At 42.4% G+C, this 72,089-nt stretch overlaps 1 protein-coding gene across 1 annotated transcript; it reads left to right on the top strand.

Moving 5' to 3' along the window:
* Positions 1–25,270: 25,270 nt before the first annotated feature.
* LOC115482526 (cathepsin L1-like) lies at positions 25,271–66,395 on the top strand. Its single transcript, XM_030222387.1, has 8 exons — positions 25,271–25,342; positions 27,326–27,432; positions 35,492–35,634; positions 37,334–37,519; positions 45,336–45,524; positions 47,702–47,864; positions 56,879–56,978; positions 65,005–66,395. Exons 2-8 carry the CDS (start codon positions 27,327–27,329, stop codon positions 65,126–65,128), a joined length of 1,011 nt encoding a protein of 336 aa, XP_030078247.1. The 5' UTR covers positions 25,271–25,342; position 27,326; the 3' UTR covers positions 65,129–66,395.
* The last annotated feature ends 5,694 nt before the right edge of the window (positions 66,396–72,089 follow it).

The following is a 72,089-nucleotide window of genomic DNA, read 5'->3' as shown; positions in this document are numbered from 1 at the left end:
AAGTAAACCTGGCGAAAAACTGCTTAACGCCGTATTTATTTTCCGTTATCGGCGAAAGCCGGCTATCTGGTAGCCATGTCCATACCCGCCCATGTCCCGCCTTCGCTTCGCCGATGACACGCCCCTTTGAACTTTCGCCGGCGAGGCGACGGTAAAGCGGCGATGCGGTCAAAAAAAGCAGCTTTCGATTATACCAATTTCGCCGCTTTTCCCAGATCACAGGCCATCTCCCGATTTGTGTCGGGAAATGGCCGGCGATCACTTTCGATTATGAGCTGGATAGTAAATTTAAAACAAATCGAAGAAAATATTTCTTCACTCAATGTGTAATTAAACTCTGGAATTTGTTACATAAGAACATAAGAGTAGCCATACAGGGTCAGACCAGTGGTCCATCTAGCTCAGTATCCTGTTTTCCAAAAAGTGGCCAAGCCAGATCACAAGTACCTGGCAGAAACCCAAATTATGGCAACACTCCATACTACAAATCCCAGGGCAAGCAGTTGCTTCCCATGTCTGCCTCAATAGCAGACTATGGACTTTTCCTCCAGGAGTTTGTCCAAAACTTTTTTAAACCCAGACATGCTAACCACTTACCATATCCTCTGGCAAAGAGTTCCAGAGCTTAACTATTCATTGAGTGAAAAAATATTTCCTCCTATTTGTTTTTAAAAGTATTTCCACTTAACTTCCTCGAGTGTCCCCTAGTCTTTGTACTTTTGGAATGAGTATAAAAATTTTACTTATTTATTTATTTATTTATTGCACTTGTATCCCACATTTTCCCACCTATTTGCAGGCTCAATGTGGCTTACAAAGACCTGTTATGGCATCTCCATATCCAGGTTAGAGAAAACAATTTGTGTTACAAAGAAGTCAGGAAAAACAAGTGGTTTGGTCAAGCAGTAAAAGATACATTCTGAGTAGAATCGGGTAGGTGATGTGTTATAGTTAGTTAAGGGATCTCGTGGTAGGCTTTGTTAAAGAGGTAGGTCTTTAGGGATTTGCGGAAGTTAGTTAGATCGTTGATCGTTCTCAGGTGAATTGGAAGTGAGTTCCAGAATTGTGTGCTCAAGAAGGAAAAGCTGGTCACATGTGTTGCTTTATATTTTAGACCTTTACAACTGGGGTAGTGTAGGTTAAGAAAGGTGTGGGAAGATCTCTTAGCATTTCTTGGTGGCAGGTCAACGAGGTCCATCATGTAGGTCGGGGCCTCACCGTGAATGAACTTATGAACAGTCGTGCAGATTTTAAATGTGATACGTTCTTTGATTGGGAGCCAGTGAAGTTTCTTTCTTAGTGGCTTTGCACTTTCATATTTTGTTTTCCCAAATATGAGTCTGGCTGCGGTATTTTGGGCTGTTTGAAGTTTTTTGATGGTCTGTTCTTTACAGCCAGCATAAAGTGCATTGCAATAGTCCAGGTGGCTTAGTACCATTGATTGTACCAAGTTCCGAAATATGGTCCTTGGGAAGAACGGTTTTACTCTTTTGAGTTTCCACATGGCATGGAACATTTTCTTAATTGTGTTCTTCACGTGATTATCGAGTGTGAGATTTCGATCAATGGTAACTCCCAGAATTTTCAAGTTGTTTGAGACTGGAAGGGAGAAGTTAGGGGTTGTTATGGTGGTAAATTTATTTGTATTGTATTGTGAGGTGATTATAAGGCATTGTGTTTTTTCTGCGTTGAGTTTTAGTTGAAATGCGTTCGCCCAAGAGTGCATGATTTGGAAGCTTTGGTTAATTTTATTGGTGATTTCCTTTAGGTCATGTTTGAATGGGATGTAGATCGTTACATCGTCTGCATATATGTATGGGTTGAGATTTTGTTTGTCTAGTAACTTAGCTAGGGGTGTCATCATTAGGTTAAAGAGGGTAGGTGAGAGGGGGGATCCTTGGGGAACACCGCATTCAGATGTCCATTGGACTGATGTTTCTGTTTTGGTTGTTACTTGATATGTTCTCGTTGTGAGGAATCCTCTAAACCAGTTAAGAATGTTGCCTCCAACTCCGAAGTATTCCAGGATGTGTAATAATATTCCATGGTTGACCATGTCGAAGGCACTGGACATATCAAATTGAAGAAGAAGTATGTTGTTGCCAGTTGCGATTGTTTGTTTGAATCAATTTACTTCTACTTGTTCTACACCACTCAGGATTTTGTAGACCTCAATCATATCTCCCCTCATCCGTCTCTTTTCCAAGCTGAAGAGCCCTAACCTCTTTAGCCTTTCCTCGTACAAACGGAGTTCCATTCCCTTTATCATTTTGGTTGCTCTTTTTTTAACCTTTTCTAATTCCGCTATATCTTTTTTGAGATACGGCAACCAGAACTGAATGCAATACTCAAGGTGCAGATGCACCATGGAGCGATACAAAGGCATTATTGTATTTTTGGTCTTATTTACCAACCCTTTCCTAATAATTCCTAGCATCCTATTTCTTTTTCTGGCTGCCACCACACACTGAGCAGAAGATTTCAGCATATTATTTACAATGACACCCAGATCTTTTTCTTGAGCGCTAACCTCCAAGGTGGACCCTAGCATCAGGTAACTATGATTTGGATTATTCTTTCCAATGTGTGTCACCTTGCATTTGTCCACATTAAATTTTATCTGCCATTTGGATGCCCAGTCTTCCAATTTCCTAAGGTTTTTCTGCAATATTTCACAGTCCACATGTGTTTTAACAACCTTAAATAGTTTTGTATCATCTGCAAATTTGATCACCTCACTCATCGTTCTGATTTCCATATCATTTATAAATATATTAAATAGTACCAGTCCCAGTACAGATCCCTGTGGCACTCCACTGTTCACCCTCCTACATTGAAAGAAATGACCATTTAACCCTACCCTCTGTTTTCTGTCCAATAACCAATTCTTAATCCACACCAAAACCTTGCCTCCTATCCCATGACTCTAATTTTCTCAAGAGTCTGTCATGAGGAACTTTATCAAAAGCTATCTGAAAATCTAAATACACTACATCAACTGGCTCACCTTTATCCATCATTGCCAGAGAAAGTTGTAAAAGCAGTTAACTTAGCAGGGTTTTAAAAAGGTTTGGTTAGCTTCCTAAAAGAAAAGTCCATAAGCCATTTTTACGATGGACTTGGAGAAAATCCACTGCTTATTTCTAGAATAAGCAGCATAAAATGTATTGCACTATTTTGGGAACTTGCCAGGTACTTGTAACCTGGATTGGACACTGTTGGAACATGATGCTGGGCTTGATGGACCTTCAGTCTGTCTCAGTATGGCAATACTTATCTTCTCATGTTCTTATGACTTCTCGCACATGCTCTGAGTATGTTTGAGAAGTTCTGGCACCTCTGAGGTTTGCAGGAAGGAAGCAGCCGAAAAGGAGGGAAGCAGGGGCACTATATTTATTTGGTTGGCAGCAAAGGTATGATTAGAGCATGTGGGGGGGGGGGGGGGAGGGGAGAGAGGAATGTGTTTCCCCCAGTCCATCCCTTAACACCCTGCAAATTGGAGAGCTGGCCATGCCCGTGCAGTATGCAGCATTGCCTTAAGATATAATGCTGGAAAATTCACTCAGAAAATTGTGAAGCATCTCGTCCAAGCATCCTAATCCTCATCAGAAGCAGGCATAGCAATGTTCATTTTTCAGTTGTATAAGTACTCTTTCTGAATACATCATCAACCTTAGAGCTCACATGTATCCCAGCTCCCTTTTGCCTCTCTCATCACCCCCGCCCCTGCTTTTGGGAAGGCATGTGATGCTTGTAACTTTCACTAAGCCAGTGGAAAGAACTAGAATAACTGAACAAAAGAAAGATCTGAAGAAGTGATAATCTGACCTGGGGGAAAGAGATCCTCCTGCAAACATGAACTATCAGAGGAAAACATATAGTAACGACATGCTCTTATCTAAAGGCAGAGATGAAACAGCAAATAGTGATGGATCTTTTACATGAGATGAAGAACAGCAGAAGAGAAGATAAATAAATGTGAGAAACATTACTGTACTCTGAGACCTATGTACCAAGATGTGTTAATAATAAATTTGGTGTGTGTGAATTCAATACTCAAAACACCAAATTTAGCATTAACATGTACATAAGTATTGCCATACTGGGAAAGACCAAAGGTCAATCAAGCCCAGCATCCTGTTTCCAACAGTGGCCAATCCAGGTCACAAATACCTGGCAAGATCCCAAAAAAGTACAAAACATTTTATACTGCTTATCCCAGAAATAGTGGATTTTCCCCAAGTCCATTTAAGAATGGTCTATGGACTTTTCCTTTAGGAAGCCGGCCAAACCTTTTTTAAACTCCGCTAAGCTAACCGCCTTTACCACATTCTCTGGCAACGTCTTTGTAATGTATGTTATTGCTTAAGGGCATAACTTTCAATTAAAAGCAGATGTACAAAGCTTGCAGGTACTTTTTATTCACAGACTTTACAGAAATTTTCAAAGGGAATTTCCCTTTGATAACCCATGGAAAGTATGTACACAGGTATGTTCCTGCTATTCGTGCAGGTTTTTGGTTTATGAAAACTTTTTCAATATCTCCCTAGGTTTTATAAAGTTCTGCGCTCAAATTCCTGACTAGTGTGTAAAAGTTGGGCACATAAGTTATTGAATAGATCCAGTTCAACACCTAACTTAATTGTTAAATTAGGCACCAATTAGCATTACACAAATCTTATATTCCACAAAATACCATCGTAGTTCAATGGGGATAAAAAATATAAGAAAACTGAGCCATAATGTTCAGGATTTACAATACAAAATAAAAAAAGAATTAGGACATAAAATCAAATACAAACGCTTACTTCAATACTAAAATTTCTGAAATAGGAAACTCTTTAGTGTTTTTCTAAAGTATAGGTAACCTCTAATAGATCTAATAGATATTGGCAATGAATTCCACAGATGTGTAGCTTGATATGGCAATGAAGATTGTGATATTTTAACCAGATGTAATCCCTTTAATTGTTGGCTAATACTGTAATAAAGGATCAGGTAAATTATAGGGATTTTAGTTAGAAAAAGAATGTAAGAATGCACTCATATATAGAAACATAGTAGATGAAGGCAGAGAAAGACCTGTACGGTCCATCCAGTCTGCCCAACAAGATACACTCATATGTGCTACTTTTTGTGTATACCTTACCTTGATTTGTATCTGCCATTTTCAAGGCACAGACTGTAGAAGTCTTGCCCAGCACTAGCCTCGCCTCCCAACCACTAGCCCTGCCTCCCCCACCGGCTCTGCCACCCAATCTCCGCTAAGCTTCTGACGATCCATTCCTTCTGAACAGGATTCCTTTATGTTTATCCTACGCATGTTTGAATTCCGTTACCGTTTTCATCTCCACCACCTCCTGCGGGAGGGCATCAAATACAAACGCTATATGACAGAGCCTCTTCATGGAGGATTTTAAAGATTAATGTACTCTACTTAGGGGCCCTTTCACTAAGCTGCATAGGCGTCTACTCATGCCCAATGCATGTCAATTTGGAGTTACCACCCGGCTACTACGTGGCCCATACGGTAATTTCATTTTTTACGCACGTCCGCTACGTGTGCCAAAAAATATATTTTATTTTCTGGTGCACAGCGAAATTCAGGCGCTAACTCTAACTTGACGCTCGTAGGTGATTACTGCATGGTTAATGTGAGAGACCTTACCACTAAGTCAATGGCTGGCAGTAAGGTCTCAGACCCAAAATAGATGTGCGCCAATTTTTATTTTGCCGCACGTCCATTTTTGGCAAAAATGAAACAAGGCCTTTTTTGCAGGCGCACTGAAAAATGGATCTGTGGACGCCCAAAACGTACACCTACACTAGCGCAGCCCATTTTGCAGCACACCTTACTAAAAGGAACCCTCAAAATGCAATCTAGATTGAATAGGTAACCAATGTAGCTTAAATAAAAAAAGGAGTTACAGAATCAGATTTATGAAGCGAATATATCAGTTGAATTGTGTTTTTAACTATCTGAAGCTGTCTAATAAATGTTTTAGTTCACCTATAATAGCGAGATTATAATAGTCATTTCTCGAGAGAAGCACTAAAAGCTTGACAGCAGTTGTATTAAAAAATGTCTTGATTAATCTAAGCTTTTTTAATAGATAAAAAGATTTTTTAATGGTCAAATTGATTTGTGTTATCATGGAAATAGAACTCCCAAAATTTTAGATGAGTTGTCAAATAAACACCCATTGCGCTAAATACTAGACCATTTGATAAGAAAATATGAACATTAGCGTTGCCATACTGGAACAGACCGAAGATCAATCAAGCCCAGTATCCTGTTTCTAACAGTGGCTAATCCAGGTCACAATTACCTGGCAAAATTCTAAAACAGTATAATACATTTTATGCTGCATATCCTTGAAATAAGCAGTAGATTTTCCCAAGTCCATTTTAATAATGGTCTATGGATTTTTTTTTTCTTAGGAGGATATCCAAACCTTTTTTAAATCCTGCTAAGCTAACTGATTTTACCACATTCTCTGGCAATGAATTCCAGTGTTTAATTACACGTTGAGTGAAGAAATATTTTCTCTGGTTTGTTTTAAATGTACTACTTTGTAGCTTCATTCTGTGCCCCCTAGTTCTAATATATTTGGAAAGAGTAAACAAGTGATTCACGTCTACCCATTCCACTCCACTCATTTTTATATACTACTACTACTACTACTACTACTACTACTATTTAGCATTTCTATACCTCTATCATATCTCCCCTCAGCCATCTTTTCTCCAAGCTGAAGAGCCCTAGCCACTTCAGCCTTTCCTAATAGTGAAGTCGTCCCATCCCCTTTATCATTTTTATCATCCTTCTCTCTACCTTTTCTAATTCCACTATATCTTTTTTGAGATGTGGTGACCAGGACTGCACACAGTATTCAAGGTACAGTTGCACGATGGAGTGATGCAAAGGCATTATAACATCCTCATTTTTGTTTTCCATTCCTTTCCTAATAATGCCTAACATTCTATTTCCTTTCTTTGCCGCTGCTGCACACAGAGCAGAAGGTTTCAATGTATTGTCAACGATGACGCCTAGATTCATTTCCTAGCCAGTGACTCCTACTGTGGAACCTTGCATCAGGTAGCTATAATTCAGGTTCCTTTTTCCCACAAGCATCACTTAGCACTTGTTCACATTAAACTTCATCTGTCATTTGGATGCCCAGTTTCCCAGTCTCGTATGGTCCTCTTGTTATTTTTCACAATCCTCTTGTGATTTAACAACTTTGAATAACTTTGTGTAGTTTAGCAAATTTAATTACCTCACTAGTTTTTCCCCATATCTAGATCATTTATAAATATGTTAAAAAGTAGTGATCCCAGTACAGACCCCTGCGGAACCCCACTATCTACCCTTCTCCATTGAGAATACTGACCATTTAACTCTACTCTCTGTTTTCTATCTTTCAACCAGTTTTTAATCCACAATAGAACACTACCTCCAGTCCTATCCCACAACTTTCCAATTTCCTCTGAAGTCTTTCATGAGGTACTTTGTCAACTGCCTTTTGAAAATCCAGATATACAATATCAACTGGCTCACTTTTATTCACATGTTTGTTCACCCCCTTCAAAGAAATGTAGTAGATTGGTGAGGAAAGATTTCTCTTGACTAAATCTATGTTGGCTTTGTCTCATTAATCCATGCCTATGTATATGCTCTAATTTTGTTCTTTATAATAGTCTCTATTATTTTGCCCACCACCGACATTAGGCTCATCAGTCTGTAATTTCCTGGATCACCTCTGGAACCCTTTTTAAAAATCGGCATTACATTGGCCACCCTCCAATACTTGATTTTAAAGTTAAATTACATATTATTAACAATAGTTCTGCATTTTTTTAATTCTATCAATACTCTGGGATGTATACCATCCAGTCCTGGTGATTTGCTATTCTTCAATTTGTCAAATTGCCCCATTATATCTTTCAGGTTTACAGAGATTTGGTTTAGTTTCTCTGACTCGTCAGCATTGAATACCATTTCTGGCACCAGGATCTCTCTCACATCTTCCTCGGTAAAGATCGAAGCAAAGAATTCATTTAATCTCTCCTCTATGGCCTTGTCTTCCCTGAATGCCCTTTTTACCCCTTGGTCATCTAGCAGTTCAACTGATTCTGTTGCCGGCTTCTTGCTTTTAATATACATTAAAATGTTTTTACTATATATTTTTACCTCCAACGCAATCTTTTTTTCAAAGTCCCTCTTTGCCTTCCTTATCAGCACTTTGCATTTGACTTGACATTCCTTATGTTGTTTCTTATTATTTTCAGTTGGATCCTTCTTCCATTTTCTGAAGGATTTTCTTTTAGCTCTAATAGCTTCCTTCACCTCACTTTTTAACCATGCCAGCTGTAGTTTGGTCTTCTGTCCTCCTCTTTTAATACATGGAATATATTTGGCTTGGACTTCCAGAATGGTATTTTTGAACAGTATCCACGCGTGATGTAAACTTTTCACCTTTGCAGCTGCTCCTCTATGTTTTTTTTCCATTATTCTCATTTTATCATAGTCTCCTTTTTGAAAGTTAAATGCTAACGCATTGGATTTCCTGTATGTACTTACTCCAAAGCTGATATCAAATCTGATCATATTATGATCACTCTTATCAAGAGGCCCCAGCACCATTACCTGCTGCACCACATCTTGCGTCCAGTGTTGTTCAAAGCACTAGGTCAAAGTACTTAAGTAAAAATAAATGTATATTTTAATACTTAAGTAAAAGTACAATGAAGAACACATTAACCCCTCTGTTTATTAAGCTGCACTAGTGGCTGCTGTGCACTAATGCAGACACAGCCCATTCACTTTAAATAAGCTGTGTCTTAGTTTCTATCCTTTTCCTAATACAGTAAAACCTTGGTTTTAGTCGGTAATCCATCCAAAAACAATCGGCGGAATCCAAAACCAACGAAAACCAAGGCAATAAGAAAGTGCAGTACAGTACAACTGTATCTGTATAAACTCGGGACACCTTACAATTTAAATAAAACCCCATAATCATTCAAAAGGGTGGGCATAACACAATAATCAACAGACTTTCCCAGGATGTGCTGCACAATACAAAAATCACCGTCAGTGAGCACCCAGCTCTGGGCCCTGGCCGCCTCTGTCTACCTGTAGTTTCCACTGACATAGGCCCGGGAGCTGACTGGGGCGAGCGTCCACACCCTGACCCTCCCCGACACTCCCTTTCAGTCCCTCACGATTACCGAGCGGAGGCGATCTTCCCCTGCTCACCTTGCCGAGCTTGATGGGTGTGCAGCGGCGCTAAAGCAGCTAGTGTTGCTGGCTTCTCTGTCCTGCGGCACACGCGTGTCATCAGGACCGGCAACGTGCTGGCGATTTTGAAGTTGCAGCGGCAGCAGTTATGTCACTTGTGCTACTGGTGCTGCAAGTACTGTACCACCTAAAAGTATAGGAGTGCTGGGGAATGAGCTGATAAAGCTTTTCAGTTCCAGGAAAGAGATTTTATGCCATTCCTGGGTTTTTGGCAAGCCTGTCTTGATGGATCTGCAGCACTAGTGTCAGTAGATAGAATAGAGGCAGTAGTGTAGCCTGATGGCAGACGTTGGGTGGGCCTACAGAAAACGTGGGTGGGCATGAAATGTCCTCTCCATCTTCTAGACCCTGCCAGCTGAAGACGAAATCTGAGGCGACAGACGAAAGCCAAGACAAATTTTTTGATGAAAAAAACAACGAAAACCGAAAACCACGATAACCGAAGTCAACAAAAACCGAGGTTTTACTGTAATTCCTAACAGTCTGTATTTTTTCTTTTTTGGCCACTGCCACACACCAGGCAAAAGATTTCAGTATATTGTCCACGATGATACCTAAATCTTTTTCTTGAATGCTGACTCCTAGGGTGGAACTTAGCATCAAATAAATATGATTCAGATTATTCTTCCCATTGTGTATCACTTGTCACTTGTTTACATTAAATCTCATCTGCCATTTGGATGCCCAGTCTTCCAACTTCCTAAGTTCTTCCTGCAATTTTTCACACTTTGAATAGTTTTATGTCGTCTGCAAATGTAATCACCTCACTCATTGTTCCCATTTCCAGATCATTAATACATGTGTTAAATAACACTGGTCCCAGTGCACTCTACTATTCATCCTCCTTCCAACAGAAACTCCAGTGACGCCCTCTCCATCCCATCCTAAACTGGAATGCCATATGCAGGACCTAGACTGTACAAGCCTGCCCAGCACTGATCTGAAAGAAGAAAACAAGAAGCAACATAAGCACTGGCAAGTTAGATGCAAAGCACTGATAAAGAAGACCAAAAGAAAATATGAAGAGAAACCTGCTTTGGAGGCAAATACTCATAGTAATAACTTTTTCAGGTGTATCAGAAGCAGAAACCTGTGAGGGAATCCATGGGACTGTTAGATCATCAAGGAGTGAAAGGGGCACTCAGGGAGGACAGGGCCATAGCAGAGATGCTGAATGAATTCTATGCCTCGGCCTTTACTGAAGAACATGTAAGGGATCTACCTGTACCAGAGATGGCTTTCAAGGGTGACAATGCAGAGGAACTAAAAGAAATCTTGGTGAAACTGGAAGACTACTGAGCCAAATCAACAAATTAAAGAATAGTAAATCACCTAGACTGGATGGTATATACCCCAGGGTACTGAAAGAACTCAAACATGAAATTGCAGAATTTGGAATGTGAGAACAATGCCGGGCAGACTTTTATGGTCTGTGTCCTGCAAATGACAAGATGGATTCAGATAGGCTGGAGTAAGTTTTGACACCAAATCCAGTAGTTGAACATAAGGACAGAGCCGGGCAGACTTCTACAGTATATGTCCCAGAAACACCAAAGAAAGACCACGATCAAGTATATAGTATTGCGTTCATTGTTGATTTAATCATGAATTGGTCATGAATGTGACTGTTGGGCAGACTGGATAGGCTGTTCGGGTCTTTATCTGCTGTCACTTACTATGTTACTATGTTTTTCCATATTCTGAAAGATGTTCTTTTGGCTTTAATAGCCTCTTTCACTTCTTCCTATAACCATGCTGGTTGTTGTTTGCTCTTTTTTACACCTTTTATTAACACATGGAATACATCTGTTATAGAACTGTCCTCTGTATTTCATTGGTCCTGTAATTTGTATTTGAAGACTGGGCAGATACGAAATACCTTAAATTATTTCAATGAGGACTTAAAATGCACATTACCCATAGGCACACATTTTTTGAAAATGAAGCATAAATATGGGAAGAGAACATAAGAATATAAGCGTTGCCATAATGGGACAGACCAAAGGTCCATCAAGCCCTGTATCATATTTCCAACAGTTGCCAATCCAGGCCACAAGTACCTGGCAAGATCCCAAAAGAGCAAAAGGTGAATAGAGGAGGTAAAATATTCTTAAATACCTTCATGGTATAAATGCACAGCTGACTGGCTCTAGTAGCAGAATTCACAAGATGAAGGTGCAGTGGGGTAGACTCAGGCGTAATCTAAGAAAATGTTTCTTTACAGAAAGGGTAATGGATGTGTAGAACAGCCTCCCAGTGGAAGTGGAAGAAAGGAAGATGGTATCTGAATTCCAGAATGGTATGATTCTAGGCATTTAAACTAGAGGATGGGGGTGACAAAAGGAAACAAGGGAATTCAGAAAGTCACCCTCAGAAAAATAAAACCATGATTGTAGAGGGAACGGTAATGTAAATACAGAAAATCTTCCAAACTCAGCACATTGAAAGCAATGCTCATAGTCTAAGTAAGTTCAAGATTTGCAAGCCCTGATGTTTGAGGAAAACCTAGACATTGTTACTGTTGCAGAGACATGGTTCAATGATTCGCATGAATGGGACGTGACCATATAGGCTATAATTTTTTAGGAAGGATAGAGAGGACCCAAGAGGTAAAGGTGTGGCGCTGTATGTGAAAAACAATATCAGAGCGGTTGAAATGTGGAGAACCTGGGGAACGGAAGAAGCTATATGGATCATCCTGGAAAGAGAAGAGGGAACCTGTATCCACATGGGTGTTGTCTACAGACCTCTGGCACAAGTGGAGAAGCTGGACAAGGATCTGATAGAAGGTATTCATAAGCTTGGTTTGAAAGGGGAGGTACTAATGTTAGGAGATTTCAACTTATCTGACTTGGATCGGAACGTCCTATCATCAGAATTGGAAAGAAGAAGGGAGATTGTATATGCCTGTCAAAACACCTTGCTCAGATAAATGTTGACTGAAGCCATGAGGGAAGGGTTGACACTGGATCTAGTGCTCACGAAGTGTTTCCAATGTCCATGTGGGTGCCCACCTGTGTAATAGTGAATATCACATGATATGGTTTGATATAAAAGCAAAAGCGGAATGCGGACGTACTAAACTCAAAGTACTGGATTTCAGATGTACTGATTTTGGTAAAATGGGGGAATACCTGAAGATGGAACTTATGGCATAGGGAGTCCTAGGTGAAGTGGAAGCCCAGTGGTCCAAGCTGAAAGCTACTACACATATGGCAACTGATCTTTACACAAGGAAAGGAAACAAAAACAAGAGAAACAGGAAGCCTATATGGTTCTCCAAACAAGTGGCTGAAAAAATAAGGGCAAAAGAGGCTTCATTCAAGAAATACAGAAGAATGCAACGAGAAGATCATGGAAAAGATTATCGGCTTAAACTCAAAGAAGTGGAAAGGAAAATACGGCTAGAAAAAGTGCAGGTGGAAGAAGAAATGGCTAAAGATGTTAAGAGAGGTGACAAGACATTTTTCAGATATATTGGGTAAAGGAGAAAAGACAGGATTGGAATTACGAGACTGAAAGATGCTGAAAATGGCTATATGGAGAATGATGAGGATAAAGCGAGTGTGCTAAACAAATACTTCTCTTCGGTGTTCACGGAAGAAAATCCTGGAGAAGGACCATGGTCGGCTGCCAAGGGAATATCTAGTAATGGAGTGGATATTGTGCAGTTCATGGAAGAATGTTTATAAACAGCTTGAGATTCTGAAAGCGGACAAAGCTATGGGGCTGGATGAGATACATGTCAGGGAACTGAGGAAGCTCAGAGATGTTCTGGTGGGACCTCTTAAGAATTTGTTATATCTTTAGAGACGGGAGAAGTTCGTCGGGACTGGAGATGAGCTGATGTGGTCCCTCTTCACAAAAGCGGAGACAGGGAAGACGTGAGAAATTACAGACCAGTAAACCTCACATTGGTGGTAGGAAAAATAATGGAGTCACTGCTGATGGAAAGGATAATGGACTTCTAGAAGCCAATGGGTTAAGGATCCAGGGCAACATGGCTTTACCAAAGGAAAATCCTGCCAAAGAGCTGGATGAAGGATGTGCACTAGATGTAATCTACTTAGATTTCATCAAAGCCTTTGATACGGTCCCTCAAAGAAGACTCCTGAATAAGCTGAGAGGGCTGACCTTAAGACCTAAAGTGGTGAACTGGATAGGAAACTGGTTGACTGACAGGTGGCAGAGGGTGGTGTTAAATGGAATCCACGCGGTGAAAAGAAAGGTAATAGTGGAGTGCCTCAGGGGTTGGTGCTGGGGCTAATTCTGTTTAATATATTTGTAAGAGACATTATTGAAGTACTGGAAGGAAAAGTTTGCATTTTTGCGGATGATACGAAGATAGCCAATAGAGTGGATACCCTGGAGGGATTAGAAACCATAAGAAGGGATCTTGAAACTTTAGAAGAATGGTCAAGTATCTGGCAGTTAAAATATAATCTATATTTAGCAAGTACAACTAATTCTACTTTTCTTTTAATAAGGAGGAAAAGGCTTCAGATGCTAGGCTAATCTTTGTGAATTCTTTAATATGAACATGTCGTGCAAACCTTGTGTATCTGGATTTTCAGAAGGCATTTGACAAAGTACCTCATGAAAGACTCCAGAGGAAATTGGAGAGTCATGGGATAGGAGGTAGTGTTCTACTGTGGATTAAAAATTGGTTAAAAGATAGAAAGCATAGAGTAGGGTTAAATGGTCAGTATTCTCAATGGAGAAGGGTAGCTAGTGGGGTTCCCCAGGGGTCTGTGCTGGGACCGCTGCTTTTTAACATATTTATAAATGACCTAGAGATGGTAGTGTGGTAATTAAATTTGCTGATGACACAAAGTTATTCGAAGTCATTAAATCGCGGGAGGATTGTGAAAAATGACAAGAGGACATATGCTATGATTTACCATGTCGAATGCACTGGACATGACGAATTGGAGGAGAAGTATGCTTTTGCCTGCTGCTATTTCCTGTTTGAATTTGGCCAGGAGGGTGGTTAGCACTGTTTCGGTGCTGTGGCGGGGGTAGAATCCTGATTGTGATTCATGCAGTATTGAGAATTTGTGTATGTAATTAATCAATTTTTTGGTTACCATACTTTCCATCAGATTGACTGCTAGTGGGATAGATGCTACAGGGCAGTAATTGGTGAGATCATTTGTTTTCTTCTTAGTGTCTTTTGGTAAGGGGTTGAGTAGAATGTTGCCATTTTTCTTTGGGAAGAGGCCTTGTTGGAGCATGAAGTTTAGGTGGGATGTGATATCTGTTATGAAGCGATCGGGGGCGGATTTTAAAAGGTAGCTGGGGCAGGTGTCCAGTTTGCAGTGCTTGTCGGCGGCTCTGTTGATCGCATGGGCCATTGTCTCGGCAGTGAGGATAGCAAATTTTGAGCAGGTTCGGTCCACTGGATATTCTCCTAAGGTTGGGTCTAATCCATTGATGAAATTTTCAATGTTGGCAGTGTTCCGGGGAAGACTGTTTCGTAATTTCACAATTTTTTCATTAAAGTAGAGCTGCGTACGCTTTGTAGCGCTATAAAAATGCTAAATAGTAGTAAATAGTAGTAGTAAGTATTTTACAAGGTTGTCTGCCGATGGGATGTCTGATTTGGTTTTGGTGACCGAGGTAGTGTTTCAGTATTCAGACAGATGCAAGTTAGTGTGGATTCCCCGGGTCACAGTCCTTGCCAACATTGCACTTGCTGTCAGTATGCGATGACAGTGGATCATGTGATGAATCCTGTGACAGGCAAAAGGTTCGATTTACGTCATAAAACTGACTGCAACACTTGCCAGGTAGTGTATGCCATTTGTTGCCCCTGCCACAAGTGGTACATAGGGCAGACTCGTAGAAAAATCAAATTACGAATAGGGGAACATGTTAGCAATATTCGGATAAGTAAGGGGGAGGCTCCTCTAGTTAACCATTGGCAGGTTGCGGGGCATACAGAATTAGATCTGCGATATATAGTTCTTTCACATGTAAAATTACGTTGGGGGGGGGGGGGTGACATTTCGTCCAAGCTGATTCAGTTGGAACAGAGATTCATTTACACCTGGGACACAGTATACCCTCGGGGTCTGAATAAAGAAATAGAATGGTTGGCGCTTTAAACAATCAGCTGTATGTGCAGAGTTTCTAGTGGGCGGGTTTGAGCTAGCGGCAGGATTTAAGTCACCGGTTGTAGATAGTTCCTGAGCTTTAACTGCAGGGAGGAACATTTAGATATCTCCCCTGGTAAGTCATGTACATTTTTTGTTAAAATCAGTTTTTACAAAAGATTCATTGTGAAAGAGTATTTGAAATGTTTGTACATTTTTAAAGTGTTTTCTTTTACAGTTTCTTGATAGATTGAAGATTAATTCCCTTGAAAAAGCTTTGAAGTGAAACGTGGCTCCACGTTGGGGATTATTATGGAGTCAGAATTTTAATCACAAAGCACTAGTTTTATGGTGTCTGGAGGTGCCACAGTCAGCACACATCGCCAATCAAGATAAGTTTCATTCTCCTATAAATGTTTACAGTATATAACATTTAGAGTATCTCACTTGCATTGTAAATGGAAGGAAGGAAGGGCATGTGCGATGATGTTTGGTGACTGTGTACCCTTTCCAGAGTTAGTTTTGGTATTATGGGCACGACAGTGTGACTGAGCACAGCATAAAAATTTATATAAAAATATTAAAGATTTGGATACTGGTGACATTAAGAATTGACTCATATATATGTTGCCAGAATGTGGTCGGGTCTATTTGGCCTCTTCTGGAGTAGGTTGTTTGTTCTTGAGTGCGATATGAACCCTTTTTCCACCATTTTAGGGATAGGTTTAGCTTGTAGTGGTCGGTCCACGGTGTTTCTCTCCATTTGATATCTGATATTATCAGGTTCTGGTTGGTGGACAATTTGTGTGAGAAGAGGTCAAGTGTGTGTCCTTTAGTGTGTGTTGCCTGTATGTGTGGCCATTTAAGGTCCCATGAGTGGAGGAATTCCTTGCATTGCCATACGTTGGTAGAGTTTAGGTCTTCTAGGTGAAGGTTGATGTCTCCTAGAACTAGTATGTTGGAGTTAGTTATGCAAGTATTAGAAATGAAGTCCATGGCTTTCGTTCCAGTTACCTGGCGGTCTGTAAAACAGGACACAGTTCAGGTGATCTAGCAGGGATTTGTTTTGGATTCTAATTGAGGCAATTTCAAGTTGGGTTGTTATGGACTTGGCTGTGGTTTCTGTGGTGAAGTGGGAGCGGTAGATTAGGCCTATGCCTCTGCCTCTCTTTTCCTTTATGGTCCAGTGAGTGATTTTGTATCCTGGAGGGCATAGGTCAAGAATTATGGGGTCCTTTTGATCGTGGATCCAGGTTTCGTTAATGAAAATTAGGTCAAGATTTTCTGCCGTGATCCAGTCTGTTATTATTGTTGTTTTGTTAACTATGGATCTGGCATTAATATAGCCCACTTGAATCTTTTGGTATGGGGTTTCTATAATTGGTAGTGTGTGGATTTTTTTTTAGTTGTCTTTCCTTAGTTAGAGTCTGCTTATTATGATCTTTCATATCGTTGTGTTGGTGTTGTCCGTATATGGGTATTCTTCCTTCGTTTTGGTGGTTGTCAATTTGTTGAGGTGTGGAGGTTCTGATCAGCCTTTGGTGAGTTTGTAGAATGGGTATGATATTGTTTGACGCGAGTGGGATGGTTAGTGTTAGGTGAATCAGTGATAGAGAATGGATTGTTAGGAGAAGGTTGACTGTGTTCATTTTGGTGCAATTGGAGGTAAGTAGATACTCACAGGTGATCAATGGATTTGGGTAAGTCCAGTTCACCTGACTCCCATCGTCCCCCTCGCAATAAAGGTGTCTTTCCAGTGATGCGCCAGCAGTAGGGTGCACAGGGTCCCCCGTGCAAAATCCCCCAGTTGTGGCCAGCACACTCACCTGTTCTCCAGAAAAAAAAATCAGATCGTCGTCCTAGCCTCAGGGTTGCTCTGTATTGGATCCCAGGGGTATGGCACTCGGGGATCAATGCCAGTTTGTATCCACTCTTTCCTCCGCTGGCGATATTCTGACCGTTGAGCCATGTGGTGCCGTTGACTGGGCTCTTGGCGATTCCTCGTCCTCCTTGGGGCTTCTCATGTCTCTCTGCCCTGCCTTTCGCGGTGATCACTCTGGGTCCTCTACATGAGCAATCTTCAGTTTCATCCCTACTTCCAATAAACACCTTGTGTGACTGCTGGTCAACGCTTTGCCAAGGGTAGCCAGGTCCTCTATACACAACTCCTCCCTGTGGTTGTTCAATCTTCTGGTTCCATCTGGGTAGTGCCAATTTGTAATACCGTCTCCCTTTCCTGGGGAATGTATGCAGCAATTTAGACCTCTGCCTCCACGCTTGTGCAGTACTCTTGAAGCAGAACTCAGTTCAGAACAGAAAAAGATTTAATACCAACTCCACCGCAAACAAAACAAACAAAATCCTCTCACTATTGGGGAACAGTTCTAATTATCCACATTGTCCCCTTCGTTTGGTAACGAAGTACTGCTTCCCTTATTTATTCTGGCTTATAATCATCATGCGAGTACTGCGTTACCCCCAAGTAACCAAAAATTTTCAGCGCGCCAGAATCCGTGCTCCGGTGAAATATGAAGGCCAAGAGCTACAATGCATGCCGGATCTTTGCAAGGCAACGGTTCAAGCTCGGAAGCAACTCCTGGCCTTCCGGCCTAAACTGAAAGAGATCAACACCAGATATGGCATGCTGTACCCTGCCAAGCTACGAGTAACATACAACAACGTTACCAAAGATTTTACCTCGTCTGATACCCTGGCTTCTTATCTAGAAGAAATAGCTCCAAGTAAAATTGACGCAAGTTGAATTTCATTATTCTTCCTTATTATGGCTGTTTGCACTGCAGTTTAGTCAGTATATGGGCTATAGTGTAACCTATTCTGTGACACTCCTTAACTATTATATGTGTTTTTTCTAGTAATCATAAGATTGTATTTACACTTTTTCACCTGTATTGATAACCTTACTACCATATATGGTTTCCTAAATCCTTGGAGTCAGTGAGGGGATGCTCTCCATCCGGGTCTCCATACCTCATGGTTAGAACATACTATGTTTGTTGCTCACGCACTGTTACATTATTTGTTAATGTACAAATATGATACTCTCTCCACTTACAACTACCATGACTTTTGAGAATGTATACATAATGCTGTACTTCTCATTTCACATGCTAGATGTTCCATGACGCTTAATATCTTATCCCTTAATGTAAAGGGGTTTAACAATCCAATTAAGCGTAAAAAAAAATTTTAATTCCTTAACTAAGCATGTGCCCGACATAGTCTTTTTCCAAGAAACACATTTGTCGGAATGTGAGTCCCTCAAACTTAAAATGTCATGGTCTCTAACCCCAGTTTTCTCTGCTGCGGATGGCAAGAAAAATGGTGTGGCCATTCTAATTAGAAAAAAGGATAATATCAAATTAATAGCACCTGATAATGACTCATTAAGCAGATGGGTTAAGATACATCTCACAGTAAACGATGAACCCTTAATCCTATTGAACCTCTATGCACCGAATATGGATTGCCCAGATTTTTTCCACAATATTGCTGACTTAATTGCAGCTGAAGGTGATAAGCCTTGCATCATAGGAGGTGATTTTAATCTTATCTTGAACCCTGAATTAGACAGAAAATCCATTTTCTCATACAAGAAGACCAGAGTCTGGTTTACACTGAGAGACATGATGCAGCAACTTAAGCTATGCGACGTTTGGCGCCTCTTGCATGATAAAGAATGTGACTATACGTTTTACTCTCCACCACATAATTCTTACTCTTGCATCGATTACTTCCTAATTTCGGAAGCTTTATTGTGTAAAGTCTCTGATACTCGCATTGATACTATACATTTATCAGATCACCCGCACATCTCTCTTCAACTCTTTGATCTTCCAACTAAGTCGCGGGGAAAAATTTGGCGGTTTAATGCTGGTTTACTAGCCCACCCCGAATTTATAGAGGACATAAATGGTGACATTAACGAATACTTTCAGCTTAATACATTGGATGACACTAACTGGATAACTAGATGGGACGCCTTCAAAGCCTATATACGTGGCTCTATGTTTCTCCACCAAACAGAAAAAGAAACAAGCAAATGAAATTATTGAATTGGAAACATTTATTTCATGTTTAGAAAAAATACATCAGAAAACACCTTCTGATTTAGGTACTCTGGAACAACTGCAAAAAGCAAGATATAAATATAACCTATTATTAGCTAATAATGCTAGTAAAGAGATATTAATGAAATCTGCCCAATATTATGCTAACAACAATAAAGTTGGCCATTTGCTAGCCAGTTATTTAAAATCGAGAGCGGAAAAAAAACGATATCTCTGTTATCAGAGGAGAAGACAATGCAATAATTACGGATCAACGAAATATATTAAAAGCCTTTCAGCACTTTTATGTGTCTCTCTACAAGTCAGAATCTAGCCTAGATGACAATCCTCTGGCTTTTCTTAAGGATCTTGACCATCACACTCTTGATGATAATGATAACTTACCATTGATGGCCCCCATAACTGAGAAGGATGTACTATCTGCCATAAAGTCTATGGCAAAAAAAAGGCTCCTGGTCCAGATGGTCTCTCATTGGTGTTTTACTTAGCCTTTCAGGCAACACTTGCTCCCATATTAAGTCCATTCTATAATCACTTAATTACATCTGGTGAGGTTGGGGGGAGTTTCACTGAGGCTTCAATTATAGTTCTCCCGAAGCCTGGCAAAGACCCCCAATATATACAGAACTATCGACCATTGTCACTCATTAATTTGGATGCTAAGATATATGCCAAGATAATTGCAGAGAGATTGCAAGTTGTTTTGCACAAAATTAAAAATACTAACCAAACGGGCTTTATGCATGGTAGATATTCCTATGACAATACTAGACTGTTTTCAAATGTAATCTTACAAGCACAGGCCTTAAATACTCCTCTTGTAGCTATTGGGCTAGATGCGGAAAAGGCCTTCGACCGTGTGGAATGGCCTTATATGTTTCAAGTACTCAAGTGGGTCGGTTTTGCACCTGCTGCCATTAGGCTGATCCAAGTCCTATACTCTCACCCATCCACTAAAATATTTATAAATGGCCTTTTCTCTCCCTTGTTTTCCCCAACAAGAGGAACTAGACAAGGCTGTCCCCTTTCACCACTTTAATATAGAACTTGAACCCCCATTATTAACAATACTGCGCTCAGATCAGATTAAAGATGTAGAATTAGGTAATATTTTGGCTAAGCTATCAGCTTAAGCTGACAATGTCTTATTGTACACAACACCCGCATCCATCCCACACATTCTGGAGGTAATTAATAGCTACTCCAAAGCCTCTGGATACAAGCTGAACCCAACAAAAACAGAAATGATGCCTTTAAATGCAGCCAGCCTCCAATATGACTTCACTCAATCCCTCTTTAAATGGGCTACTTCAAGTCTGAAATACCTAGGTGTGTTATTTGGTATCACTTTGTCAGAGTCTGTTAAACAAAATTCTGTGTATCTGTTGAAGTGTATTACTGAACTGACTACCAAATGGTCTCCACTTAAATTATCGTGGTGGGGCAGGTTGGACACCATTAAAATGATGATTATACCCAAAGTGAACTATATCCTCAGTATACTCCCAATACTACTTGACACCTGTACATATAAACGTATGGAACACTTACTGGTCAAATTCCTATGGGCGAATAAACCTCCACGCATTGCCTTAAAGAAACTCAAATGCTCCAAACAACATGGAGGGGTTAATTTCCCTAGCTTCTTGGATTACCACATGGCTTTTATGCTGAGACAGAGCTCTAAATGGATAACCTCCACAGAAAACCGCCAATGAACCACTATGGTTGCAATGGGAGTCAGAGAAATACAAATCAGTGGCTTTGCATTTATTAGCTTGGTCATACTTGCCTAAATCTGACAATAATCCAATATTAGCTGCTTCCCAAACAGCCTTCAAATCCTTAGACTCCTGCGTTCAGCATCCTTTTTAGTCGACCATTAACTCACACATATGGAATAATCCAAAATTCAAGATTAATGACAAATGTGTTCATGGCCTAAATGGATAGAGGCCGGCGTCTGGTACATACACCAACTTCTTGATCGAAGTAAGTAGATTCTGTTTACAACACTACAATCAACATATAAACTGAACCACCAATGCTACTTTCAATGGCTGCAATTAAAACATTGCATATCTACGAGCAAAGCTGCTGGGATCTATGTCATCGATTCTCCAATGGAAAGAAAATAGCTTCTAACTGGTATAAGCTGCTACAAAACTGGTCTTTTTCTGCACCGTTCACTTTAGAAAGCATATGGAATAAGGAACTTAATACTTCATTAACTTCTGATCAATGGGAAAAAGTTTGGTCTTCACTATACAAGTCCTCTAAATCAGCAGCATACACTCAATCGTCTTTCTTTGTGCTTCATAGAGCTTTATGGACTCTGAATAAACTATCTAAAATTGACAAAAGTTCATCAAATCGTTGCTGGTCGTTTAATTCCTATATAGGCACTTTGGCTCACCTCCTCTACTTCTGAACTTTCCTGGAAGAATATTGATCTCAAATTTGGAAAACTATCTCAAAATTCTGGACATCAAGGACACTTTCCAGCTTATTTTCGAAAGAGAAAGACGCCCATATTTCTACCCAAATCGGGAGATGGGCGTCTGTTTCCCGTGGGCGCCCAAATCGGAATAATCAAAACCCGATTTTTGGCGTCCTCAACTGCAGTCCGTCACGGAGATGAACAAAGATCACTGGGGCGTGTCGGAGGCGTGGCGAAGGCGGGATTGGGCGTGGTTATCGGCCGAGGAGAGATGGGCGTCTTTAGCTGATAATCGAAACAAGAAGGGCGTTTTTGATGAGAATTTGGTCCGCTTTATTTGGACCCTTTTTTTCAGGTCCAAGTCCCAAAAAAGTGCCCCAACTGACCAGATGACCACCGGAGGGAATCGGGGATGACCTCCCCTGACTCCCCCAGTGGTCACTAACCCCCTCTCACCAACAAAAATCCACTTTACAAACTTTTTTTCCCAGCCTGTATGCCAGCCTCAAATTCCGTACCCACCTCCATGACAGCAGAATGTGTTCTATCCTCTGACAGCCTTTCCCTGGTTCTGATGTGGGTCTCGGGTGAGTGTGACACCTTTTCTGTTAAGGGCACTGCAGAGTCACAGCAGCAATGCATTGTGGTGGGTGTAGGGTATTGGGCTCCGTGATTCCACTAGCTTGTGTTAAATTCTCACGATGTTGGTAATTGGTAGGCTCTACTCCCATGGTGCTTTTCCGTCTGCTTACTGGGTCAGAGTGTGCCCTGTTTTGTTTCTGGTAATCCATGAGGTAGTGGCCATTTGTGTAAGACACTTTTAGATCCCTTTCATGTGTTAGCCATGTTACAGCACTCAGTTCTTACCTTGAATGTGGCTGAAAGAGGGCATTGTACACCATTCTGCCAGCTTGGACCTACTGCTAATCTCAGTACCAGCGAGACTCGTTACCAGTGGGGCACAACCTCTGATCTGCAGTTAACTGTGAGTAAAGGTGCTTATTCAAATAAAGGACGTTTTCAGCGAGATTAGTCTTCAGGTGTCAACTGCTGTGCCAAGGTTATACACCAGCAACAAGTCCTGTCCCTGGAGCACTTTTAGTGGGTACTGCAGTGCACTTCAGGCAGGCAGACCCAGGCCCATCCCCCCCCCCCACCCGTAACACTTGTGGTGGTAAATGGGAGGCCTCTAAAACCCACTGTACCCACATGTAGTTGCCCTCTTCACCCCTAAGAGCTATGGTAGCTCCCACGACCAAATGGCTTGGATTGGGACGTTTCTGAGCTGGGCCTTTTTAGTTTCCATTATCGCAAAAAAAAAAAAAAAAACGCCCATCTCAGAAGGGACCAAATCCATGGCATTTGGTCCGTCCAAACCGTATTTTCGAAATGAAAGATGGACGCCCATCTTTTTCGATAATACGGTCTGTCCCGCCTCTTCACATACCCGTTTTCGGACATAGACGCCCATGGAGATGGGCGTTCGCATTCGATTATGCTCCTCCACATCATACACTATCATTATAACGGGAGAGCTTGGTCTGAGCATTTTTCTGAAGCCATATGAAGCCAAATTACTTCGCATATTATTGCACATAGCAGTCAAGATGATTTGCCATAGCTGGAAAGACTTTACAAAATTATCATATGACAGATGGTGGAATACGGCATGTTTAACTGTCAAATATGAGCATGCAGCTGCTGAAAGCTGCGGGTCTACCGTTTCTTTTAAGAAAGTATGGTCTCCAATACAAACTTATATTTCTCAAAACTAACAGTATTATGATGTTGGGTGCTATAGCTATACACTTATGTATACATTTATCTTTTCGAACATTATCAAGACTGATGTGAATAACATTAGTAATTCCATTTTCCTTTGTTGTATCATATTTGCCTATTAATTCCTTTACTGTATCTTGCCTAGGTGAGTACATGTTATAACTTGTTAAGTTGTCATCATTGGCTATTTACACTTCGTAATTTTGTTATTTAAAACCAATAAAACTTATTGAGAATAAAATAAAGAAAAGGTGCAGAGAAGGGTGACGAAAATGATAAAGGGGATGGGACGACTTCCCTATGAAGAAAGGTTAAAGCGGCTAGGGCTCTTCAGCTTGGAGAAAAGGCGGCTGAGGTCTATAAAATAATGAGTTGAGTGGAATGGGTAGATGTGAAGCATCTGTTTACGCTTTCCAAAAATACTAGGACTAGGGGGCATGCGATGAAGTTACAATGTAGTAAATTTAAAACGAATCGGAGAAAATGTTTCTTCACTCAATGTGTAATTAAACTCTGGAATTCATTGCCAGAGAATGTGGTAAAGAAATTTAGCTTAGCACAGTTTAAAAAAGGTTTGAATGGCTTGCTAAAGAAAAAGTCCATAGACCATTATTAAATGGACTTGGGGAAAATCCACTATTTCTGGGATAAGCAGTATAGAATGTTTTGTACTTTTTTGAGATTTTGCCAGGTATTTGTGACCTGGATTGGCCACTGTTGGAAACAGGATGCTGGGCTTGATGGACCTTTGGTCTTTCCCAGTATGGCAATACTTATGTACTTATAAATGGGTAGAAGTGAAGCATCTATTTACTCTTTCCAAAAATACTAGGACTAGGGGGGCATGAAATGAAGCTACAAAGTAGTAATTTTAAAATGAATCAGAAAATATTTTTCTTCACTCAACGTGTAAATAAACTCTAGAATTCATTGCCAGAGAATGTGGTAACGGGAGTTAGCTTAGCAGGGTTTAAAAAAGTTTTGGATGACTTCCTAAAGGAAAAGTTCATAGACCATTATTAAAATGACTTGGGAAAAATCCACTGCTTATTTCTGGGATAAGCAGCATAAAATGTTTTGTACTTTTTGGGGGATCTTGCCAGGTATTTGTGACCTGAATTGGCCATTGTTGGAAAGAGGATGCTGGGCTCGATGGACCTTTGGTCTGTCCCAGTATGGCAATACTTATGTACTTATGACCCTTCCTCCCCCAAGTGACAAGATTGCTACTTCAATAGCATTTTCATTCCAAAAGGAAGAATCTGATTTTCAAATGGATCTCAGGAGTTTCACTTGCCAGAGTGAATCATACCAACTCATAAACATAGCCCCCAAAATCATGATGACTAAAACTGTTATTATGACTCAAAACTGCCTACATATCTGTTCAATTATTCAGCCTTTCCAGACGTTGAAGGTTGTGTGATCATATCAGCTGCAATCCCCGATAAACACATTCATCATCTTGTCATGAGCATGTGAGTGATTCTTTGCCAATCTGATAAGGCAATGGAACAGGAAACCAGTCTTACTGGATAATATTTACATTTGCCTATATAACAGACAGCACTGCCCAGCAGAGGTAACCTGCAGAAGAGATCATCAAGCTTCACAACAATTGACTTGAAAAGACCAGGTAGGAATACACTAGAATTCTTTGAAGTCATAGCCAAATTTCAACATCAGGCTTGTTGTACTAAAAACTGTCAGAATTTTTTGAATTTTTACCACATGTATCTCTAAGTTATTTTGAGAAATATCTACCACATATGTTGAGAATAAAAGGGATTTTCTTTTTCCTCCAAAATCTGCTTACAGATAGTTGAATTTCAGCCAGGGATGAAAGTGTGATGTGGACTTTAGAATAGCCATAATGGGTTAGACCAATGGTCTGTCTAGCCTAGTATCCTGTTTCCAGCAGTGGCCAATCCAGGTCACAAGTACTTGGTAGAAACCCAATTAGCAGCACCATTCCATGCTATCCATCTCGAAGCAAGCAGGGGCTTCCCAATTCCTTCTCAATAAAAGGCAATCTCCTCTATTGTTGAGTGTAGGCCTGAGCCAGGGACAGAGCCCAGGACATTCCTATTGATAAAATAAAGCTGTGAGCTCTGGATTTAACTGACTCAGACCTTTAATAAAAGAAGAAAACTACTTCTCCCCCCCCCCCCCCCCCCCTCATTAGCCATTGAAACAGCCTCTGAGCTTCTAAGGTTTCAGTAGCTCAGACTAGTAGGGGAATAATTAGTGATTGGATGCAGAAAGCAATGGTGATGAAGTTTCATTTAGGACTCTGCTTTCTAACTTAGTTAAGTAGTCATTGTTGTTGCGTAAGTTTACACTAGGACAGTAGGGAGCAAGTCTCACATCAGTACTGAAATAATTCTCTCAAGGAATAACTAATATTGGAATAAATATATCTGAAAGGATGTTTAGTGTCAACTCTATGATTAAGTTTGAACAAAAACCGTATTTATATTTCTCAAGCACATTGCAGACTACAGTATCAGATGAAACACATAATTCATCTGGTCAGTGGCCTGAAGAAATGAAAATCTATTTTTAAACATGGCGGCACTGGGATGCTAACACGTGATTTGCTTAAATGTAAGACAGTGAGCAGATGGCAGCAGTAGGGCTGGAATTTTGGTCTGTGGGTTTTACTACTCTATATTAAGCTTGTACAAGCTGAAGGTTTTTTTTTTCTGCTGTCTCACCTTTGTGTGCCTACAAACCATAAAGAAGGGAATTCAGTAAACAGCGCTGAAAGCGCTACTGTATAAAGGGCATGCACCTTGATTTGTCATTTAAGTGCTAGTTGAAGAACCACTTGCTTCACCTGACTTATCATCTGCCCTATTGTGCCTGGGACTTTTGACTTATTTGTTTTGTACTTATTTGTTTATATATATATATATATATATTGCTTGCTTTATTATGTATGCATTACCTTGGATAAGGGCAAACTATAAATAGTAAATCTAAATCTTATGTTGAATAGGATTTAGCATGAATCCTGTGGCTAACTTTTGTGCACCAGACTTATGCCTGGTCTAAATGCCGGTACCCAAGTTAACTGCGGTTAGGCAGTATTCTGTAATCCTGCATGCAACATTTTGGGACACTTTCATCATGTCCACGGCCATGCCCCCTTTTAGGAGTTAGGCACTGTGCTGTATAAAATAGCGTGCATCCAGATACATGCGCAAATTTTAATAAGTGACAATATCAATAATTGCTGGTTAGCACACAGTTATTGACAACTCAGAGCTCATTATCCAATTTCTTTGCCCGTGCATCTCGGAAGTGTCTAAAGTGGGGTGCACAACTTTGAGTAGCCTAGTGGTTAGAGCACCAGTCTTGACATCCAGAGGTGGCTGGTTCAAATCCCACTGCTGCTTCTTGTGATCTTTAGCAAGTCACTTAACTCTCTATTGTCTCAGGTACAAAATTGCATTGTAAGCCCTCCGGGGACAAGGAAATACTCAGTGTACCTAAATGTAACTCACCTCAAGCTACTACGGGAAAGGTGTGAACAAATCTAAATACAGAATCCCAGGGAAAGTTTGCTATCATGGAAAGAGCTGTTATAGCTGTATATACTCATTTGGTTTTCTAGGATGGACACAGTTAAAGTCCTGCTCCTTCTGGGATGGATAGTAATCTGCAGTGCCGTGTCTTCAAGATTCCTGGATAATGAGTGGAACACCTGGAAGACTAAATATGGTATGGAGAAAACATGGTTAATAATTGCATTTTAGTATTCTATAATAATAAGACATAACAGGGCACAGTGTATCTAAGGACATCACACTAGGGGGTGAATTCTGTATATGGTACCAAAAAAAGTGTTGTTCTGTAAACCAGTGGTTCCCAAACCTGATGCTAGAGGCACCCCAGCCAGTCAGTGTTTCAGGATACCCACAATGAATATTCATGAGAAAGATGTGCATGCAGTGGAGGCAGTACACGCAAATCTTTCTCATGCATATTCATTGTGGGTATCCTGAAACCTGACTGGCTGGGGTGCCTCCAGGACCAGGTTTGGGAACTACTGCTATAAACTATGCTTAGGTTACGCATGGTTTATAGAATAGCGCTTATGTACAGAGGTCAGGAAAACATTTAGCCTCTGCCATTTGCATCAACAAAAATGTGGTGCAAATACCTAAATTTACACATGGAGCCCCCACATTCTACAATTATGCATGTAATTGAAAACCATGCCCCTAATCCACCCAAAATGACCCCTTTTTTGCATCATGGGTAAAATATAGGCATGGATCCTATGCCTAAATTTACACATGTGCATGTCAATTAATGCTAATTAGTGCCAATAATTGCTTCTTAAAATGCCAATTATTGGCACTAATTAGCTTGTCATTCAATTAAATTTTGCACACGATTTGGGTGCACGCCCAGATTTGCACACGCAGGGGTCCTTTTACAAAGCTGTGCTAGCCTTTTTAGTTCATGATAGTAACATAGTAGATGACGGCAGAAAAAGACCTGCACGGTCCATCCAGTCTGCCCAACAAGATAAACTCATATGTGCTACTTTTTGTGAATACCCTACCTTGATAAAAATCAGCTGGTGGTAAATGCTGACACGCCCATTATATTTCTATGGGCATCTCAGCGTTTACTGCCAGCTCATTTTTACCGTGAGCTCAAAATGCTAGCATGACTTTGTAAAAGGCCCCCTCAATGTTAAGTGCTTTTTTTTTTATAGAATTAAGGGGCAGATATGCTAGAAACCAGAAGGCAAAGCTGAATTCCTCAAAAGGTGATGTGGTGTCTCATGATAAGCCACACACTGCAGTGTATTACAGGATGGTATTTTTATTAAAGAATTGAATAAATTGTTAATAACATAGCCATAAACTAAAGGAAATAGTTCTTTAATAGATCAATTTTGGATTAAGAAGCCTTCTCCCAGTAAGAGACATCCTAGGAGTAATATAATAGCAGGGTGTCTATAAACATTTCAGAAAAACACACCAATCTGGAGGCAACTTTATAACTGATTGCCTGGATTGAGAAAGCCTCTCTTTGTCCGTGTCTCATGATATAAAACTAACACATTTTCTGCAGAAATTAGGGGTAAAACATACCCACAAATAGCTTGAAAGCTGGTGTAAATGTATGCATGATCATGCATATTTTATTAAGTATGTGCATAAATCGCAGCTCTGTCCATATTTAGCTCAAACTCTGCCACAGAACGTGCCCACACCAAGCATATCTATAAGTGTACATGATTTTGCCATTGTGCATACTTTTACAGGCAGGATAATTTTATAAGAGGCATTATGGCCCAGATTTAGTAAATGGCACTCAAAATTGGGTGTTGAAAAAAATTGGTGCCTCCCTTTTGAGTTACACACTAGTAGAGTTAGGTGCCATGCTTTTCAGAATAGTGCACAGCCAGATGCATGTACAAATTTTAATAGGTGCCCAGCAACATCAATGATGGGTTGTTAGCACCCAGTTATTGATAGTTAAGGGCTCGTTACTCAATTAAATTGTTTGAACAAATTTGGATGTACAAATCTGGGCACCAAATATAGAATTTGGGGGCAAGTAGTATATAGAGCGAGTCTATATATGGTGTCCAAAAATTTGGCTCGAAAAAACCACTTAAACAGTATTCTGTGAGCCGCGCCTAAAGTTTGGTGTGGTTTATAGAATTAACACTTAAGCAGAGAGGTTGTGTGTAATTTTAGCTGCCCGCCATTTGCACTGATGAAAATATACTGCAAATGCCCATGTCTAAATTTATTCTATAAATACGTGTGTAACTCAAAACCATGCCCTGATCCTCCCTAAAATACCTATGACCCTCCCATTTCTATGCCCCCTTTTCAGACCGCAGATAAATTTTAGGCGTGGATACTGTTCCTAACTTTACATGCCTAATCCACAATTAAATCTAATTAGTGCCAATAATTGCTTGTTAAATAGCCAATTATTAGCACTAATTGGATCATTATTCTATTAAAATATCTTTATAAAATTACCCTCTTGTATGGTAATTTTACAGCAGGTCAGGTAAGAATACACTGGTTTAAGAGGGAAAGCAGGCACCAAGCATAATTCACCTATCTTGCAGGTGTAGGTATTTATACCTGTAATTATCCACGCCTGAATTATACAGGTATGCATATAAATTAGTTATGTTAGCTGGGGTGTTAATGCTGTATGATTTTACACCATCTTGATTGACATTGTGCAACACCTTGGAGAGGGTATATAATTTTTTTTATAAATAAATAATAAATCATCTTGTGAACCCCTCCTACACTCTGCTTCACACATGGCCACATAAAATTACCAGTCAGATGCCTATGTGTGCATTTAAGAATATCCCACTGATATTCAGCGCTATTTAACCAGCTAGAATGGCTGCTGACTGGTTAAATATTTCTTAACCGGCTATCCACTGTTATTCAGTGGGGGGATAATTGGATATCCCCTGCTGAATATTCTCGGTTAGTGGCTAGCAGATAGCCAGTTATATCGCCTGATATAACTGGCTATCTGCCGATTTTTAAAGCTGGTTTAGCGACCATATTTGGTTGCATGAAAACATGGGATATCTTTGGACGATTTAAAAATAACCGGCTAAGGGGGTCTTTTACTAAAGATTAGCTCGCGTTTTCTACAGCAGGGCCCATAGGAATAAAATGGGATCTGCAACAGATAACTCGAGATAACCTTAAGTAAAAGACCCCTAAGTCATTCATTGCCAGTCACCGGAACGGCCCAGCATTGGATATCTGGTTTTAGCACCGACCATGAGAGTTAGCCACGCTATGACTAGGGGGCACGCAATGAAGCTCCAAAGAAATAAATTTAAAATGAATCGGAGAAAATATTTCTTCATTCAATGAATAATTAAACTCTGGAATTCATTGCCAGAGAATGTTGTAAAAGCAGTTAGCTTAGCAGGGTTTCAAAAAAGGTTTGGATAAATTCCTGAAAGAAAAATCCATAAGCCATTATTTAGATAGACCTTGGAAAATACAGTGCTTATTTCTAGGATAAACAGCATCAAATGTTTTGTACTGTTTTGGGATCTTGCCAGGTACTTGTAACCTGGATTGGCCACTGTTGGAAATAGGATACTGGGCTTGATGAACCTTCAGTCTGTCCTAGTATGGCAACACTTATGTTCTTATGTTTGACAGGTGGGCGTTCATCTAGGCAAAGTTTGAGTTGAGCATGGGCGAGAAGCATGGGTGGGGCTCATGCACATAGAATACTTTAAGTTATGCATGTGTCTCCCCAATCTGGTGCAAGCATTTCCACAGTTTTATGGCGGGTGCAAATGCTCACAAATAAACAGATACACACGTATATACCTGGTTACGCTAGTATTCTCTAAAGGAACATGGTCACCTACTTTCCTTTACAGAACAGGCTCCAAATATGCACCTTGGCACCTATGGTATACATGAGCCTTCAAAATAGGGACATAAATCCTTTAATCATATGCGTTGGTGAAACAATCCTTGGATAGACCCGACACAGGCAAAAAAGATTCTCTAGTAAAGAGACGCTTCACTGACTCTGTTACTGAAGGAGAGCGTCTCTTTACTAGAGAATCTTTTTTGCTGATTTTTTTGCGAAGAGGGACAAGATACCATCGCAGCACACTGCTTCCAACCACTTTGTTGAGCAGAACAACATTGCCGCACGCTTTCTGCTACTCTTCGTGACCCCTGACGCAGGCGCTAAGTGCCGAAATACGGCCCGTGTCGGGTCTATCCAAGGATTGTTTCACCAACACATATGATTAAAGGATTTATGTCCCTATTTTGAAGGCTCCTGGTACATTCTGTTTTGCTATATAAACTATTAACTGCAAAATCCTGCTGAAATCACGGCTTGCCTATGCTCTACCCAGACTGCGCTTTAGCAATGCTTACAGTAAAAGTATGCACATTTAAGTCATCCTGTATGACTTTATGCTGTATGCAGCTACAGGGTGTCTAGTTTAATAGAGCAGGATGGCACCAGTGTGTCTTTATGTAATATCAGTGCAAATGTGGCAGAAACCACCCAAAATACTACTACTTATCATTTCTAAAGCGCTACTAGACGTATGCAGCGCTGTACACTTGAACATGAAGAGACAGTCCCTGCTCGACAGAGCTTACAATCTAATTAGGACAGACAAACAAGAGATAAGGGAATATTAAAGTGAGGATGATAAAATAAGGGTTCTGAACAAGTGAATAAGGGTTAGGAGTTAAAAGCAGCATCAAAAAGGTGGGCTTTTAGCCTCTGCCCCAGAGCGTGCCAGCTTGTTCTGTACATAGTTTTACACATGGCCTAATTTTATATGAGGACAAAGCAGAACAAAAAGCACAAAAAAAAACCTTCAGGAGCAGGACAATGGGAAAGACCCAAATCTTTATTAGAAGAACCCGACAAGGGCCATGTTTCGGTGATTATTCGCCTGCGTCAGGGGTCGCATAAGTTTGCAGAATTTTCTGTACAAAAGTAGCAAATCTACCACTGACAAGACTAGATGATAGGGAAATGCTGCAGATATAATTTTTATTTTTTTATTTTTTTATTTGTTACATTTGTATCCCACATTTTCCCACCTATTTGCAGGCTCAATGTAGCTTACATAGTACCGTAAAGGCGTTCGCCAATTCCGGTATGAACAAATACAGTAATGTTGTGGTAGAATAAGGTTCGTGTGTACAGACACATTAGGGAATCGTAGAGAGGAAGAGTTATTATATGTCCATTATGAGCTTTGGTTTCGTTGTGTTGCAGGGTACAGGCATTTAAGTTGGGACGGTAGGGTATGCCTTTTTGAACAGGTTAGATTTTAATGATTTCTCAATGGTAATATCAAAATATACAATATCAGGGCACATAAATTAAATAGGTGTGTAAGTCCGGAGGACAATAAAAGTGCTATCAAAAACATCCACCAAACCAGGTGTGTTTGTTAGGGTTTTTAGCATTTACCAGACTAAGACACCTGGGTTGTATCTGCAGCTTGTCTATTTATCACCTAGTCCTGTCAGTGACAGATTAACTACTGTTTTACAGAAAATTCAGCAAAATTATGCAACCCCTGATGCAGGCAAATAATTGTCGAACACAGCCGGTGTTGGGTCCTTTTAATAAAGATTTGGGTCTTTTCCCATTGGACCCTCTCTTTTCTTATTTACTAATTATATATAAGGCCATTGATGCATGTAAATCAGCACTGTACACACAAAACATAATTTAAAATTATCATCTAATATTAAATTTCATTATTAGACTCCTAACTGAGATGTAGATTTACTTAAATGCACTGCTGCATTAAAACGCGTTGGACAAGATTCTAGATATGGCACCAAAAAAATTCCACCTAGGCGTACTGTATACACACCAAAATGTAGGTGCGGTGAATAGAATACGCCTAAATGGGTTATAGAATTTGCCTAACAGCCATGTCTGTGCCTAACTCTAGGCACGTCCATTTACGCCAAGTGCAACTTGGTGTAAATACTGGCACCTAAGTTATTTTTATTTATTTATTTATTTATTTATAGCATTTGTATCCCACATTTTCCCACCTATTTGCAGGCTCAAGTTAGGCATGGAGCAGGCAGGGGCGTAGATACATGGGGCCACGGGGGCCTGGGCCCCTGTAGATTTGGTCCTGGACCCCCCTGCCGACGACCCTCTAGACCGCCCCGCCGTCGCTGTCTGCTACCTTTGCTGGCGGGGGTCCCCAACCCCCGCCAGCCGAGGTCCTCTTCTTCCGGCACAAGGCTTCATTCTGTTTCTGTGAGTCTGACGTCCTTGACGTCAGATTCACAGAAACAGAATGAAGCCTTGCGCTGGAAGAAGAGGCACTTGGCTGGCCGGGGTTGGGGTCCCCTGCCAGCAAAGGTAGCCGACGGCGGTGGCGGGGGAGGGTTGGCAGCGGGAGGGGGGTCGAGAGGGTCGGCGGCAGGGGGGGTCAAAGTTGTTGGTAGTGGCGGGTCAAAAATGGCGGGAGGGGTCGGCGGCGCCGGGGGGGGGGGCTAAAATGTGCCTCCTCACCTCGGGCTCTGGACCCCCCTCCCGCCGAAGTCTGGCTATGCCCCTGGGAGCAGTTATATTCTATAACCCTGTGTGTAAATTTTTGGAATACCCACAACCTGCCTATTCCACCATAACCCCCTTTTTGGCAGCGCGCGCATTAGAATTTACTCGCAGCATTTTACAGAATAGGCTTGGCAAGTTGTGTGCGTAATTTCTAGTTAATGCCAATTAGTGCCAATAATTGCTTCTTAAGTGGCAATTATCAGTGCTGATTGGCTCATATAGGGGTCCTTTTATGAAGCCGCAGCAAAAGGGAGCCTGCACTGACATCTGTGCGTGTTTTTGACGCACGCTGAGGCCCCCTTTTACCGCAGCTTGTAAAAAAGGCAGGTCTTTCTTTTTTTTAAGAAATGGCCACGCGGCAAGTGAAGCATGCGGCCATTTCAGGGTGAGCACTTACCGCCATCCATTGAGGTGGCGGTAAGGGCTCCTGCGCTAATCCAGCCATAACCGTAGGTACATACCAGTGCTACAAAAAGGTTTCAGTGGAGTAAATGGCTGCACCTAAATATACGCATGTTCCCCCAGCCTATGTGCTATTCTACAAACTACCTTATCAAAAATATCAATCACAAAGTAATCCCTGGTAAATTATGAAAGTAAGAAGGGAGTAATACCTTCTCAATATAAAAAAAAAATTCTAACATGCGTATGAGGTTGGATGGAGCAATAGATAAGATTGATTCAGACATTTTTAAATATTGCATTAGGTTATTAATTATTCTGTGAAAAGAACACGGGTGTGTATTTTGTTCACACAAAAAATAAAAACTTGTGGAGAAGTCCCTCCCTGCCCATCTTCAAGTCTTTGCTTAAAACCCACCTCTTCAATGCTGCGTTTGCACTACCATTCAGTAAATCCAGACGGCCCCAATTTGACTGCCCCTATCAGACTGAACGTTCACTTGTCTTTTAGATTTTAAGCTCTTTGAGCAGGGACTGTCCCTCTATGTTAAATTGTACAGCGCTGTGTAACCCTAGTAGCGCTTTAGAAATGTTAAGTAGTAGTAGTAAGTTCCATGATCGAGAAGCGTGTCCACCCTTAGAGATATAAATCACTCCAGTGTAGTCTTGCTTGGGTGAGTTTATACTCTGAGAACTCTCCATTATCAATCAACTAATTTCTTTGTAAAAAATCTAAGTGCCTGGTTAATCCTTTATCTATGTTGACTCCTCCTGATTATACTCTGGTTCTTGGATATTTAGCATTCTACAAACTACATCATACGGTAGATTCAGTTGATAGAATAGAGCCACGTGTGTTATTCCAGTGCGCCCACATTTTAGACGCCATTTACTGAATTGTGTAATGCTGTTTATTAAAAGGACCCCTTGATGATTTAAATGGCCTAATTTTACCTATATAAACACCAAAAATCAAGGTACAAGCAACTCATGTGTTCATCACTTGCTGGAGAATACATTCTTCTGTTCCAATAATGTAAAAGAAAAATGATAAACTTGAAATGTGTCTTCATTTATTTTTCTAATATCAATGGTAGTAATATTGAAAATGTCACAATGAGATGATGAGGCCCTAATACTGAGGAAATTGTTACTGACACTGAAATGACCTGATGAGGATGCTGAAAGTTAGATGATAGCAATAATAGTGGGGATGACAGCTATGGAGCCGGAAGTGACGCAATCATGTTTTCATAATTTCAACTAAAACTAACAGGAAAGAGCTATGCAAACCTGGAGCAAGAGAGAATTCGAAGAGAAAACTGGGAAGCCAGCAGGATAAAAGTCCTGGAACACAACCAGTTGGCTGATGAAGGAAAGAAATCATTCCGCTTGGAAATGAATCACTTTGCAGACATGGTGAGACTGAAGTACTTTATAACTGGGACCAATGGAGTATCCGTTCAAAGAAGTGTGTAAGATGACTCACAATAGCTCAGTCTGTTACTATCTGAAAACTGAAGTTGGGTTCTCGAAAAGATCAAACTTAGGGGCCCTTTTACAAATCTGCAGCAAAAAGTAGTGTTAGCCCCACCATTAAGCAAGACTTTTCCGTGCACTAAGGCCATTTTTACCTCAGGGGTAAAATAGCCAATTTTCAGATTTTTCAAAAAGAACAGAGTACCTAACTTAGGGGCCCAATGCACGTCAATTCGGAGTTACCACTCGGCTACTGCGTGGACCCGTGTGGTAATTTCATTTTTGACGCATGTCCACTACGCGCGCCAGAAAATATATTTTCTTTTCTGGTGCACGGCTGAAATCGGGCAGTGACTCTGATTTGACACGTGGAGGCGATTACCGCACGGTTAACGCGAGAGACCTTACCGGCTAAGTCAATGGCTGGGGGTAAGGTCTCAGACCCAAAATGAACGTGCGCCAATGTTAATTTTGCCGCACGTCCATTTTCAGCAAAAATTTTAAAAAGGTCTTTTTTACAGGTGCGCTGAAAAATGGATCTGCGCACATCCGTAACAGGAGCTTACACTACCGCAGACCATTTTTCAGCACACCTTTGTAAAAGGACCCCTTAGGGCCCTGTTTACTAAGGTGTGCTAGCGTTTTTAGTGTGTGTTAAAATTTAGTGAGCACTAACCGTGTAGACACCCATAGGAATATTATGGACATCTACATGGTTAGCGCGCTCTACAAAAGCTAGCTCGCTGTCAGCAGTAAATATATTCAAATAACAATACAAAGTATGGCAGTATACTACTTACAATGGCAACACAATATGTAATAGAACATTTTAATAGACAGCGTAGGGTATAAGCAAAGTTAGAACATATAGATAGGTAAGAGAGTAAGAGGAGTTAGAAAATAAGGGGACTAATTTAAAGAAGATTGCACGTGAGGTCAGAGAGATGGTTAACTGAATGAGGGTAGGAGGGGCAGGGGGGATTCCAGGGGCAGAAAAGAAAAGACACCCACCCTTCTTAAATGGCAAAAAGCGGCCCGTGGCAGTGCGAGCGCGTCTTCTGGGTGCGCGCCAGGCCAGTTTTTACCGCATCCTGGAAAAAGGGCCCTTTTTTAAGGGGCCGGAAATGAACATGCAGCAAAATAAAAACCAGCACGTATCCATTTTTGGCCTGAGACCTTGCCGCCACCCATTGACTTAGCGGTAAGGTCTCACATGCTACCCAGGCGGTAGGCATGCAGTGCATGCTCATTGCCATTTGCCGCCGGGTAAGTGCCGTGAGGTAGAAAATAAAAAATATTTTCTACCACGTGTTTTTAGCACACTCCAAATTCAGAATTACTGCCCGAGGCACGCGGTAGCCGGGCGGGTAATGCTGATTTGGCGCATGCTGGATACACATAGGCCCTTACGCACCTTTGTAAAAGGGCCCCTCAGATAGGTTAGAGAGAATAAGAGGAGTTAGAAAGTAAGGTGACTAATTTAAAGAAAGTAGTACATGAGGTTTAAATGCAGCGCAGCTTAGTAAAAGGACCGCTTAGTTTGTGTACAGTATTATGTTGATCTCTCCTTTTATCCTTCTTTGCCCTTCTTCCTCTTTCCATTGCTCTAATGTTTACTTTTCGGTTGGAATTGTTTCAGAGCTCTGAGGAGCGGAGATCGAAAAGCTGCCTCTTACCCACACAGCCAAGAGAGCCAAAACTTCAAAAGCACAGTCGCAAACCTGCTCTCAAAATTCCCGAAGAAGTTGATTGGAGGAAAGAAAACTGTGTCAGCCCAATCAGGAACCAAGGCCAATACTGCGGCTCCTGCTGGGCCTTTGCGACGGTAAGGACTTCTGTCTCTGACCACATGTTCAATGCATGTGCACATATATTTCCCAAGCAATAGGAGATTCCAAGGTTTGGGAGGCAATTTTATAGACTTTTGCTGATTTATGCGTATTGTATAAAATTTTGCTAAGGCATGCCCAAAAGTGGCCTGCGCTGGTGTAGGTGGGTGTTTTTCGTGTGCACTGGTCGATTTCCCGAGCGCACCTGGAAAAAAGGGGATTTTGTAATGTGCTGGAAAATGGACGTGCGGCAAAATGAAAGCCAGCGCGTCTCCATTTTTGGCCTGAGACCTTAATGCCATCCGTTGAGTTAGAGGTAAGATTTCACATACTAACCGGGCAGTAAGCGTGCAGCACATGCCAACTGCCAATTACCGCTGGGTAAGGGTCCTGTAGTAGAAAATATTTTCTACCACGTGTTTTGGGCATGCGCCAAAAATGGAATTACCATCCGGGGTACGCGGTAGCTGGGCGGTAGTGCAAATTTGACTAGCATTTGATGTGCGTAGGTGACTACGCACCTTAGTAAATGGGCCTATGCGCATTGCAATTAGGTACATAATTGTATGTGATTTTAGCATAGGTGTTTCAGGAGGAGAGTTTGGGTGGACAAGGAGCAGAGTCACAACTAATGGGCGTATTTTGTAAAATATCCATGTACTTTATCCGCTAAGATTTACACTTGTTCCTGAACAAGTAAAAATGTCTGTGCCTTCAATGATTTCTTCAGAATGTGTATTCGTATTTCAGCAAACAACAAGAAGCTGACCAACAGACACAAAAGTAGACAATTTAATTCATTTGTATGTGGCTTGCATTATTTTAATTTGGGTTCCTTTTACTAAGCGGTGGTAAATCCAACGCAGGCATTACTGCTCGCTATAAAAGAAGTACCGCCGGGCTACCACTGCAGCCTGGCGGTACTTCCTACCCCTAGAATGCTATCATTTCCAGCACTACAAAAATTACCCAACTGTAATCAGGCAGTGCCGCTCACTGCCCGGTTACCGCTCAAAATGGCTGCATGGCAAGTGCTTTACTACTACTACTTATCATTTCTATAGCGCTACTAGATGTACACAGCGCTGTACACTTGAACATGAAGAGACAGTCCCTTCTCGACAGAGCTTACAATCTAATTAGGACAGACAAACAGGACAAATAAGAGATAAGGACAAAGAGTAGCAAGATTCCGGAATCCCAAACACTACTACTACTACTTATCATTTCTAAAGCGCTACTAGACGTACGCAGCGCTGTACACTTGAACATGAAGAGACAGTCCCTGCTCGACAGAGCTTACAATCTAATTAGGACAGATAGACAGAACAAACAAGAGATAAGGGAATATTAAAGTGAGGATGATAAAATAAGGGTTCTGAACAAATGAATAAGGGTTAGGAGTTAAAAGCAGCATCAAAAAGGTGGCCGCATGGCCATTTCCTGTAGAAAAGTGAGACTTCCCTTTTACCAGCTGTGGTAAAAGGGGGCCTTGGTGCACATGTAAAACAAGAGCCCTTGAGCCACAGCTTGGTAAAAAGGGCCCTTAATTTGTATGTCAGGCAAGGCAATTCTAATCCCTGACACAACCTTTGGGTGAAATGTGGCCACACCAGGTATTTGTTTAATAAATTGTCTACTTTTATGTCTGTTGGAATCTTGTCAGGTACTTGTGACCTGGATTGGCCGCTGTTGGAGACAGGATACTGGGTTTGATGGACCTTTGGTCAGTCCCAGTATGGCAACATTTATGTACTTATGTATGGTCTGCTTTTTGTTATTCACTGTTCTACCTGCTTGCAGATCACCGCCTCTTCATGTGTTTGATGTGTATTACTACTTTACAGCCATGTAAGTGTCTACTATGGGCTCCGTTTACTAAGCCGCACTGTAGCAGTGACGATCCTAGGTCGGCTGCCACCCGGGGCGGATTGCCAATGTGCACCTCCTCCCCGGGTGCAGCACGGCCACACCCTCCCCTGGCGCAATGACACCCCCCCCCCCCCCCCAACGCTTCAACCCCCTCCCCCCCAGGTGCATTGGAGCAGCTGTGCGACTCTTGGCTCTGCTGGCTCCCTGCTCCCTCTGCCCCGGAGCAGGAAGTAACCTGTTCTGGGGCAGAGGGAGCAGGGAACCAGCAGAGCCGACAGGCGCGCGGCTGCTCTCTGCACCCCTCTAGCGGCGTGCACCCAGGGCAGACCGCCCCCACCGCCCTGCCCTTGGTACACCGTTGTGCTGTAGGTGCATTAACTTTTTAGCGCATGCTAATGCTAGAAACACCCATATATTCCTAAGGGTGCTTTTAGCGTTATTGATGCTAATTTTTAGCGAGCGCTAAAAAGTTAGCGTGCCTATGGTGCGGCTTAGTAAACAGGGCTCTATGTCTTTATCAAATTATTTATTTATTTTACTCTTTTATACACCGCTTAAATGAAAGCAGTTTACAAAAAAAAACCATACAAAGCAAAAATACATACTACCAACAAAGTAGGAATTTCTCCACCTCCAAACCTAGATGACTTTTTATAAACTTAGTCGACAAACACAGAAGAACAAAAGTCCTCCATGCAGGGAATCCAAGCCAAGCAAACACAGCGGGGGTGACACGAACGTTGATGCAAAAACAAAACGTCCAATGAACTCAAAGAGTTCATATCAGAAGCTTTATTAAAATGTAATGGGCTCGACATGAATCGTGTTTCGGCCACAGAGGCCTGCCTCAGGAGTCCCTGTAAGTCGTGGTTATAGTAACTCAGGGATCCTTTTACTAAGGTGCACTGAAAAATGGCCTGCGGTAGCATAGATGCATGTTTTGGGTGCACGCAGAATCATTTTTCAGTGCACCTGCAAAAAATGCCTTTTTTAACAATTTTGCTGAAAATGGACGTGTGGCAAAATGAAAATTGATGCGTCCATTTTGGGTCTGAGACCTTACTGCCAGCCATTAACCTAGCGGTAAAGTCTCATGTGGTAACCGGGCAGTAATGGTCTATGCGCGTAAAATGCCACTTGGCATACGCTCTTTACACACATCCAAAAATAAAAATTAGTTTTTGGATGCATGCCAAAAGTGAAATTACCACAAGAGCCACAAGGTAGCTGGGTGGTAACTCCATTTTGGCGCGCGTTGGGTGCGCACAGATGCTTACGCGGCTTAGTAAAAGGGCCCCTCAGTGCTCTTACAGTATAGAGAATGGAGTAATACCCAGTAAATATGTGTCAGTAACAAGAGCGCTAACATATAGAGTAGCTTCTAGACACTGTATAACCACGACTTACAGGGACTTTTATATAAAATTATACAGTAGAATGCAAAAGAATATAATCTACATATATGTTCTGCCAGCTCCCCTAATTCCCCCCCCCCCCCTCCACAGAACACAAACCTGTGGATTCTATATATGGTGACTAAAGTTTCACGTGCAATTTTGGCCATGCAGCCAAATTGCATGTGTAACTTAATTCATTGAGTCAATCGGCACCGATAATTGGCCACTAAGAAGCAGTGATTGGCACTAATTAGAATTTTTGCGCATAACTTGCTAAACATATACTATTTTCTTCACTAAACGTGTAATTAAACTCTGGAATTCATTGCCAGAGAATGTGGTAAAGGTGGTTAGCTTAGCGGGGTTTAAAAAAAGGTTTGGATGGCTTCCTAAAGGAAAAGTCCATAGACCATTATTAAATGGACTTGGGGAAAATCCACTGTTTCTGGGATAAGCAGTATAAAATGTTTTGTACTTTTTTGGGATCTTGCCAGGTATTTGTGACCTGGATTGGCCACTGTTGGAAATAGGATGCTGGGCTCGATGGACCTTTGGTCTTTCCCAGTATGGCAATACTTATGTACTTATATAAAGTGCTGTGTGTAAATTCTAACATGCGCATCTCAAAAGGGGTTGTGGCCATGGGAGAAGCATGGATGAGTCGTGGGCTTTCCTAAAATGTACGAGCAGTGTTATAGAATACACCTGATCCGGGCTTAAGTTAGGTGCGGGTATTTACACCAAGTATTAGTTGGTACAAATGGATGCGCCTACATTTTAGTCATGGGGACAGGCATTAGGCATACTGTATAAACCGCGCCTAACTGTAGGTAAAGTTTATCATGTTTTTTTTTTTGGTGCAGATTTTTTAGGTGTTAACCCACGGATTCTATATAGCATGCCTAGAGATCTGTGCCAAAATTCAAGAGTATTCCATAACAACACACATAACTTAATTGGCTTAATAAGCTAATCAGCAATGATACTTATTTATTTATTTTTAACACATTTATACCCCACATTTTCCCACTAGTAGTAGACTCAATGTGGCTTACACAAGACCGTAGGGCAAACTACAGTTCAGTAAAATACAATTAAACAGTGTAATAGTAAAATAATAAACGTATAGGTATCTTGTAGAACAACAGAGATAATAAGAGTGAATAATGAGCACTAATTGGCAATAATTCGAATTTACACGCGCAACTCACTAAGTGCATTCTGTAATGCAGTGTGCCTAACTTCTAACACACGCAAGCAAAATAGGGTCTGGTTATGGATGGGGAAATAGGTGTTTCGTGGGCACTGTAAAATTTAAGCGTGTAGCTATAGAAGTGATTTATAGTAGTAGTAGTAGTTACAGAATATGGCCTAGTGCACCTAAATTTACATGCCTGGATTTACGCCACGTTTTCGTTGGTGCAAATGGATGCACGTAATATGAATCTACGATACATGAACCTCACCATAATATCAGAGTATTGCCCTAAATATTTACCATCAAGGACTAGATTCTATAAACCGCGCCTAAAACATTGGTGCTGAAATGTAGGCTCAATGCGGCTTACATAGTAATTTGAAATACAAAGTTAATAGAATTTTAATAAAACAGTAGAAAACAATGTAAAGTTGGGCTTAGTAGTATATGATAAGTTGAGCTAGATAATATATGACTAGGATAAAAGAGGGTAGACAGGATAGGATAGTGTAATTTGGGAGAAAGGGTAAGGAGGGATAAAATTAAGGAGAGATGGAAAGAGAAGGATGAGAGGTTGGTATTTAAGTCAGAACAGAATTGGGGGTGGAAGTTGGCGAGATTAGGTTGGGGCATTTGGCTAGGCTTGCTTAAAGAGATGAGCTTTCAGCATTTTTCTAAAGGGCAAGAAGTCGTTTATTAATCGGATTGGTCTGGGTATAGCGTTCCAAAGCTGGCTGCCCAAAAAGGAGAAACTGGATGCGTAGTAGGTCTTGTATTTAATTCCTGTACAATTGGGAAGGTGTAGGTTAAGATAAGTTCGTGAAGAAATAGATGTTTCTAGCAGGGAGGTCGATCAATTCATTCATGTAGCCAGGGGATTCGCCATGGATGATCTTGTGGGTCATTGTGTTGATCTTAAAATTTATTCTTTCTTTGATGGGGAGCCAGTGAAGCTTTGCTCGAAGAGGTGATGCACTTTCGAATTTTGATTTGCCAAAAATAAGTCTGGCAGCCGTGTTTTGGGCAGTTTGGTGTCTCTTCAGTATTTGGGTTTTGCATCCTAAAAAGACACTGTTGCAGTAGTCGGCGTGGGTACACCAACGAAAAAGGTTTATCAAGGTTTCATGGTTTATTGGAATCTCACACATCAATAAAAATATCTGTGTGGCTTACAATACTAAAATACATAGGCAAGAGAGAAGCTAGAAATTTAGGGGCCCTTTTACTAAGCGGTGTAGGCACCTACATGTGCTCAAATCGCGCCAATTTGGAACTACCACCTGGCTACTGCGCAGCTCGGCCAGTAATTTCATTTTTTACGCGGCCCACTAATGCACGCTGGAAATTTTCCGGCGCACAGCACTAACTGGGTGGTAATCAGAAGTGTCCGCGCGCTGATGATTACCGCCCGTTTAACACGTGAGACTTTACCGCTAAGTCAATGGATGCGCACCAATTTTTATTTAGCCGCACATCCATTTTTGGCCAAAAAAAGGCCTTTTTTTGTATGTGTGCTGAAAAATGGACCTGCGTGCATCCAATACACGCGTCTACACCAGCGCAGGCCAATTTTCAGCGCACCTTAGTAAAAGAACCCCTAAGAATAAGAAGGAATAGATCAGGGAGGGGTACATAAGGACCGCCATACTGGGAAAAGACCAAGGGTCCATCAAGCCCAGCATCCTGTCTCCGACAGCAGCCAATCCAGGCTTCAAGAACCCAGCACCCTCCCCCCAAAAAAGTAATAATGTTCAATGGGTGGAAAAGAAACTCCATTATCAAATAGTCAAGAAAGTAAAGACGAAATTCAAAGGGATAGGGGAGGGCAAGTCTAGGCTGATCCAACAGACTCAACTGCAGGACAACGCCTGGGGTAGCAAAAAAATATCCTTAATTAAAAAGTTTTAAGATCTACCTTAAATTGTGTCAAGGAAGTTTGTGATCTAAGAGATAATGCTAATGCATTCCAAAGGGATGGACCAATGACAGAAAAAATGGTGTCCTTGGTAGCCTCACGTCTAATATGCCGAAAAGATGGTACAACCAAAAGGTGCTGCTGGCCATGAATGAAGAGCACGAGCAGGAGCATATAGAGTTAACAGTCTTGCTCAAAAAAGAAGGGATCCAGAGTTTTTTGTTTTGAAACCCGAAAGGAAAATTTTATAGGTAATACAAAGTGTGAGTGGCAGCCAATGTGCATTTTTAAGAAGAGATGTGTCATGATCAAACTTTTGTGAACTGAAATTAATTTAATGGAGACGTTTTGTATCATTTGTAAGCGTTGTAGATCTGTATATCTCAAGCCTTTATAAAGTGAATTACAGTAGTCAAGTTTTGAGATTACTAGAGAATGGACCAGGATGTTGAGAGCTGAAGAATGTAAACGTGAGCTAATAGAACGAATCATACGTAGTTGGATGAAGCAACGTTTAATAAGAGAGGAAAGCTGTGGTTGAAAAGTTAGGGCATTTTTTTTTGCTACATTTGTACACTGTGCTTTCCCACTCATGGCAGGCTCAATGTGACTTACATGGGGCAATGGAGGGTTAAGTGACTTGCCCAGAGTCACAAGGAGCTACCTGTGCCTGAAGTGGGAATTGGACTCAGTTCCTCAGGACCAAAGTCCACCACCCTAACCACTAGGCCACTCCTCCAGTTAGCAATAACCCCCTCCCCCCAGTAGTTTCAAAGAAGTTACTGGTAGACTTGAATTTCATAAAGCAGTAATGGAATTGGTATTTGAAACATTTTACTTGGAAAAGGTGAGAACAAACCTGGTTTGAATCCGCATGGGTAAATTAGGCACGGATCCTGCTAATTCTATACCAACTTGCATAAATTTTAGGAACGCCCTGACCCACCCATGCCCCTCCCATGGCCACAACCCCTTTTCAGATCTGCGCGCTAGAATTTACATGCATTTCTTTTACAGATTACACATAAACTAATCATGTGCTGCTCCCCCACCCCCCAGTGCATGATTGGTTTTTGTGACGCATAAAAACTGAGCGTGTGCAGGAGGGGAGAGGCCAGCACAGCAGCAGTCAGTGTGTGGATAGGGCTGCTGGCTGCAGCAAGTAGGAGAATGACTTGTTCTGGCCGCCAGAGAACCTCTTCCAGCTGGTGGGGCTTTGGGATCCCCGCCAGCTCAGGTATTTATTTGTTGGGGGTCCCTGGTGCAGAAGCAAGATTGGGGGCAGAAAGCGCAGGGGGGATTTTGTGTCCACCCACTTCAGGCTCAGGCCCACCCAAAATATCATGTCTGACTACGCTTCAGCATTGTGCATAATGATAATAAAGACATCCCAACTAATAGATTTCTATACATCTTTTCTTATCTCTCAGGTCGCTGCCATGGAGTCTCGTTACTGTATCAAATTCAAGGAGCTTGTCAAACTGAGCGAACAGCAGCTGGTGGACTGTGACCATGACACAGGCAATGACGGCTGTTGTGGGGGTTTACCCAAGTTCGCCTTCCGCTACATCAGTGAAAACGGCCTCATGAAGCGAAAAGACTATGAATACAAAGAAAGGGTAAGTATGAACTGAAACGGCTACATTTTCCAAACATGCCAGTACAACACAAAGCGAGAGACTCCCACAGCCAGTGGGCAGCGGCTACTCACATAACAGAAAAATAAAGAGAGTATCAAAAGATCTATAGCAATATATAATTCTTGTTTCACCCTTGGTGAGGGCAGAGGGGAACTTTTGGGTGCTTGAGGACTTGACTAGCTTGCGGCAGCCTCTGGGATTCTTCAGTGAAGAGAAACAATAGTTTCGGGGCTGTAGAGTTAGGAACGCAGACACAACGCAAAGAAAACTTGGTAGACAGGGAACCTGAGTATGGTGCAATTCATACCGAAAATCAACCAAACTGTCCAAACAGCAGATTGTTGCACTCTACTTACACTAGCGCTTTTTCATCAACCACTCCCTAGCACTGTCCCCACTAAACTGAGTGGGAGTCCTCCACCTACAGTCCTGCCAGTGGGGGGGTGCTGTTTCACAATCACATTTTCAATAGTAAGGGACAAGCAAGCTCTGCAGGATTCCAGGGAACCTGCCTGTCCCTAGTGATTGAAAACACAATATTGAAGCACTGCTCCCTAGTGGCAGCAATGCAGTTGGAGGACTCCTGCTCAGCTTAGAGAGAACAGCGCTCCCTAGCAAAGGCACAGCTGAATGCAACGTTTAGGCAAATTGTTATGTTTCAGTGAATCCCTACATGGACAGAAGCTGGCACAGCCTCTTGTGTGTTACAAACTTTAACACAGAAACAGAGGAGTAGCGTGATCAACAGGACGCTTCCAACGAAACCAAGGAGACGAAAAATAAGGAATAAAAATGTTCTTTACAAGTAGAAGATAAGACTTGATATGGCACCGTGTTTCAGCGTGAAATGCCTGCCTCAGGAGTCTATATACGATAAACGCCATTAGCCTTTAAAAAGACTAATGATTGGTGGATATGCAGGATATGCTGGTAGCAAGCACAAGCTAAAGTGAAAGGAGAATCGTGTCCACAAAATGCAAAAAGTGTGGGAGGGCTCACATTTTCCCTCACAAGTGTAATAGGTAGAGTGGGATAAGGGTTTGAGTCCATCTCTCAACAGTGCACTGCACTGACCACTACACTACTCCAAGGAGCTGCTTATTGCTCTGATAGAACTGCCTATAACATCTGAAGCTGTCATAGAAGCTGGTAGAAAAGACATTTGAGGGGAGATATGATAGAGGTCTATAAAATAATGAGTGGAGTGGAATGGAATGGGTAGACGTGAATTGCTTGTTAAGTCTTTCCAAAAATACTAGGACTAGGGGGCATGCAATGAAGCTACAAACTAGTAAATTTAAAACGAATCAGAGAAAATATTTTTTCACTGAATGTGTTATTGAACTCTGGAATTCATTGCCAGAGAATGTAGTAAAAGCAGTTAGCTTAGCAGGGTTTTAAAAAGGTTTGGATGGCTTCGTAAAGGAAAAGTCCATAGACCATTATTAAAATGGACTTGGGGAAAATCCACTGCTTATGTCTAGGATAAGCAGCATAAAATGTACTGTTTTGGGATCTTGCCAGATACTTGTGACTTGGATTAGCTACTGTTGGAAACAGGATGCTGGGCTTGATGGACCTTTGGTCTGTCCCAGTATGGCAATACTTATGTACTAAATGTTCTTGCTGATTGAAAGTTTGTAGTGAGTGTGTACATTTTTTTTTCATTTTTTCTTTTTATGCTTATGTGTGTGTTAGATTATTGTTAATCAATAAGCTATATGTATGGTTTAGGTCCATCCTATTAACTATGATGTTCCTTTCTATTTTAATTGCTTTGGCCTCTTTTTACAAAGCCACGCTAGCGGCTGTCTGTGTGGTAATGCCGACACAGCCCATTCACTTTGAATGGGCTATGTTGACATTGCTGTGCGGCTTTGTAGAAGGGAGGTATATTTTGTAAACTGCTATGATCACATATGGGTCTTGTAGTCCGCATATAACCAGAAGGAAACAAAATCTCTTTTGACAGGCTCTATGAAGCTGGATATAGATTCGTAAACAGGGCACTACTCTGGGTTAATGTTTGAACAGATGCCAACTTTGGCTAATTAGAAACTGGGGGTGGGGTTGGCATTATAGAATTGACTGTTCAGGTAACAAGAGGCTATTTATGTGTTTTTGAACCCTAACATTTATCCCTTTTTCATTTTCAGACCAATGAATGTCACTATGAATCGGGAGATATCCTGAAGATGAACATGTCAAAATATTATGTCATACCAGATGAGGAGAACATGGCAGTGGCTGTGGCTTTCGAAGGGCCTGTCACAGTTGGAATTGCAGTTCATGAAGACTTCCAAATGTTTAAAGGAGACGGTAATAGTTTCACATTGATTGGTGCATTAAGAGTCCCTTTTACAAAGCCGCAGTAGGGCTACCCAGGGCTGCCGAGATGGGGGGACAGAGGGTCAAAATTCCCCAGGCCCTGGTCTCCAAGAGGGGCCTGGCGCCGGGGTCTCTCTCTCTCTCGTGCTCCTGACGGGACCCAGGTGATCGTGTCCCGACAGGAGCAGGAGAGAGAAAACTCCAGCGCCAGGCCCCCTCCCCCTTGCATTGCCTGCCTAGCAGCTGCTGGGCCCTCAGTTTTGAGACCGAGCATGTGTGACCTGAGGAAAGCGGCCACAGGGTCAGGCAATGCTGAGCAGAGGAAGGAGCCACGCTGCCTGCAGCTGGTGGGGCCAGCCAAGGTACTTTGGGTGGGGGGGGGGTAGCGGCAGCAATGATGAATCTGGGGAGGTGGCGGTGGCGATCCTGGGGGGGGGGGGGGGGGGCGGTGGTCCTGTCCCAGGCCTGGCGGCGGCCCTGCTTTGGGCCCAGCAATAGCGACCCTGCCCCAGGCCCGGCTCACTCTCTTGGCTGCCCTGGGGCTACTGCGGCAATGGTGTGTGGCAAATTGGCCCTATCACTGGGCCTCCGGAGGATCCCAGATGTAGTTCTGGTGTGTGCCAAATGCCATTTCCAGTGCTCTGAAAATAATGGGGGGGGGGGGGGTTAACACTGGGGGTTTACCCGGCGGTAATCTGGCACCACTGTACACTGCCCGGTTACTGCCAGGTTAATGTGGGAGCCCTTACTGCTTCCTAAATAGGAGGTGATAGGGGCTCCCCCAGAAATGGCTGAATGGCAAGTGTTTAACTTACCAGGCCTCAGTGAGTGGCAAAACCGTGCGCCGATGCCACTGCAGGGGTCCTTTTACTGCAGCTTAGTAAAGAGACCCCCTAAACTTCCAATCCTGGGCCCAGGTAGCAATTGTATATTGTGGGAATTCAACTTCTGCTATGATTTCTTCTGAAAGTCACTGAGGGCTAGATGCACTAAAATAAACGAGCCAGTAACGTGGGTTTTAAACTAGTTCTAGCCAGTTTAACGTGCAAGTAGTAAACCAGGACATGCACAAAAGGGCATTGTTCTTTCACGGTAGCAGCTAACGAAAACGGAATGCAGATGAGCAAATTAGTTTTATAATGTGTATAATCCGTACTACAATGAGATGCACTACCGTTTTCCGATCCCCTCACCATGGAAAACCTAACGGGAGGTCTGCACCTCTCGTTGGGGTTGCTGTGAGGGAATCGGAAGGAAAAAAAATTCTTGCAGAGCTGAACAACAGCGAGCTCCAAAAACATCTGAGAAGAGCGACAATCTGGAAAAAAATGTCCAAGTGCTAGTCAGGACATCCTTCTAAAGTGCCTAACATGGACATCCTTCACTCACAAAACAAAAAAGGACGTCCCTGATGAGCACCCCCGGAGGTCCATAGCAGAAAACCCTCCAACACTGATCCAGCAGTAGTGCAGAGCGACCACAACCCACCCACCCCCAAAAAAACCTCCCATCCCTGCCCCTTTCTCCCCCCAATTCCCATATAACCAGCACACCCACACCCAAATCCAAAAGCTCCTTGCCAACATCGCATCCAAACACAGGATGCGAGGCAGCAGATCATGTCTGAGAGACTCTGGGCTTCCCCTCACTTAACATCAGTGTTAGGTAAAGCAGATACAGCAATACTGAAAAGTTGTCTAATCACAAATCTCTGTCTCTTCTGACTAGCAGGTGCATACATTACTTCACAAGTCATAGCCCCATTCGGTGCAAGGAAGAAACATGTACAATGTGAAAGCTGAAGCTCCTTGAAAATGGACGATTGTGAGGCCCTCCCACGGCCTCTCAGCCAATCACAGTGCATTTAGCTGACACCAATGACAACTAAACATGCTGTGATTGGCTGAGAGAGACCTGGAGGAGGGGCATAGACTGGTGTAAAACAGCTAGATAAGAAGAAAAATCATGGAATACCCCACTGGACATGCACAATGCTTAAATCTCCTGGGCAAGCGCTGTCTGCACAACTGTTTTTGGGCTAGTTTTTAACGGAGCTAAAGGACGTCCATAAAGGACATCCTTGGCATGCGCAAAGCAGCCAGCATAACGCTTGGCTGCTCTGCTCATGCTCAGCTGGCCGACTGGCTAGGAAGGAAATCCCATGCAAATGAGCTAGCAGCGACCAGCTCATTTGCATGCGATTTCCTTGATGCATGCCCGTTTCTTACCGATTCGCTAAGGAATCAGTAAGGGAAGGGATTTAACGATTTTTTTTTAGTGCATCTACCCCAGAGTTCTTAGGGGTAAGCCTTTTCCTTTTATGTAGGAAGAAGGAATAAAGGGTCAAACAAGCCTATAATCAGAGATTATTATTATTATTATTTATTGCATTTGTATCCCACATTTTCCCACCTATTTGCAGGCTCAATGTGGCTTACAGAGTGTTGTTCTCATTGTCATTCCAGGATATCAGATACAGTTAGTATTCTGCAGAGATTAAGTAAGGGAAGAAAGAAGAAGGAAGGGAGTGATTAGGGTAATTATAGAAGGTGGAGTTTCAGAACTGAGTGGGTTGGTAAGGTGGATTAGTGAGGCTATCGGTTCTCATTGTAGGCTTTGTTGAAGAAATATGTCTTCAGAGATTTGTGAAAGGTAGTTGTTTCGTCGATTGTTTTCAGGTCTGTAGGTAGTGCATTCCATAACTGCGTGCTCATGTAAGAGAAGGTAGTGGCGTGCATCAGCTTGTATTTTAGTCCTTTACACCTAGGGAAGTGCAGGTTGAGAAATTTGCGGGATGATCTTGTGGCGTTTCTGGGAGGTAGGTCCACGAGGTTTAGCATGTAGATTGGGGCATCTGCGTGAATGATTTTGTGTACAATCGTGCAGATCTTGAATGCAATGCATTCCTTAAGTGGGAGCCAGTGAAGTTTCTCTCTTAAGGGTTTTGCACTTTCATATTTAGTTTTTACAAATATGAGTCTGGCGGCGGTATTCTGGGCAGTTTGGAGTTTTTTGATGTATAAGGAACTTTGAAGGCAAGTGCCCAGAGCTTGCAAAAAGTGAGTAACATGAACAAATGAACCCTAAAACACTGGCACACACTCAAACCTTGGCATTTGGCCAAAAATTGGATAATTATTGCATGAAAAAAGGCAAAATTCAGCATTTCCATTGGCTGGTTCAGACATTTGTTCTACATAAATGTGGTGGGCTTAAGAAGCATACACACTTGTTAAATGAATGGTTTCAGTCAACCACATCTCTATGCTTGCAAGATACAGCCAGAGATCACAAGAGTTTATGAGCCTAAGTGACAAAACTCTGAATACTTGGGGCCCTGTATTCAGCTGGTAGCACTCAGTGGTTTGCCTGGAAATTCAATGCTTCAGCATTGAATTTCCAGATTTGCAGAGCCGAAAAATGGCCTGCGCTGGTGTAGACGCGTGTATTGAACGTGTGCAGGTCCATTTTTCAGCGCATCTGCAAAAGAGGCCTTTTTTGGGGGCCAAAAATGGACGTGTGGCAAAATAAAAATTGGTGCGTGCCCATTTTGGGTCTGAGACCTAACCACCACCCATTGACCTAGCGGTAAGGTCCAGTAATGGTCTACGTGCGTACAATGCCGATTACTGCCTGGTTAGCACCTTGCGCCGGAAAATTTTTGGCATGCTTAAAAAATGAAATTACCGCCCGGGCCACACGGTAACTATGCAGTAGTTCAAAATTGACACGCGTAGGACACACGTACGAGCCTACGCAGCTTAGTTAAAGGGCCCCACAACCGGCTACGAAACACCACATAAAGATAGGACTGACTTTTATGCGGTTACCCTGACTGGTTAAGTGCCTCCACCTCCAGAACACCCCCAAACTAGCCGGTTTTCAGTTGGTTACTAACCGGTTAAGTTGTGCTGAAAATGCTTTGCTGAACAGGCGATTTAACTGGCCAGGAGCCATTTCTGGCGAGATAATCACTTTGTATATCAACCTGTGGATGCCTTCCACTTACAGAAGGCTTTTCATTAATTCCCATTTCTGTTCCTTTGCTCCCTAAGAAAACATAACTGATATTATACTCAAGGTTGGTTTTAATATTTGTTGGCCCACAGGCAACTGTAGGGAGAGAGAATTATTCAGAGGGTATGAAAGATGTCCCTTACTCCCAGATCACCCCTTCTCAGATCCTTTACGTTCCTCTTGGCCTCTTTCCACATTTCCTTTTTCCTATTTCACCAGACATGTAGGGACACTTTTAATGCATATATTAGCTAATGATTTTAAGGTGTCTTATTTTATTTAGATGATTGTAATTTTGTTATTTTATGTTATTACTAGACTTTGAGCCCGTAAAAACGGGCTATTATAGGAAGGGGGGGTTGAAAGGCCCGCCCCCACCGCCGAGTTCGCCGCTGCCCCTCCCCCTCCGAGTTCGCGCCCCCCCCCCCCCCCACCGAGCCGTCACCACCCACCTTCCACCCGGCCGGGCCCTCGCTCCGCTATTGAAACAGCGAGGGTCCGGGAACGCAGCACTGAGCTCTGCTGAGCTGCCAAGTCGGCCTTCGTTCTTCTTCTCTGCCTGTCCTGCCCTCGTGTGACGTAATGTCGTCGAGGGCGGGACAGAGGCAGAGAAGAAGAAGGAAGGGCGATGTCGGCAGCTCAGCAGAGCTCAGTGCTGCGTTCCCGGACCCTCGCTGTTTCAATAGTGGAGCGAGGGCCTGACCGGGTAGAAGGTGGGTGGTGGCGGCGGCGACTCGGGTGGGGGGAGCGTTAGACGGCGGTGTCCCTCCCTCAGCAATGCACAGTACAGACCCTCTGTGTTCCGCCCCCCCGTCATCACGTATTGACATGGGGGCGGGGCAGAGAAGGTCTCTACTGCGCATTTGCAAGTGAGTACGGTCACTCGCCGTTTATATGTTTGATACTATTGTTTGTAATGTCTGTTTGAAATTGTTTGTATATTGTTCATGTTTCAAATTGTACCTCACTGGGTAATAAATGTTTAAATAAATATATAAAAATCACCACTAGGGCCTCGCTGTGTGCGGAGAGCCATTCTTGATTGGAGAGGGGGGAGAGGGGGGTCACTAGGCCACCAAAGCCATTTTTTTTCTTGGTGCACAACTGGTTGGGAGGGTGCAGGGGAGTCACTAGGTTACTAGGGCCATTCTTGTGGGGGGGGGGGGGGTCAGGAGGAGAAATGTAGGCAGCACAAGCAGGCAGCCTCTGCAGCTACCTGTTGTGTTTCCTTCCTCTTTGGACAGCTCAAGAGCAGCCATAAAATTAGCTTGTTAGAGTTAGGAATTCTGAGGTTGTGCATCACCCAGAATGCTCATTGGAATGCTGATGAGCTCATTGTAATACATTTGCATAGAGTTCTTGATAGCTGCTAATGGGACACATTAGAGCCAGGGAAAACCCTTTTGTGCATTACTTGCTAAATAATGTTTGCTTTAGACTGGTTAGAACCAGTCTAAAGTAAATGTTCCCAGTACTTTAAGCATTGTGCATTGGGGCTTGAGGGCAGAGAGGTAAGTGATTGTCTTGCCTGTACTATAATCTCCACAGGAAATCATTAGGAAAAAGAAAACACCCATCCCCCTCCTTCCCACAGCTCATGGGGAACTCTAAGATCATGAGATCTTCAAGGCCGCGGAGAGGAGAGGACAGGGGGGACAAAATTCCCCGGGCCCGGGCCTCCAGGGGGGCCCGGCGCCACATGTCCCTTCAAGCGTAGCTAAACAGCTGTTCAGAAAATCTGCTCCCTCCCTCCCATCCGTGTGGTCGCTTTTCACTTCCCTGAAACCTTCTCTGTCTCCCTCCTGCGCAGCACTGCACCGGCGTCGCGATTCAGAGTCAGCCTTCTGCCAGCGTCGGGGCGTCTCCTCAGGCACGTCCCACCTCTGCGGAAAACAGGAAGTTGCAATAGAGTAGGCGGGATGCACCTGAGGAGAGGCCCCGACGCTGGCAGAAGGCTGACTCTGAATCGCCAGTTCAGTGCTGCGCATGAGGGAGACGGAGAAGGCTTCAGGGAAGTGAAAAGTTACCACGCGATGGGAGAGACGGGCAGAAGGTGAAAGATGCAACGCTCGGGGGGGGGGGGGGGGCTGGAGAAGGGAGAAAGCTGCCCAGAGGGGGGGGGGGGGGGAGAGTAGGAAGAAAGACAGGGAATGGTGCTACATGTAAACAATAATATGGCAGGGCTTATGAGGTAAGGAGGGAAAATTGTGGGTTAATCTGGGAAGAGAGAATGGAACAACTATTTATATTGGTGTAAATAAAAAATGCCTTCAGAAGTAGAAGAAATAAACAGGGATTTAATTCAGAACATTCACAAAATTGCTATGAAAGGTGATGGATGAAGAAAAGTAAAATGGTTAAACGCGCGGGGTGGGGAGGTAGGAAGGAATTGCTAGCGTGGAGGGCTGTCAGGGAGCTGAGGGAGGGCAGGGAGAATCGCTGGACAATGGATGGGAGGGCAAGGGGTGAGGAAATCGCTGGACATGGAGAGGAGGGCAGGGAGGAGAGAGAAGAGATCGCTGGACATGGAGAGGAGGGGAGGGCAGGGCAGGGGGGAGAGAAGAGATCGCTGGACAGGAGGGCAGGGCAGGGGGGAGAGAGAAGAGATCACTGGAGAGGAGGGAAGGACAGGAGAGGAGGGGAGGGCAGGGGGGAGAGAAGAGATCGCTGGACAGGAGAGGAGGGCAGGGCAGGGGGGAGAGAAGAGATCGCTGGACAGGAGGGCAGGGCAGGGGGAGAGAAGAGATCGCTGGAGAGGAGGGCAGGACAGGAGAGGAGGGGAGGGCAGGGGGAAGAGAGAAGAGATCACTGGAGGGGAGGGCAGGGCAGGGGGGAGAGAAGAGATCACTGGAGAGGAGGGGAGGGCAGGGGGGAGAGAGAAGCGATCGCTGGACAGGAGAGGAGGGCAGGGCAGGGCAGGGGGGGAGAAGAGATCACTGGACAGGAGAGGAGGGGAGGGCAGGGGACAGAGGAGAATTGCTGGACAGGATAGGAGGGGAGGGCAGGGGAGAGAGGAGAATTGCTGAACATGGATGGATGAATGGAGGGGGCAGGGGAGAGAGGAAATTTACTGGATATGGGTGGATGGAGGAGAGGCCAGGGGAGATTGGAGAGTTGTTGGACATGGATGGATGGAGGGGAGGGAAGTCAGGAAGGAGATGCACATGGATGGAGGGGAGGGAAGAGAGGAGAAATGCTGGACATGGATGGATGAATGGAGGGGGCAGGGGAGAGAGGAAATTTACTGGATATGGGTGGATGGAGGAGAGGCCAGGGGAGATTGGAGAGTTGCTGGACATGGATGGATGGATGGACGGAAGTCAGGAAGGAGATGCACATGGATGGAGGGGAGGGAAGAGAGGAGAAATGCTGGACATGGATGGATGGAGTGGAGGGCAGGGAAGAGAGGAGAAATGTTGGACAAGGATGAAGGGAAGGAAAGACAAAGGAAGGAGATGCACACGGATGGAGGGGAAGAGAGAGAGTAGAAATGCTGGATATGGATGGAGGGAAAATTGCTGAATTTAAGGGCTGGATCGGAACACTTTCAGGGCAGACGCTGAAACTGGAGGAAGGATAGGGACAGGGCTACAGATGGTAGACAGGACACATAAGGACACAGGAGGATGGTGGACATGGTGAGAGACAAAATATCAAATGGAAAGACACTGCATAAAACAGAAGACACTGGGACCAAAGCGAATAGAAAAACTAAATGATCAGTCAACAAAAGGTAGAAAAAAGTATTTTATTCAGAATTTATTAATTGGAATATGTCAGCTTTTAGAAATGTGCATCTGTGATATTTTTCATGTAAGTTTCAATTTTTCTAGTATTGCTGCATGCTGAGTCTGACTTCTTGAGGTAACTTTCCAGTTCAGTATTTTGCCTTCATTTTTTTTTCTTTCTAGTTCCTTGTATCATATCTGTTGTCATGTGTTTTTCACGTGTGATCAAGGTGCAGTATTCTGCTAGTGTGTAGTATTTTCAGCCCTTTTTGGTTTTGTTTCACTAGGTTGTGTACTGGTGTTTTAGAGCCCGGTGTAATTACAGTGCTGCCTTTCCACGCATAAGGTTGTAGCTCATCCTGTCCTTGGAATTAGTGCTGTTATGGTTTGCTAAGGTTATGAGTGTGTTTTTGCACAAGTTTGTGTATAGTGTTTTGCAGTGGAGAGATTGTGTTTTGGCCTTACTGAGGTGGCACCAAAACGTCAGAAAAGGTGTAGAGCCTAAATCATGACACACTACCTCTTGAAGGATCTAGATATAGTGCAGGGGCCCGGCCCGGTGGAGGACGGAGGGGAGTGGGGGGAGCAGCGGCGGCGGCCTTGTCCCGAGCCCAGCCCAGTCTCTCGGCGGCCCTGGAGATCTTCAGGGGTCCTCTCCAACTCACAAGTGGAACAGAATCTTAAGGGGGCTCCATGTCAGCTCTGAAATCAAGTAACACTGTAAAATGTGCACTAGCAAGTTGTTTATTTCCTTCAGGAAACTGAGACACTCACAGAGAAAGTCATCAAAGAACTGCGGTAATATTTAGGGCTGTGCGCAGGAAACTTTTTTTCCGTTTTGGTTTTGTTATCCTTGTATATTCATGTTGTTTATTGCTTAATTAGTTTCCACAAAATAAAACCAAAAAAAATCTCCCCTAGACCTTCAGATCCCATCTCTATAGTGAAAAAGAGTGCAGGGATAACCCCTGTTGCTCCTTCCCTGCAGCTGGCAACAGCTGACCCAAGGCCAGGTGCCATTTTTCATCATTGCCATACAAGAAAACAGCATCAAGCGACCTGCATATTTTAGGCAGATCAGCACTATGAGTTCCTATAGGCAGTGAGTCAAAACCAGGATTGGCTCAGCCCGGATCCATGTGGCAGCTGCCTGTCGGCACCTGCAACATCTACCACCACTCGACTTCCTCCAGACTCTTTTTGCATTCTGTTTGTGAAACTTTCTTGTGCTTACTCAGATTTTTCTCATGTCTTCTACAGGAATTTATGATGGAGAATGTGGGGAAGACATGAACCATGCAATAGTCATTGTTGGTTATGGAAAAGAAAATGGCAAGGATTATTGGATAATAAGGAACAGGTGGGTTGGTGATTTTGATATGGAGAAACTTATAGTGTGTGCATGATACCTGGAATAGCCTATCAGCTAAAGAAATAATCTATAACAAATGTACAGACCAGTGGCCACAGCAGGAGGAGGAACAGTAGATGAAATAAGGGAGACCTAAGTGTTGGAATAATCAGAAATCTATATGCTCAATCACATGTGTAACCCTATTTTTCCTAGATAGCTGGGGTGGGCTACAATTCATGTTCAGTAGTTTTGTAGGAAGATCAGGGCTGGGACCAGTTTACACTCAGAGACCAATGGCACAGAAAATCGACTCACTCCTCACACATTTTTTACCAAATACATCAGCCCAGATCAGAAGTTTAATTTTCAACCAAAGGGTTTACTTTAAATTTGAATTTGTTTCAGCAAAATGTACAACAATGCTCAGCATCAACAATATCCAGGCAGAAGTAGGAAAAACCAGTCTCAACACTTACAATCTCTAGTAGATTTACTCTGGAACATTCTGATTTGCTAGATGTTCTGGGTGAAAGTCCTTGTACAGCTTCCTCTGGGGATCCTCTTTCCCCACAGGCAGTGGTGTGCTGGAGCAGGCTCTCACAGGCTCGCAAGAGCCGGTTGTTAAGTTTTTAAGAATTTTGGGAGCTGGTTGTTAAAGTAGGGCCCTCCATGGCTACTTTAACAACTGGCTCCCAAAATGTGGGCTTGGGCCCCCTGCTGAATTATCTTTTACTTTGCTGGTGGGGATGCTGAGCCCTGCCAGCCAAGTAAATAGACTACTGCTGCTCCTTGTTTCCAGCATGCTGCTCAGAGCAAGATGTTGGGAGCGGTGGCAGTCCATTTATTGGCTGCCAGCAAAGGTATGCCTAGCGTGCCCGCACGAAGGGAGGGAGGAGAGAGAGGCAAGTGTTGCCCCCCCCTCCCCCGGCCAACCCTGGCCCTTCCAACTGCAGAGCTGGCCATGTTCGGAGAAAGAGCCTGTTGTTAAAAATGTACCAGCACACCCCTGCCCACAGGGATGCTTCTCTGACAGTGCCCTTTCAGTTTCTTCAGCTTTTGCTGAGCTTTCTGGAATGTGGGTACTCAGCTACTGGGTTTCTTTGGCCTTGTAGATCATCAGAGACTCCCCTCTGGTCCCTTCTGTTTGTTCAGGCTTGATCTCTCAGCACTTTTATCATTTTCTCCTTGGAAAGGCATTGGGGTGGCTTGTTCCCAGTTCCAGCTATCACCAGAAGCGTAGCCAGGTTGTGACGCCAGGGAGAGCGGAGAGGCGTACTTGTTCACTGCGTAGGTGTGATGGACTTCCTGAAAAATAGACGCCAGCGGCATACTGAGGGCGGGGTGGTGGGGGGCAGTCCACCTTGGGTACACGCTGTAGGAGGGGTGCAGGGAGCAGCCGTGTGGCTGTCGGCTTCGCCAGTTCCCTGCTCTCTCTGATGTTACTTCCTGTTCCGGGGCAGAGGGAGCAGAGAACTGGTGGAGCCAACAGCCTCCCAGCACCCCAGGAGGTAAGAGCAATGCACCCGGGGGGGGGGGGGGGGGGTTGAGGTGATGGGGTGGGGGTGCGCAGTGGCAATCTGCCCCAGGTGGCAGCCAACCAAGGAACACCACTGGCTGGCACTGTCTGAAATCCGTTTGGGGAAGCGGTCACTCCCCTTACGTTCCACCTAGCTACACCTCTGGCTATCACCTGTGGCAAGTACAGCAACTTTAGCGGTTCTGTTACTGCTCCCATTCCTTCTCTGTCCAGGTAAAGTGGCTGTGTTAGCCAGAGACCCTCTTCCCTTAGTGTAATGGTGTAGCAGCCAGGGAAGCAGGAGCCATAGACAAAGGATTTGAACTGAGCTGGGTATTTATACCAGCACCCTTTCCCTCCAAGAGGTGTCACCTCTTATCCCCTGTCAGTCTCTGGCAGGAGAGCCAGCCTCTTGTTCTAGAAGCTATAGAGCATGCATAGTCAAACTCCAATACTATGGCACAGCCACTAGAATTCTCTGCAGTTCCTTAAAGGAGCAGAACCCTAGGATCTTTACATATGTAAAATAAAATGTCAAAAAGTGGAAATGCTGGTTTCACTGAGATTCAGACTAATGAACCAGAGACAAATAATCAGGCCAAGAGTCATGGAGGCATAGAAAACAGGATAGCCGACCAATTGCACAAGCCATCTCAAAAAAGATATAGTGAAATTAGAAAAGGTACAGAGAAGGGCGACGAAAATGATAAAGCGGATGGGATGACTTCCCTATAATGAAAGGCTAAAATGGCTAGGCCTCTTCAGCTTGGAGAAGAGATGGCTGAGGGGAGATATGATAGAGGTCTATAAAATACTGAGTGGAGTGGAATGGGTAGACGGGGATCACTTGTTCACTCTTTCCAAAAATACGGCGACTAGGAGGTACACAAAGAAGCTACCGAGCAGTAAATTTTTCAAATGAATCACAGAAAATATTTCTTTTCACTCAACGAGTAATTAAATTCTGGAATTCGTTGATAGAGAATGTGGTAAAAGCAGTTAGCTTAGCAGGGTTTAAAAACAGGTTTGGATAATTTCCGAAAAGAGAAGTCCATAAGTCATTATTAAACTGGACTTGGGGAAAATCTACTGCATATTCTAGGATAAGCAGCATAAAATCTGTTTTACTGTTCTGGGATCTTGCCAGGTACTTGTGACCTGGTTTGGCCACTGTTGGAAACAGGATTCTGGGCTTGATGGTCCTTCAGTCTGTCCCAGTATGACAATGCTTATGTTCTTATGTTCTTATTAAAAGGAGGAATAGACAAATCCCTAATAGATAAGTATTAGAGTAGAACAGGGTCCAATAATTGACCCAAGATATAAGGCCAGTCAACATAAACAAACCTTACTAATTCAATAATCTTTTGCTCTGATATCTGGAGCTGATCTAGCCTCCTGCTTCACAACTTATATCTGTAGAACCTCTGTGCCTGTTCCTGGAACTGGTCCACTGCGAACCTAGAAGCTAATGCTACTTTTTTCTGACGCCATATGGTGAAACCTCATTGCTTTGGCTCTCAGTTGCCCCTAACTTGGGATTACTGAGCAGCCCTGGACACCCTTATTGAGAATAAGTACATATTCTCGGATCCTTAACTTCCTGACAAAACCACCTTGCACAGAACAATAATGTAGCAAACCACCAGTAAGAAAAAATTAGGGTCAGTGAACATGCAACGCTGACACAACTCTGGCAAAGAGACAAATTTTCCTGCAAAGACTGTAGGCCGGCCTTGCTACATTTCCCAGCTAAGCATTAACCCCCCTGATTCTATAAAAGTCGCTAAAAATTGCACCCAATTTGTGCATGTAATTTAATTGAATGAGCCAATTAGCGCCAATCATTGTTTTTTTAACAAGCAATTATTGGCATTAATTGAAATCCATTAAGATACACGTGCGTAAATTTAGGTACATGATCCACACCTTAATTTTAGGCGTGTCCCAGAAAAGGAGGCACAGAAATCAGAGGGTCATGGGTGTTTCGGGGCAGAGCGTGGGCATGGATTCCAGTTACATGCAAAATTACAGAGTAAGGTGTCTCCACGTGTAAATTTAGGCATGGGCATTTGCACCACATTTTCATTGCTGCAAATGGATGCGACTATATTTACACGAGACCCCTCCAGTTAAGTGCTGTTCTATAAACCGCACCTAACTTTAGGCACAGTTTATAGAATACTACGTAAGTGATTTTTTTTAGGTGACATTTATTGAAGATACCCCTAAGGAGGCAGTTCTGTAAAATAGGCACTAACATTTATGCACATGTTGGGGGGGGGGGGGGATTCTATATATGGCGCCTAAAAAAATCGGCATGGAAATCAATGCCAACTAAGCGTATTCTATAAGTGGTGCATAGATTTAGGCATGATATATAGAACACGCTTGCATAAGTACATAAGTATTGCCATACTGGGAAAGACCAAAGGTCCATCGAGCCCAGCATCCTGATATATCAGCACCTAAGTCTATGCGCCTCTATTTACATCAACGAAAATGTGGCATAAATCCCGGCGTATAGATTTAGGCACACTGGTACCTATTCTATAACTATGCGTGTAAATTTTGGAATGCCCAAGAAATGCCCATTTCCCTGCCTCTAGCCACGCCATTTTTGCCTGTGCATGTTAGAACTTAGGCACACTACATTACAGAATACACTTAGCGAGTTGTGCGCGTAAATTCTAATTATTGCCAATTAGTGCACATTATTGCTTGTTAAGAGTCGTTAAAGCTGATTAGCTTGTTAAGCCAATTAAGTTATAGAATACGCTTGGATCTTGGCGCGGATCTCTAGGGGTGCTGTATAGAATCTGGGGTATCGGGGGTAATTCTCAAAAAAATCACCTAAAGTTAGGCACCAGGATGATGTGAACTAAGCACAAATTCTATATCAACATTTACGCGTGTGATTGCCATTATGAAATTCCAGCATTAGTCCGCAGTTATGGACCTAGATGTTGGCACAAGAACTTACACTAGCTCAGTGCAGCTCCTTGTGACCCTGGGCAAATCACAAAGAAGCTATAGTAAAAAGTGGCCCGCAGTAGTGTGGGTGCGTGGGATTGCCATGCGCCCAAGCCACTTTTTACCATGGCTGTAAAAAGTCCATATTTCCATCGATGTAATGGTTGTGCACTAATTGCAAAATTAGTGAGTGGCCTTTACTATGTAAGCCCTCACTGCCACCTATTTAATAGGCGGTAAGGGCTCACATGTTATTCCCACGGTAATCAGGCAGTGTGCACGATGGCCGTGCGCTGCCTGATTACCGCCATGCTCACTTACTCCGTGTCCCCATGCTAGAAAATAATTCTTATTTTCTAGCGCGGCAAAAGCAGAATTAGCGCAGGACACATGAACGAACCCGGTGGTGGTGCTGTTTTCCCGCATACTTCCCATGCACCTTTAGTAACAGGGCCTCTTAATCCTCCACTGTCCCAGGCAGTGGCGTAGCTACAGGTGGGCCTGGGTGGGCTGTGGCCCACCCAATTTGTATTCTGGCCCACCCAAAATTGTGGCTCTCATGCTGTGGCTGGTGGGAATCCCCAAACCCCACCAGCTAAAGATTTCCTCCTCCTCAGGCAGCCAATGCCTTTCCAAACCGGAGCTGGCACCACACACCGGCCCCTCTGCACATGCTCAGTTTTCACCAGGCGGAAGCACTGAGCATGTACGGACTACTGTCAGTGGCGTCAGCTCAAGTCAAGTGCTGCCAGCTGCTGTTTGGAAGAGCACCGGCTACCCGAGGAGGAGGAAATCATTAACTGGTGCAGTTTAGGGATCCCCACCAGCTCAGGTATTTAATATTTTGTGTTTGAGGGTAGGGAGAGAGGCAGAATGTGGCGAGCACAGTGGGGGGGGGGGGGGGCAGGATGGGCTGAATTCTGTGCCCATCCATTTTGGGCTCAGGCCCACCCAAAATTGGCTGTCTGGCTACGCCCCTGGTCCCAGGTACAAAAGAACTTAGTTGTGAGCTCAGAGCAATTACCTATATATAATATGTAACCTGTTGGTTGTACCACAGAAAGGCAGTATATCAAATGCATTAACCACACTCTATAGTATTCTATTACCTGCACATATAAGTGCTTCGCTTGCCCCCAGGGCTGCCGAGAGGGGGGCATGGGGGGGGGCATAATTTCCCGGGCCTGGTTTCCAAGGGGGGACCTGGGCCCAATGCCAGCAAGCTTGTTCTTGCTGCCTGCTTCCTGGTCTGTCCTCCTCTGCTCCTGCGTTCCACCCAGGACAGAGATTTTTTTATTTGGATTTTTTGCTCACACCTTTCAGTAGTAGCTCATGATTGCATTAGCTCGATATTGCGTTAATGAAATCATCCGGGTCCTGACTCCCAGTACGAACAGGAGCGTAAGAGGACAAACTGTGGGAGCAGGCATGCCAGAAGCGGCTTGCTGGAGCCTGGCCCGGGCTCAGCCCCCCCCCCCCCCCCCTCTTGGAGGCAAAGACAGAAAGGTAAGGGGCAGGCGGAAGCAGCGGTGTGAGTGGGGGGGGGCAGCGGTGCGAGTGGGGGGGGCGGCTAGCGGCAGTCCGGTTCTGCCTCAGCCCTGGTTATGTCTCTCAGCGGTCCTGTTTGCCCATGACCCACTCACGCCCCTCCCAGGTCCATGCCCCCCTTGCAGTTGCATGCTATGGATTTTGCATGCTCGATTTGCAGAATAGTGACTAAGGGCTGTTTCACTCACAACTGCCAATTAGCATCAAGTAATGCCAAATTAGCAGCTAATTTAATAATTAAGTTATGCATGTAATTGGTACTTTTTTATTACTTGCATGTGCAACTTTGCATGCTAAGCCTGAAATTATGCATGCAAGCGTACAGAATTAGGAGCGAGTGTGTAAAAATGTAGAAAACTAACACATGCATGTACCCCAAGTGGCCTTCTAAGAGCTATTCTGTAAGTATGTGTGTATCTCGTGGGCCAAAATTCCCCAGGCCAGGGTTTCTGACTATCTCTGTCTCTCTCCTGCTCCTGACGGGACCCAGGTGATCGTGTCCCGACAGGAGCAGGAGAGAGAAAACTCCGGCGCCAGGCCCCCCCTGGAGGCTGGACTTTGAGCCAGGGCCTCTAGTTTGGCTGGAGGAAGATCTCTTCTGCTGGTGGGGCCTTGGGATCTCTGCCAGCCAAGGTAGTTGCAGTTGCGGCAGGCGGGGGGGTGGCAATGATCCTGGAAGGGCGGTAGCGATGATCCTGGGAGGGGGGGGGGAGGCAGCCCTGCCCTGGGCCCAGCTCAGTCTCTCGGCAGCCCTGTTGTGGGCATACACAGGAGCAGATCCTGGGCAAGACTCACGTGTTCATAGACCATGGTAGATAAGGACTGTAATCTCTAAATTACACAACATACAAAAAAGAAAATGTAGGGGGTAGACCAAACGTATATCCATACAGCAGGTTCATTCAAAAAAACAACTCATAAAATCCAAAGACTCAACGTAGTCCTGCATTTCGGCGCTAACCCCGCCTGCATCAAACAAGATGTCTCAGCCTCAGCCGCTGCTCTTCAACAAACAAATGGGCCAGAGAATCCAGTGGTACAGCATTCAGTAGTTAACACAATGTATTGCCAAGAAAACACGTTCTGAGCAGAATGTGTGTCAGGTCAGAACATGTTTTCTTGGCAATACCTTTATGAGTTGTTTTTTGAAGAAACCTGGTGTTTGAATACACATTTGGTCTATCCCTACTACTACTACTATTTAGCATTTTTATAGCGCTACAAGGCGTACGCAGCGCTGTACAAACATAGAAGAAAGACAGTCCCTGCTCAAAGAGCTTACAATCTAATAGACAAAAAATAAAGTAAGCAAATCAAATCAATTAATGTGTACGGGAAGGAGGAGAGGAGGGTAGGTGGAGGCGAGTGGTTACAAGTGGTTACGAGTCAAAAGCAATGTTAAAGAGGTGGGCTTTCAGTCTAGATTTAAAGGTGGCCAAGGATGGAGCAAGACGTAAGGGCTCAGGAAGTTTATTCCAGGCGTAGGGTGCAGCGAGACAGAAGGCTCTTCTTTTTTGTATATGGTGTGGCTTGTTGTTAGGGACATTCTTCTGCATTTGTGTGTGTGTGTGTGTGTGTGTGTGTGTGTGTGTGTGTGTGTGTGTGTGTGTTTTCTCAAAATTACAGACATATAGCTAGCATTTATACCAGATCTATGGCTGGCATAATTTCTCACACACTCAACTTCTAGGCACATATATACCTGGTTAGACTAATATTCTATATAAAAAAAAGTAGGCACCTACTTTGATTTAAAGAATGGGCTCCTACCAGGTGACCTCTGGCACCCTGCTAATAAATTGCCCTTTAAAGGGGCATTGGGTTAGGGTAGTTTGAAACACCTGACACTGGGAAACACCCTTGGATAAAGCAGTGAAAGCAGGAGTAACTGGGAAGACTGGGTAAGTCAAACAGTCCTTATCTACCAAGATTTACTATACTATTTTGTTATTGTGTTGTAAATGTCTCATTCTTTTTTGCTTTCTCTTCGTGTAGTTGGGGAGAAGATTGGGCAGATGGTGGATATGGGAAAGTTCTACGTAATGAAAATCATTGCAAAATTGGAGAAGAAAGTTCCACGGCAGATATTCTGGGACCGCTGGACATCCCAAAGTGGTAGCACCAGGGATTTAGCTGGAATACTCATAGATTCACTAGAGGTTTTACATCCTGCTCAATGCTTGTCTAACTTTTAGCTCTGTTTGCTTCTGTCCGCATTTTGAACATGGCTGGAAAAATCAATTCAGTAAAATCCTGCTGCAGTGATACAGAAAATATTCAATCAACTCTATAGTCAAGGAAAAACCTATGTGAAGGTACTTACTGATCCCTCACCTTCACTTTTAAAACAAAGTATATCATATCCACTGCAGGATTTCTCCTGTTGTAGGCATAAAAACACCCGAGGATATGCTTTTTTCTTGCATAATAAGACTTGGGAAAGAAAGGATGGGGACACGAAAAGGTGGGACTGAGCACCGGCTGACACACTTACTTGCAATGTTATCATGGCAACAGTTGTGGGCAATCAGCAGTATATCAAGTCAAACAAAAGAAAAAAAGAACAAGCCCAAAAACAAGCTACCCGTGAGTTAAAAAACAAAATAAAACACAACTTCAAAAAATAACAAGCCCAAACTCATGGGAAATAAGCTAGGTTGGCAACACTGCCCGCTGCTTTTTTGGGTCTGAAAGTGACTGTGGTGTCAGTGTCAGCATGCGCATGCTGCTGCTGGCTCTGCCTGACCCAGAAACAGAAAGTTAACATCAAGCTCTGATGTAACTTCCTGTTTCTAGGTCAGACAGAGCCAGCGGCAGTATGCACATGCTGACACTGCAGCCACTATCAGACCCGGGGAAGTAGCAGGCCCAACACAAGAGCAAGAGACCAGGTAATTGCTTTCATTTTGATTATATTTTTTCATGCATTAAATATTTAGCACATTAATTGCATTATTAACCCATTAAATCTTCAGCCCTACTTATAATAAATACATTTCTGCTTGGAGGTGCTTTAATATTTATATAGAGAATCATATATCAGCAGCTGAAGTAGCCAGCCATAAGGTGCTTTGCTGCAATATAACAATTTTCTGATGTGACTTGTTTTCTTTTCTAACGATTATTATCCTCAAGGGCTGTTATATTGCTTCTCTTTGTAGGCATTTGCTCTCTTTTGATTGTTCTTTTAAGATTCCTCTTTGCCTCTGATTTCTACATCATGTAGAAACTTTGTAAGCTAATTGGAGACAGGGAAGGTGTGAACTAAATCCAAATAGCATTGATTTTCGTAGATTTTGTTTAATCAGTTTGCTCTCTGTGAACACTGTTGCATTACACATATTTTGATATAAAATTTTCAAATTGTAATAAAATGTCAAATTTGCAAGAAACGCCTAGTGATTTCTTTGTTCTTCTGTTGTGATACATTGCTATAAAATATTATGATAGATAAGGACCAATGGGCATAACCATTCTGCTCAATGCCATGCTTGGATACTGTGGAAGGAGAGAAGGTGGTATGGGGAGAGGCAGGGGCCATGGACACTGGGGAAATGGGAGAAAGAGGCAAGAAGGCAGATACTGAGGATACATGTGGGACAACAGGATCAGACAGGTGAAGATTCTAGGATGGGGTGAGAGACCGGAGGAAAACAGACTCTTAAGCCTGACTTAGTATTGGAAGTATATGTGGGGAGTCAGGGCTTGGGTGGGATTGTGATTGAGGATTTGGGAATTGGGCAATGTGGAAAAGTAGTGACTCGAGGATAGTTGGTGGGGATAATGGAGACTAAGACATTGAGCATGGATTAGCAGGGCAATGATAAGTATGAGGGGGTATAAATAAGGCTGTGAGACTGAATGCAGAAAGATGGGAGAAGAGAGTCTGAAGAACGTGCACAGTTTCAGAGGCAGTTTAAAGGGTCAGAGGGATATGAAAAGGCTGAGAGACAAAGGAAGGGGATGGGTCTTTGAAGGAGGTGAGAAAGGATAAAAATAGAGGAGGTAAAAGGCAGAATGGGAGTCTGAATAGGGGATAAGACATAGGAAAGGGACTAGCCAGAGGATGCTCTTCAGGAAAGGAGCAGGTGAGGGAATGAAAGGCAGAAGAAAATAGATGAGGCTGAGGAGATGAGTGCAGAGGGTGAAAATTGGGAACTAGAAAGTATGTGAAGAATGTGGGGGAATAGGAGGCCCACGGAAGTTAAGAGTAGGAAATGGAAAGCTGGTAAGTAGTTGAAAGGTGAAAAAAGGGAGACCGAAGACTGGAGGGGATAGAAAGGAGGAGGAAGAAAGAAATCTAGCAAATGAGGGAAATGGAGAAATAAGATGAAACTGAAGGATAAACATCAGAGACAGATGTGGAGGAGGAAGAGAAGAAGACAGTGAGAGTTAATAAACAGAAAATGAAAATGATATCCTGAAAAAAAAAGGACAGAAAAAAACAACAAAATGAAATAATAAAGAGCCAGGACAATCTTAATTCGAAAAAGAAAATGATCAGGTAAAAGGTGCAAAAAATTATTGTCAGTTTATTTTTCAACTTTATGTTTAAATCTGTTTCTTAGAGGTAGATATGAACAAGAACAACATCTCTGCTCAAAAAAAGTGTTTCTAAATACATATCTAACCATACTAGTATCATAAGAAGAATAATGATCAAATAATAACAACTTACCCATCCAATAACCCCTCCCATTCCCATCCCTTCAGTACCTCAAGCCCCTGAACCAAGGCAATCTGTAATTTTGAGGGTAAGTCCAGAGAATGTCCAGCAAAAGCATAGACGGACCATCCATGTATTCCTTAGATTTTAAGAACAACCGTTAGAATTACAAAAATCTTTTAATTTTATTTATATGAATCTGATTTTATTCTATCTTGTTAACTCATAGTCATAACATTTTTTCCACACACAAACATTAACATTCTCTCTCATTCACACATACACCACTTCAACAAATAAGTGACAAATTATAATCTAATACAAATATGCTACGACTGGTACTAAATAAGGAGTAATACATCAAACCAGAGTTGTGCAACTGCTGATTGATCACATTTCAACAAATGAGTCCTTTCCATGTAGTAAAATCTCGTCCAAGTTGTATACTGGATTCCACTCACAAAAACCTTCAATACGAATGTTCTATATTGAAGTTGGATATCCTTTGAATCATCACTAGTAAATGGACGACTACCCATGTATAAGGGCTCAACAGCTCCAAATAAGTACTACAGACAACTTTGTTAACTTTGTTAGTTGAAAATCTTCCTCATGAGATTATATCCCCATGTGTAGTCGATACACCACAGAACCTGGGCCCGACATGATCATGTTTCGCTATAAACTAGGATCTTCAGGGGTCTTGTGCTTTAAACAAAATAACAATGAGTTATACTACACACCCTATCACTACCGCTCAACCAAATACAAAAAATAACAAAAATAAACTTAAAACAAACATTCTCAACCTAACTTCAAGGTGGTTAGGTACTCAACTCCAGCGATGTGCAGGCGAAGACGCCCCTAAGGACGCTCACACATACGCATAACTGGCTACGGGATCCCAGGGGCTTAAATACCCATCTAGATATTCAGCCACTTGATTTTTTTATTAAGACCACCTGGGGTCACCGTATTCCAATAGAAAATGAAACGTTGTTCCCTCCTTAATAGTAATGAGGGGATGTTACCACCCCTATCCGGTTTAATAGTATCCAAAACAACAAAGCAAAAATCCTGCACAGCATGTTTCAACTCAAGCCAGTGAGACACTATAGGGGCTTGCAAATGAGCAGTACATATATTACTCAAATGCTGGGCAATCCTCAACTTGATCTTACTTGTGGTCAACCCGATGTACCAAAGTCCACACGGGCAAATCACCCCATAAACACAATTCTCCGTGTCACAGTCAGTACAACTTTGTAAGCGATAAAGTTTTGTAGAATGAGGAATATTAATTTCTTTCACCTCCAGAACATACTGGCAATATACACAATGATTGCACTTACGATGCCCACATTCCAACGCCGGAGTCATATTATTCTTCTTACTAGAAGCTAGTTGTTCACCTAAGTTCATACCTCTAGAAAACACAAAACAAGGGGTGTCTTTAAACACTGGATGAATTCCTAATAAGGGCCAATGGCGACGTATGATCTGAATAATTTTATCCAAAGATCTTGTGTAAGGTAACACACATGTCAGGGGTGTTCTTTTATATTCTTTATTTTTCTGATCCCATTCACGCTGATCATTGAAAGCTCTTTTTGCAACCTTTTTCAATATTTTATGGGGGTAGCCTCTTATCACGGAACCTAGTTACCATCCTATCAGCTTGAACACAAAATTCCTCACGTGAACTGCACAGTCTACGAGCTCGCAACAATTGACTGGCCAGGATACTGTTTTTCAGTGCCCGGGGATGATGACTTCAATAATGGAGGATGGTGTTCCTATCAGTGACTTTTTGGTACATCTTAGTGATGAATTTATAAGGTTCCCATTTGATATTAATATCCAAAAAATTAACCTCATGGACCCCAATATGATGTACAAATTTGATATGGGGACTAATAGAGTTCACATGTGTCAAAAAGTTTGATAACTTAATCTCAGTACCGCCCCATATCAACAGTACATCATCGATGTACCCTAGCCATTTCACTACCCCCCACAAAATACTGAGATGTGTAAATAAACTGTTTTTCCAACTGATCCATATAAAGGCATGCCACAGTGGGGGCAACAGTAGCCCCCATTGCTACACCCTTTATCTGGAGAAAAAAAGTCTCTTGAAACTTAAAATAATTATGATATATAATCAATCTGAAACAAAAACAAAAAGGAGGTGAAACCCTCACGAAACCGTGGAATGAAAGATAAAAAGTGAGGAGAATGGGTGAGGATACCAACACTTGTATATTTTATTTAAAAATAAAAAATAAAAAATTACACTGTATAAAAATGACCCGACACGGCCGTGTTTCGGCCAAAAGGCCTGCCTCAGGGGTCTTTACAACCTAAAATAAACAATAAATTGAGGAATATTGTTACAATTATAGCATGAACATAAATGTGGTGAATAGAACAACAGACATTGGATAAAAATATGAATGAACAAACAGCCAGAAAAATATCTATAACATATTCTGATGGTATGACATTGAGTGATAAAGTTAAAACAGATATGTGAAATATAAAAGAAATTGGTGTATGAATGAAGAATTTTTTGATGAAGACAAATTAATTTGAATAATTTACTATGAATTATAAAAAACGTGAGTTATGCTTAAAAAGATACATCAAATTATGTATGTACAAATACTGAAATTTATAATTAAAAATTATATGTGTTTAAATATATCTTAGCACATGAGTGGTGCTTTAAATGTATCAAATTATAAAAATGATAGTAATAGTAATAATAAACAATGTGTTTATTAAAAAGGTTAAAATCAGAGTTGGATAAAATAATATGTTGAAAATGTTTGAACACATGAATAAATGCTTTGAATGCATCAAGTCGTAAAAGCATATCATTTGAATACAAATTAATAAAAATTAGAATTGTCTGGAATGGTGTGTGTATTTATGAACGTTTGTATATATAATAAACATTTATTGATCTAGACATCAAAATTTAACATTTAAATTTTTAGACATCAAAATTTAACATGAATATAATAAGTAAATTGTGCCCAAACTGTAAAATGAAATGAATAAATTATAAATTACCTTGATAGATGTAATTCAGAAGGTATACTCCAAGGGAACTGTCAAGATATAATCCTCTTAGGTCTATATGTATAAGAATGAAATTACAAGAAAATTGAAGCAGGAGAAAGGATGTGTGATAATGAAACGAAAAATAAGAGAATAAAAGTGTATATTGTGATAGCATATGCCTGAAAAGTAAAATGTAAAACACCATGGTAAAATGAAATAGTAAACTGAAAAGGTTGACTGCTAAGTAAATGAGTATAGAATAAGTAGCGTTAAAGTAATGAGTTCTGTGTTGTAAGTTAAATACGATATTTTTTTGGTCTATAAATGGAAAATTCTGTGTGTAAACTTGCTAATGATATATTTGGACTAACTTGTGGATGATAAGGGAACTTACCTCCTCTCTTCAGAAAGGGATTTATAAAATATATAGTAAAAAGCCAAACGGACTTGTAACACTGCTGAAAAAAAGGGAAAATAAGACAACCTTATATTGCTGCATGAAGAAACAAGAGCTGGTAATAATATGAGTGGGAACGTTAACTGGTCATGTAATGGACAGCAGTGTTACAAGTCCGTTTGGCTTTTTACTATATATTTTATAAATCCCTTTCTGAAGAGAGGAGGTAAGTTCCCTTATCATCCACAAGTTAGTCCAAATATATCATTAGCAAGTTTACACACAGAATTTTCCATTTATAGACCAAAAAAATATCGTATTTAACTTACAACACAGAACTCATTACTTTAACGCTACTTATTCTATACTCATTTACTTAGCAGTCAACCTTTTCAGTTTACTATTTCATTTTACCATGGTGTTTTACATTTTACTTTTCAGGCATATGCTATCACAATATACACTTTTATTCTCTTATTTTTCGTTTCATTATCACACATCCTTTCTCCCGCTTCAATTTTCTTGTAATTTCATTCTTATACATATAGACCTAAGAGGATTATATCTTGACAGTTCCCTTGGAGTATACCTTCTGAATTACATCTATCAAGGTAATTTATAATTTATTCATTTCATTTTACAGTTTGGGCACAATTTACTTATTATATTCATGTTAAATTTTGATGTCTAAAAATTTAAATGTTAAATTTTGATGTCTAGATCAATAAATGTTTATTATATATACAAACGTTCATAAATACACACACCATTCCAGACAATTCTAATTTTTATTAATTTGTATTCAAATGATATGCTTTTACGACTTGATGCATTCAAAGCATTTATTCATGTGTTCAAACATTTTCAACATATTATTTTATCCAACTCTGATTTTAACCTTTTTAATAAACACATTGTTTATTATTACTATTACTATCATTTTTATAA

The sequence above is a fragment of the Microcaecilia unicolor genome, chromosome 1, assembly GCF_901765095.1.
Source record: "Microcaecilia unicolor chromosome 1, aMicUni1.1, whole genome shotgun sequence".
NCBI classification, from domain to species: domain Eukaryota; kingdom Metazoa; phylum Chordata; class Amphibia; order Gymnophiona; family Siphonopidae; genus Microcaecilia; species Microcaecilia unicolor.
Note: the sequence above shows the minus strand (reverse complement) of the source record. Positions and strands in the feature narration are given on the sequence as shown.

Bases quoted from the DNA above. Each gene is read 5' to 3' on its own strand.
- LOC115482526 (XM_030222387.1), top strand. From the start codon at position 27,327: ATGGACACAGTTAAAGTCCTGCTCCTTCTGGGATGGATAGTAATCTGC. The intron at 27,433-35,491 runs GTATGGAGAAAA...TAAAACTAACAG, and splicing joins CACCTGGAAGACTAAATATG to GAAAGAGCTATGCAAACCTG. The intron at 35,635-37,333 runs GTGAGACTGAAG...GAATTGTTTCAG, and splicing joins TGAATCACTTTGCAGACATG to AGCTCTGAGGAGCGGAGATC.